This window comes from Megalopta genalis, chromosome 10, assembly GCF_051020955.1.
Source record: "Megalopta genalis isolate 19385.01 chromosome 10, iyMegGena1_principal, whole genome shotgun sequence".
Lineage (NCBI taxonomy): Eukaryota > Metazoa > Arthropoda > Insecta > Hymenoptera > Halictidae > Megalopta > Megalopta genalis.
The window spans coordinates 2,662,007-2,734,095 of NC_135022.1; the positions used below are offsets into that span (position 1 = coordinate 2,662,007).

Here is a 72,089-nt window from a genome sequence, read left to right on the forward strand (position 1 = left end):
TCGGAAATGGCAAGGCACCAGGACCGGACCTCATCGAGGTCCGAGCGCTGAAGGTCGCCGCGAAAGTAATGTTAGGACAGCTAGTTCGTCTATTCAACGGGTGCCTTCGTTGGGGCGTCTCCCCCCCCCCCCCCCACCAGGAAGGAGGGCTCCCTCAGAGTGCTCCTGAAGGGAGAGGGCAAGGACGTGAAGGCCCCGAAGTCCTACCGACCGATCTGTCTCCTCTCCGTTGTGACAACTGAGGGGAATAAAGACCCCTGGGGAGTAGTCTATAGACCACAAACCAGGAAAGTCCACGCCGCTAAAGCTTGCAACAACCTCACAGACAACAGCACACACACACAATGACATGGCAGGACACTGCTGCACTGCTTCTGAGAAGCCTAGTACCTGATGATGAAACGAGCACTGAGTCGCAACAGCACAGGCGACTTCGGTCCACCGTTTTAGAATCGCCCAACACTACTGACACCACTCCATTCACCATTTCAGAGATCGACACGGCCATCCGGAAACTGAAAAGGGGGAAGGCCCCAGGCATTGACGCAATGGAACCGTAAGTAGTACAAAGGGCCTGGCCCATACTACACGCGGAAATCACACATATGTACATCTAATGTCTACAATTTTGAGCAACGGGGCCGAGGCCGGCTCTGACCGGGCGAAGCAGAGCTTGCTTATGCCGGTCGATGTTAAAACAGCTGAAACCACTGCGAAGAGAGAGGTCCGCATCCGGAAACTGCGGACGACGTGCTAGGAAAAACCCCTTCCTCCCCGTTGACCGGTTCATCGGAAGGGAAGATCGTCCCGCAAGGGGGGTAACTCACTTAGCCATTCCCCCGGCGGCTCGACCCTGAGGGGGGTCGAGCCGCCGGGAGAATGTTTCCAGCGGGGGCCACGGGGAGGCGGAGTTACCAGCATGACGCTCGATCTCTAACAGGCTCTCCATTCGAGAGTGTTTGCGGCGACCGTCGTCGCGACTCGCTGAAGTGCGGCTCGCGAGGACTTTCATCGCTGCTCGCTCCAGGATCACCGCTTGTTTGTGAACAAGGGGTGCCTGCGCATCCTGGAGCGGGCTGGTGGCGTGTGGCGGGGGATGGATGGTTATGGGTGTGGCTGCGGGGGTTGTTTCGAGGGGATTTGAGGGGGTCTGGCTCTTTTGCCAGTCAGGTTTTTGCCTGGAGTCTTCCACACATAACTCCGTCTGGCTCTGGGGATAGTCTGCGCGGTGCCCGGGTTTGAGCTGGCAGTGGACTGTCTGCCACTGCGGGTGTTAGGGCCGGGGGTGGCTGGGGGGGTGACGGGGGTCTAGGATTTATGATAATGTCATCTCTGAGCTTCATAACTTTTACCGCGAAGCTGGCAAAGTGCGGAAAGTTTTCTTTACTGACTAGCTCGTGGAGATGGCATGGCCATGTGGTTTTATTTGCACGCAGTTTAGATGCGAGCTCTAATCTATGGTCCTGAATGGTGGGACATTCGAAAATTATGTGTCTGACTGTGTCTGTGGATCCACAGACACACACATCGTCGGATGCAATTCGGAGGGAGTGTAATTTTTTCTTAATGCGCCCATGCCCCGTTAGGAGTTGGGTCACATAGAAATTGAGCGGGATGGATTTAATATTCATTCTTGTATGGGTGCTGTTAAAGAAGTCATGGGTGATTCGACCTTTGGTCGACTCATCCCATTCCTTCTGCCAGCTGACCAGGGTTTGATTCCTGATCGAGTTGGCTGTTTCGGAGGTGTCTGTCGGGGGTGCGTCGGGCGGAGGGGGGGGGGGGGTGAACCGAAGTTCGCCTATGGTGAATGGTTGGTTGTTTCGGAGGTGGAAAGAGGCTTTGCGTTCTCTGAGAGCGAGATCAATCGGGGGAGCTCCGGCAATTATAGTAAGGGCATCGAGCGACGTGGTGCGGTAAGCGCGGGTGGTACGTATTAGAGCGTACCTCTGGGATTGCCTATGTTTCTTGATGTGCCATTTGTTGAGCCTGTCGGCCCAACTGGCTGCTGCATAAGTGATTATTGCGACAAAGAGACCTTTGTAAAGGGTTTTCATGCTGTGGTGGTTAAGGCCCCAATGGGTCTTAGCAATACGAGAAAGCTGATTGAATACGGATTTACTCTTGTTGGCGACGAAATTGACATGCGGGGTAATGTTAAAGCGGAGGCCGAAATGTACACCAAGATACCGGACGGATGCCGGCATCTTAAGTGAGCTGTTGTCTATTTTGATTGTGGGGGGTCTGCGGATGTCTAAAAATCCTTTGGTGAGGAGGATTTCAGACTTGGCTTTTGACAGCTCAAGTTTGTTCTTCCTACACCAAGCAGATATGATACTGGTGATGATGGAGGACCTGTGCTCGATTTCCTTCCTACTATTGCCGGAAACGGTGACCGCGAGATCGTCCGCGTAGGCTGTTGCGTCGTAGCCGCAGCGGTGAATGGAACCTAGGAGGTCGTCGAAGACGACGTTCCAAAGGTAAGGGCCTAAGACAGAACCTTGTGGGCAGCCTTTAGAGACTGCCTTGGAGGACACGGAATTATTTCTGACGATTTTGGCGGATCTGTTGGACAGGTAGTCTTGGATTAGTCTATAAATGTTGCTCGGACAATTTCTCGATTTTAACTGCTGGAGGATAGCGGGCCACCAAACGTTGTCGAAGGCACCGCTAATATCGAAAAGAAAGGCTATGGCGTATTTTTCGTTCTTATTTTGCGTGGATTCGCGTAGCTGGAGGATGGCGTGTTCAGTGGAGAGCCCGGGTTTGAAGCCGAATTGGGAAGTGGAGGCTAGGGGGTGGCTGTTAAAGATGTTGGAGAGTCTGTCGGTGACAAGTCTCTCCAGGGTTTTACTAATTACGGGGAGGAGGCAGATTGGTCTGTAGGATTTGGGATCGGTGCTGGGCTTCTCCACGTTTTTGAGAAGGACTCTAACGACTCCTGTCTTCCAGGTGCTGGGAAATTTGCCGTGGGCAAGGCAGCTGTTGAATAGAAGGGTAATGTCGCGGTTTAGGAAACGCCAGGCCTGTTTGAGGATCGTGGCCTCCATCAGGTCCTGGCCAGGGGCTTTGTTGTTTTTGAAGCGGATAATTGCGCGCTGCACTTCTTCCACCTCGAAGAAGGGGGCGTTCGGGGTGTCCGGGATGGTGTTCGCGTTTCGACGGATTTCCGTGTGGAAAGCGGTGTCCGTCAGGGGGGTGTCGTCTGGCATTAATGCGTTGAGGAGGGTCCTACTCGTTTCTTCCCATGTGGTGGTGTGTCCATTGTCAGTGGTGATTGTTACCGGGATATCTTCAGCGCGGGTTTTACCGGAGATGGATTTATAAGGAATGCCCCAAGGGTTGGCATTTCCTTGTTTCGTAACAAAGTTTCTCCAACTATGGAGTTTCGATTTGCGGATGGCGGCGGTATATTTGTTCCTGAGTTGCCTGTACTGGGCTTTCAGGTTTGCTTTGAGAGCGCGGTTAGATTCGGATTGATATATTTTCTTCCGATGGCGGACCTCGTTTCTGAGGGTTGTCAGCTGCGGAGTCCACCATGGGACGGATCGCGGAAATCTGGTTTTCTTCGGAATCGCGGAGTTAGCGGCTGAAATTATGACGTTTTGAATCTCCGCGCTGAGGATTTCATGGTCAATTTCGTAGGGGTCGTCTGAGAGGGGGAGGTATTCTGCTCTGAGAGTTGGGATAATTCTTTCGAATTTTTCCCAGTTAGCTCTCTTGGTGTTGAAACGGGATTGAGAGGGATTGGCTGCGATGGATTGGGAGGTTTTGATGTGAAAAGTAATTAAGTTGTGGTCGCTGGTAGTACTGTCGGGCTGGACCGACCATGCTGAAATTTGGTTGTGGAGGCTGTTAGTGGTGAGGGTGAGATCAATGTTGGACTGACTATGGGCGTTATTGAAGGTGTAGGTGCTTGAGGGTTCGTTAATGACTAATAACCGGGATTGAGCAATGAATTCCTCCATCATCTCGCCCCTGTCGTCAGATTGCTGATTGTGCCAAAGCGGCGATTTGGCGTTGCTGTCTAATGTTATTAGGATATTGCAGTGTTTAACGGTTTGGAGGATGGTTTCAAGGTGGTGGAGGTACGGCTGGATATTGTCACTGTACTGAAAGTACATGTTGAAAATAACCAGTTTTAGATCGAGGTGAGTAACTTCTATGCATATGCAATGAGTATTACATAGCCTTTCTATTTTGAGGACGGTTAACAGGGGGTTACGGATTACTATCGCCGCTTTGACGTGATCAGGGGCTGAAATGATGGAGAACTTCTTGCGGTCGGTGATTGATTTACAATTTGGGCCGAAACTACTTAGTGCATTGTGAAACGAGTAGGGTTCCTGAATTGCGAGGATATCTATGTTCTCCTCGAAGGCGCAGACTATTAATTCCTCCAGAGCCGATCTGGAGTTCTGGGCGTTGACTTGGCCTATTTTAAGGGTGGGCTTGGATTGAGAGTGGTTGGGTTTATAAACCATAATCCGTGCGAGCAAAGACCTGATTTATAGCAGCGATGTATGCCGGACATTCGCTGTGGGTGACAGAGTGGGTTGCGGGTTTGCCGGTCTTCTGGCAGTTATGGCAGCAAGACGGTTTGGTCTTATTTGGGCAAGTTTTGAAAGTGTGGCCTTGCTCAGCGCAATGACCACAGATGTCTTTCTCGGCGCGGCAGTACTTTGTAGTGTGTCCGAAGCTGTGACACTTGTAGCAGCGGGTCGCCGCGATGTAATCATTGACTCGACAACAATTCCATGCGACGTACACGCGCTCTTTTTTGACTAAGATGTCGCGGGCCTGTTTCGATACTTCGAGTATCTAGTTGCATTTGTCACGATTTTTGTCGCCGGATTTAAGGGCCCGGGTCGCCGCACACTATGACGAGCCACACATACAAGAAAACCATATACGTATATTAGTTTTAGGGGTGTCTATCGACCAAAACTGACGCTTTAATATCAAAGTATGCAGTTCACAAGTGGAAAATTTAGATTCCGGAAAGACTAAACGACTGGGCTTCGGTTGTAGAAATATCCGTTTTGCAGTTATTGCGGAGATATTTGCAATATTCGGCCAGAGTGGTGTCAATCTCACGAGCATGACGTCACAAGATGGCCGCCGCTAACAGTTTTTCGTAAATATCGAGAGATATAGAGCTCGAATCGAAAATTCACAACCGAAGCCCAGTAGATAAGACACGTACAAAGACGGTTATGTCAAGATTATGTTAAGGTTACGTTATATACCTGACAGTTGAGCTCGCTGTGGTGCAGCTTGTTGGTTGGAAGAGAACTGTGACGCTAGTAATGAAAAATGTCGGAAGCTCGGGGTTGGTGCTTCGGTCTATCAACTACTCCTGTGTCTTAATTAACTAAGAAATCAACTGAAAATACACTCCATTGCCTTTGTACGTGCCTTATCTACTGGACTTCGGTTGTGAATTTTCGATTCGAGCTCTATATCTCTCGATATTTACGAAAAACTGTTAGCGGCGGCCATCTTGTGACGTCATGCTCGTGAGATTGACACCACTCTGGCCGAATATTGCAAATATCTCCGCAATAACTGCAAAACGGATATTTTTACAACCGAAGCCCAGTCGTTTAGTCTTTCCGGAATCTAAATTTTCCACTTGTGAACTGCATACTTCGATATTAAAGCGTCAGTTTTGGTCGATAGACACCCCTAAAACTAATATACGTATATGGTTTTCTTGTATGTGTGGCTCGTCATAGTGTGCGGCGACCCGGGCCCTTAAATGCGAGTTTAATCTGTTGTGACACGGATTTTTCGGGGCCGTCGAGATTCTGATTGACGATAGCCTTGAGTGTGGCCTCGTCACTCACGAGTTTCGGAACGTCGTAAAGGATTATCCTGGGATTCTTTTTTAAGGGGGCTCCTACTATCAGGCCGGCAGCTTTCAACTGCGCGTTGCCTTGGAGGGTGGTTAAATCAGAGTTTTTAGAGGACTCGACTAGGATTCCGTTTCCTTGGATTCTCCTGATGCTCTTGATTTGTAATTTATTCTCGGATGGGGAGACGAGCTTAAGGACTGCTTCCTTTGTCTTCTCGCTCGATTCGAAGACTTTAGGATCCTGAGGAAGGATCGTTATCGCGCTGGGAGGGTTCTGCTTAAGGTTTGAAAGAGCCGCAGTTTTGGAGCGAACTCCGACTCTTTCGGCGTAGGTGGAGGGCCGGGAGGGTTCCTTCGGGGCTTGACACTTTTCAGTGACATTCTCGAGGGTTTTGCGCTGCATCTTATTCTCGGAGGTTATTGCCTGGATTTGGCCTTCGAGATTGCTGCAACGGATGAGGGACTCGCCCAGAATGCTCTGGAGTTTCGCGAGCTTGGTGGCGATGAATTCCGATGCCTCGGGGTAGAGAGCATTGTCCTGGTCCATGAGGAAGTTTAACAGAGCCATAGAGACTTTCTCCGACTTGAGGCGGAGATCGTTGGCGGTGAGATCTGAAGAGGGGGTGACGGGGGACGTCTTGCTGCTATTTTCGGGGTTGCAGGGGGCAGGTGTGTCCAGGGGTGGACAGGGAGTTTCGGATTTTTTCCGACTTTTCGGGGGTTTCTGGGAGGTCAGGACGATGAGCGGGGAGTCAGAATCGACATCTGAGACGATTCTGCGTTTGGACTTGCGGTTTCATTTACATACCTTTACGTAGCCCTCGGTGTCTGATGTATCGGCCTCCATCCTATCTCCTGTTTGTGGCTGGCGATGTGGTGGGTCTGTCGGCGGGCGGGTGGCTGCTGGGCTGGGTTCCAGGGTGTCCAGGAGTCGCACTCAGGATCTTGCACTGGATTTTTTAGAAATTTGCACGTGGAATATAATATACGTATTTCGAAATTTGCGCGTAACTAAGGACGGTTGCTATGGAATATCGCGGAGGAATGTATGTACCGCTACCTGGCCGGCGACCCTTATAATCCGGGTCGGCGCAGGTATACGAAAAATTTACGGACGCGTGGAATTGAATTAAATGTTTTTTGCTTGTAACTATTTAGATGTTTATATAATTACTAAACAAACTGTACACGATTATAGCTGGTAATTAGCACTACACACTCGTATAAAAATTTTTGAATTTCGATCACTTCGAACTGACGTTATCGAAAAAGACGCGGATCAACTACGGAGCTACCGGAAACACGTCCGTTCACCTCGACTGTTGAGAGCAGAATCAGTCACACATATGTACAACACGTGTCTCTCATCGGCGACATTTCCGGTAAGGTGGAAGCGGGGGGATGTCAAAGTTCTTCTGAAGAACGAAGAAAAGGACCCCGCCAACCCCAAATCCTACAGGTCTGTATGCCTCCTCCCGGTCCTTAGCAAGGTTCTGGAGAGGCTAATAGCAGGAAGACTAAAAGGCATCTTTGAGAATCACCCACATACCTCTGACCAGCAATTCGGCTTCCGTCCAGCCAGATCCACGGAGGAAGCAATTGTGAGAGTCAGGCGGATCACTTCATAAAGCCGAGAGAGATACGTGATTGGAATACTATTCGACATAGCTGGCGCATTCGACAATGTCTGGTGGCCCTCAACCCTGGACAACCTGAAGAAGCGCAACTGTCCGGCGAATCTGTACAGGCTTATCCAGAGTTATCTCTCGGGGAGGTCTGTGCAGATCAAGAACAATAATAACATTGCAGAAAAAGGGGTGACAAAGGGTTGCCCGCAGGGCTCAGTCCTGGGTCCGAGGTTTTGGAACCTGGTGCTTGACGGTCTTCTAAACACTCTGGCTCGCTGCAACATAATTACCATAGCATATGCCGACGACCTCCTGGTCCTGATCTCTGGCGACTCCAGGAGGGAACTCGAGGTCAGAGGCAATGCTACCACGAAGACCATAGCCGACTGGTGCAAGCAACACAAGCTGCATCTGTCGGACTCTAAAACGGAAATGATCCTTCTCAAGAGATTCCTTGACATCAGACGCCCACCTACGATCAAGATCGGGAATGGATCAATAGCAATGAAGAAGACCGTCAGATACCTAGGCGTCAACTTCGGCCCCAGATTTAACCCTTTCGCGGCGAACAGCGCCTTTAGGCGCTCAGCTATAGATGCTCACTCTCAGCGAACAGCGCCTGATGGCGCTCAGGCAAATTTACCCGCTGCGAACGAACAGCGCCAGATGGTGCCCATCCGGAGCCGCTCTCTTCGAACGAAGGCACCGTTCGTTTGTTATCAACAACTGCCCAATAATGTCCATTAAGTCGTTTGTTTTTGACGTGCTAGCAGCATACGCTTCTTGTGCAAAGGTTTTTTTTACATAATCAAATATAATTATCCACAAATTTTGCCCTAATCATGGACAAATGGACGACGAATATGAGCTACGATGATATGGAATTTTCATCGGATTCTGACCTGTCTGAAATGTTTGGAGAAATTGGATACAAAGGTAGAATTCCAAATGCATATAATAAAAAGCGCCTACTGCCAAGTAGTTCGGAATCTGATTCTGAGAACATTGAGGAATTACCAGACATCGATCCGCGGCAATTTCTTTGGAGCGCACAAAATTTGGCTTTCCGGAAATATGGTTGAACATATTGTAAGAGAAAGCAATGCTTATTATACTACGAAAACTGTACGCAGTAGGCACTCACGATTGTTGGCATGGAAAAATACAACAGTTATAATATTGGTCAACCGACGAGTTATTACGAACGGAAAGTTTTCCAAGAATAATGACAAAAGACAGGTATAAATCTCTATTACAAATGCTGCACTTTCATGATAACAATGAAACAACAAATCAAGACGTGCTAATAAAAATTCGGAGCATCATCGACAGACTGCGAAATTCTTTTTCACGAGCATTTTAGCCGTACAAGTATTTATGCATCGACGAAAGCTTGCTGCTTTTCAAAGGACGATGTTTCTTCAAGCAGTATATACCTTCGAAACGAAACAGATTTGGCATCAAGTCGTATGTTATTTGTGACTGTTATACTGGATATATCCAAGATTTTATTGTCTATTGTGGAGCGCGCACGGATATAACAAACAATAATTTAGCAGAAATTTGAAAATCAGGAAATATTGTCATGACGTTGATGGAACCGTATCTAAATAAGGGTCATGTTTTGGTCACCGATAACTGGTATTCAAGCCCGGCATTATTTTCTCTCTTACATCATAATAGGACACATGCATTTGGAACCGTGAAGAAAACCAGACGTGGAATGCCTAATATATCCAATAAATTATGCAAAGGCGAAGTTGCATTTCAATCTACGGATAAATTATTAGCACTAAAATGGATGGACAAAAGAGAAGTGCTAATGTTATCAAGTTATCATTCTGCTCAGTATACAGAAACAAAAAGAAATGATATTAAAACGGGAAGACCAATTCTAAAACCAACTGTCGTAGTAGACTATAATCGCGTTATGGGAGCAGTTGATAAAACGGATATGATTTTAAATTCCATTAATACTATTCGTAAAACTCTAAAATGGTATAAGAAATTATTTTTCCGTATGGTGGACCTTTCGATTTACAATACTTACATACTTTACAAAATTACGACAAAAAAGAATATAACATTTGCGAAATTTCATTTACGTCTCATTAGAGAAATTCTACTCAAATATTCAAATAAAGTAAGTCTGGAGGCCAAACTGCATCCAAAGATAATCTGTTACGTTTGGTTCAAACACATTTTCCATCCAAATATATCAATCCCACAGGAAAGCAGCAGAACGGTCGGCGGAAATTTGTGGTTTGCAGCAAACACAAAAAGCGAACCGAAACTCGATTTGAATGTAAAGACTGTAAAGTTGGTTTATGTATTGAACCCTGCTTTAGATTGTACCACACAAAGGAATATTATTAAAAATTATCTAAGATTATTAAAGATTGTTAAACATTACTAAAATTGTTATTATTATTAATATTATTGTTTGATCGGCGTGCCGGCCAGCCGCGTTAGAGAAATGACCAGCAAAATCAGCTCCGCACACCGCGTTCGGAACGACTCGCGTATTTTGTCCGCGCGGTCGATCTGGCATCGGCTGCTTAGAGCGCAACTCATTTCAGAGCGCTCCGCCGCGAAAGGGTTAAACAGTCTGGCCGTCCTTCAACAAGTCGTCCAACACAAAACATTGAAGCAGTTCGAGAGAGTGTTGCTGAGAGTCCAGGAACATCAATTCGGCGCCGTGGTCAAGAATTGCATCTTCATGCTTACAAAGTTCAATTGACTCAAGAACTGAAGCCTACTGACCACGCACAGCGAAGAGAGTTCGTTGAATGGATTATGGAACAACAAAAAGTGGATGCTGATTTTTCGAACAAAATCATCTTCAGCGATGAGGCTCATTTTCATCTGGATGGCTTTGTTAATCGACAAAATTGTCGCATTTGGGGTTCAGAAAATCCACAAGTGATTGTTGAGAAACAAATGCATCCACAACGTGTCACTGTTTGGTGCAGATTTTGGGTTGGAGGCATCATCGGACCATTCTTCTTCGAAAATTCAGCTGGTCAGACAATAACGGTTAATGGTGCTCGCTATCGCGACATGATAATCCAGTTTTTTGTGCCAAAATTGCAAGACATGGATGTGGACGGCATGTGGTTTCAACAAGACGGTGCCACATGCCATACAGCCCGAGAAACAATTCAATTACTGCATGAGTCATTTCCTGGTCGTGTAATTTCCCGTTTTGGTGATCAGAATTGGCCGCCCAGATCATGCGATTTAACGTCGTTGGATCTTTTTATTTGGGGTTTTTTGAAGTCTAAGGTTTATGTCAACAAGCCCACGACCACCTACGCCTTGAAGGAGGAAATTGAGCGCTGTATCAACGAAATTCAGCCACATTTATGCAAAACAATCATGGAAAATTTCAACAAAAGAGTGCGTATGTGCCAGCAAAGTCGTGGAGGCCATTTACCCGATATGCTATTCCATACATAACCCTACACTGTATACTATATAAATCAATAAAAAATTTACAATTTTTAATTATAAACCTGTGTTTTCTATCAAAATTATTTCTTGCGTGAATTTTGGGACACCCTTTACAATCTCCTCGCGGCAGAGTGCGCTGAGAACAAAGAAACGCAGGGGACTCCCGAAAATGTCACCACACCAAAAGGGAAGGGCAGAATGCCACCAATATATATAACAAAATCAAAGATAAAAACTATAATAGCATTGATTTCAGAAAATAAACTTAACACAGAGTCATTTATGGTAAAACAACTAGACGAAGATACTGTGAGGCTCAACGCCAGTGATGAGTCTGCTCACTTTAACCACTTGCGGTGGAAAGACGTGCCACGCACGTCAACATGCTTTTGTTACCGAAACGCCAGCGACGTGTTACGCACGACGTTGGGCTATTGTTACAGAAAGATAAATGACGTGCGTGGCATGTCCACTGTTCAATAAAATTCTTTACCGAGGCACAGTTTCTGCTTGCTCTTCATCGTGTAAAGTTATTAGTATTGACCCCAGACTGTAAAATGGAAAGTGATAGCGAAGCCAGTGATGTTATTTCTATAAATAAACGGAGAAGACAAGACAATGTAGAATCTGACAGTGATTTAGAACAAATTGTTTTTCCACGTCGGAATCGGCGTAGAATTATATCTGACGACGAGGAAGATGTTCAGAATGAGAATAGAGAAAGGAATGTTTCATCCCAGGAATGGATTTGGAAAGACGCGGAAAATATAACGCAAGTATGGGAATATTCAAGAATATCTAGAATACATATTCTTGTTGGGCAAAATGTCACAGCTTTACAAATGACAAGAGAAGTATTAGCAGAAGACTTTTGGAAAATTATTGTGACAGAAACTAATCGTTACGCCAGTCAAACACTACAAAATGAAAACCGCAAATTACGAAAATTTGAAGACATTTGGTGGGACACCAATATAGATGAAGTACATGCGTATTTTGCTTTGTGCATTTTGATGTCCCATGTCAAAAAATCTACTGTGCAGTCATATTGGTCTAAAAAAAGCGTAATCGAGACACCAATATTTCGAAAAACAATGCCCTATTGGAGATTTGCACAAATTTCACGCTTTTTGCACTTTACTGATAACGAAGTTGTAAACGATAATGACGATCGTTTATGTAAAGTGCGGAGTGTAATCGATTATTTTAATGAGAAATTTCAAAATATTTGCACTCCCGCGGAATACATTTCGTTAGATGAGTCGCTAATGAAGTACACGGGTCGGATCTTGTACAAACAGTATAATCCGTCCAAAAGAGCACGTTTTGGAGTGAAATTTTATAAGTTATGTGAATCCAAGTCGGGTTATTGCATTAAATTCAAAATCTACACTGGTCAAGATTTAGACAGAAATGCGAATGTAGGTGTCTCTGAAAGCGTCACAATGCTTATGTCCACAGTACTAACTGGTTACGGGCATACTCTATTTTTGGACAATTGGTATTCTTCGCCAAGCCTATTTCAAAAGTTACAGTCTAGAAAAATTAATGCCATAGGAACAGTGAGATGCAATAGGAAGAATATGCCTAAAGAACTCGCAGGTGCAAAACTAAAACGTTCTGACGTGATATCGCGCTCCTGTAATGGAATTTTGGTTGCAAAATGGAAAGACAAAAAAGACATATATGTAATGTCCACGAAACATACAAAAATTGAGATGGTCGAAGTGGAAAAAAAGAGGTGGAAAAATAATAATAGCCTTACAACAAAGCCTAACATCGTTTTGGAATACAATGAGGGTATGGGTGGAGTGGATCTGCAAGATAGTTATTTATCATCTTTTAAATTAATGAGAAAATACGTTAAAACTTATAAAAAAATATTTTTTTACATAGCAGATATGGCACTGCTCAATTCATATATTTTATATTGCAAAAAAATGGAAATACCAAAATGTAAAAAGTATTCTTTTTCGAAGTTTCGAATCGATGTAGCCGAACAGATTTTAGAAACAGTATGTCTTCCTGATTACCAAAGACGTGGAAGGATGTCTGCTGGAAATGCTCCGAGTCGCTTACAAGCGAAGCAATGGGGACATTTCCCAAGAAATATACCACCTACAAACGCCAAAAAAAATCCACAACGGAGGTGCGTAGTATGCGCTAAACATAAAAAACGGAGTGGAACTACATGGGAGCGTAAAACATGTCTTGTAGCGTTACACATTCCAAGTTGTTTTGAAAAGTATCACACCCTACAAGATTATTAATAAATAAATTTAGTATTGATACAGATGTAATTTTATCCTTCTGCCTCTTTATATTCTCTTCTGGAACTCACCCGCTGAACGCGCCGCGAAGTGATTCCCGCTCGATTGTTCTGGCACGCGCAACCGAGAATTTCTTTGCACCGCAAGTGGTTAAAAGCATGGAAATCCTGAAGGAAAATAACCTCCAATTCCACTCCTTCACCCCAAGCCATCTTAAAAACAAATCATTCGTCCTTAAGGGCATTCGAGGGGGCTTCAATGAAGCTGAGGTAATGGCTGCATTAGAAGAACTCAAAATCAATAACATAAGCATAACCAAAATTAACAAACTACAATTTGACCGCACAAATAGCAATAAATACCATTTTATAGTGCAAATAGACAAAAATAGCAATCATCCGGAGCTACTCAAAATCAAAAAACTGCTAAGCCAATCAATAAGATGGGAAAGGCTTAGAAAGCCTAAAATTTTCCAATGCAAAAACTGCCAAAGAGTAGGTCACGCCAGCTCTAACTGCAATATGGAGTACAGGTGCGTCAAATGCGCACAAAGCCATAAACCGGGAAAATGCAACATCGAGAAATCAGGTAATAAAAACGTGCTAAAATGTGCTAACTGCGGGGAAAATGGGCACCCGGCCTCTTACCTGGGCTGCCCATATATGTCTATAATGAACATGAAGAAGCAAGAACACGAAAACAAAAACAGAAAAGCTTTCGAAAAAACACAAAAAATTCACAGACAAATTGACCCGAGTATTTCATACGCAAACATCACAAAAAACAATAGAATTCCATACACACAACATATGGCACAACCCGAAACACACACCAGAAACGAAAGGCTCACCCCCCCACCCCCGCCCCCACCCCCCCCTACCCCCAAGAATGCTGACCAACAGCAACGAAAGAACACAATTTCAAGTAACGGACAACAACATAAATATAAGCCAAATACTTGATATATTCAGAAGTAGCTTAGACGAAATCAAAGAGCAACTAGTCGATTTCAATAATAAAATCACCCAAAATACACTGAGAATCGATTATTTAGCACAATGGTCAATCGAGTAATGGCTCACACAACCACCAGCAACCCAATCAAAATATCAGCGATAAATGTAAATTCACTGTGCACAATTAAAAAAAGACTAAACTTACAAAAATATATTGAAGCTTACAAACACGACATTATACTGATCTCAGAAGCGAAACTTAACAACAAACACAAACTGAAATTAAACAACTACGACATAATTAGGACAGACAGAGCTCCAAACTCGAGAGGCGGAGGTACTGCAATAGTTATAAAAAACAACATCAATTACACCATGGTCCCATACCCAAACTCAAAGAAAAATAGAATCATAGAATACACAGTGATAAAAATAATAGTAAACTAAAAAAAAACATTACTCATCTTCAGCATATACGCCCCACAATCCACAAAAAACACATTCATAATCGAGTTCGAACAACTTTATAAAGACTTTCATCTGGACAACGAAAACAGTTTCTTCATCATAGCCGGCGACATAAACGCCAGAAATACACAATGGGGTGATTCAAACACGAATGACAGGGGCAGACGATTACTACAATGGGAGGTCGACAACAGTATATCACATAAAACAACAATCTACGCAGCTGCCAACCCTACGTACACCAAAGCAAACTCTTTCCTGGATTACTGCATAACAGACAGCAGATTAGAAATACTGAACCTCAACCACAACAAAATAAGGACAAACCCATACGATAGCGATCATAATGCACTAACATTCGCAATAGAACCAACCACACTGTTCCAAGGAATAACACCAACTCCTCCTAAACCCCACTCATTCAACTATAAAAAAACTAATTGGCGAAAATTCGCCAAACGGGCCGATAAGCACCTAAAAAATAAACTACCGGGTAATAGGATTCTCGCGATAAATGAAATAGACGAAGGTATCAGCTACCTCGAACTGCTTATCACAAAAACAATTAAAGGAATAGTCCCAACAAATAAACCTAGCAATAAAAATTATTATCAAAAATACATTAGCAATAACACTAAAAAACTACACGCGGCAAAATCATGCCTAATATCAAGGTTGTATTTCATCAGGTACCAAAGCTCGAGCAAGCACAGCAGACAAGAGACGAACAGAATTAAACGGACAATAAAAATACTCAATAAAAAACTCCACATTGAAATCTCTAAAGCTGCAACCGCATACTGGGCCTCCATCATTAAAAATATAACTTCAAGAACGCCAATGAATTTTTCCCGACCATTAACAGGATATTGAGACCACAAAAACACATTAGCATCGAAAACCTCAGACTTGATATTAACAAAAACGAATTTAACAAAGAAGTAGCGAAAAGTTTACCAGACAGGACCGACAACAACGAACTTTACATTACAGATCCGATTACTAAACTCGAGATAATAGGAAAGTATCTGGAAAGAATAAATTCACCAAGATACACTAACACCAATACAACCACCAAAAGACTGGCAGACGAAACAACAGACAAATATAGCAAAATAGCAAAAAGAATGACAGATACAAAGGCAACTTTTACAACATTCACAGACGCTAACCCAGCATACAGGCCAGTACACCTGGATAAAGAAACCAATCATTTCATTTCTTGCAGTGAAGTAAGCGAAATTATCAAAAAGCTAAATAATAAGACTTCGTCAGGGCTGGACAACATCCCATCAATAGCCATCAAAAATCTACCGACAACCATCATAATAGAATACACGATACTCTTTAATAATGCAATTAACCACGCCTATTACCCAAACAGATGGAAACAAGCTAAAATCCTACCGATACTAAAAAAAGGTAAAAACCCATAAGAGCCACAAAGCTACAGACCCATTAGTCTCACTACGAACATTTGAACACAATATTATACCAGATAACCAATTCGGATTTAAGAATAAACTTTCTACCACACACGCAATTCACAAATTAACTTCTGACCTCAACAATTACCTACACAACGGACTGACAGTGGGGGCAATATTGCTAGACCTTGAAAAAGCATTCGATTCAGTTTGGCATAATGGGCTAATTCATAAACTAGACAAATACCAATTTCCAGCAGGACTAATCCTACTAATAGCAAATATGACTAATGGAAAAACGTTCCGCATATGGGACGGAACGAAAATGTCTACCACCACATTCAAAATCTCAGAAGGCCTGCAACAAGGAACAGTAACATCACCAATACTCTTCAACATTTATAATAGCGAAGTTATAAACGAATTCGGACTCAACACCGTAGACAGACTACACTCGATTGCCTACGCGGACGACTTAATAATCTACAAAGCTGACACGGACGTAGGACAAATCAAAAACTCACTACAAATGACATTAAACCACATCACTGACTACTATAAAAACTGGAACTTGAAAATTAATCCCACCAAAAGTGAGCTAATATTCTTCCGCAGACCGGTAAAACAAATCAAATACTCAAACGTAGTAAAGATAGAAAAAGCAACAATCACAGCTAAAAACATTCACACTAACGAAACTGTTGAAATCCCCCCCAAAAAGCTAGTAAAATATCTAGGAGTACAACTGGATCATCTACTAAGACTGAACAAACACCACATTACGCAACTGGACAAAGCCAGAAGAACCTTCAAAGCTAACTCTAGACTTTTCTACAACAAAAATCTTTCCACCAAAGCCAAACTTATTTGCTACCAGCTATTAGTTAGACCCATATTAACGTATGCCGCACCCATATTCTGGAACACCGGGCCAACAATTATAGAAAAAATAAGAAGATTTGAAAGATCATGCTTAAGAACATGCCTCGGCCGATATAGAACAGCTGAATCAAATTACACCAAAAGAATCAGTAACATTAAAATATACACAAAAGCTGATATACCAAGAATAGACTGCTTCAACTTAAAATTCACCCGAAATTACTTCAGCAGGATTGGCCACACCAAAAATCAAATAATAATAGACACAATGAAAACGGAAGAAGAGACGACCCCCAACAAGTTAAGCTCAGGTTACATACCCCCAGAGCTGTTCCTCTTCTGTGACCATAATGGAATAATCCAAGATCAACATAACTTACCCATAATCTACCATAGGAATAGACACTCCGCTAATAAGAAAATCAATCCAGACGACAACAAATACATACGAGAACAATCCAACTACTCAACAGCACTCTCTATCAAGGACAAAATGGACAGGGATAGACTAAACAAAGATTACTCCTGGCTAGCTAACGACGCCAGGCACATTGACGAACTCCGCAGAAGAACCCGTAAAAAGTGAAAAAATAGACTAAGTTCCGGAAAAACAAAGGTCATTAGTTATTATCAGTGATTGTCTTAAGACCTGTATACAATCCTTAAATAGCGCAAAATGCTTAACAGCAACATTAGTTTTAAGTTCCCTTGTAAATAGATCCTCCGAACCCTAACCCACCCATCCCAACTCCTCACCCCACACCTACTGCCTTATTTATTTATGTTTTAATTAGCCGTTTTAATTAGCAAACGCCGTTTCCGGAACAATCGAAGCGTGCGACGGAAGTCTTAGAAATAATTCACAGCGATGTCTGCGGCCCCATGCGAACGCACTCACACGCAGGTAACAGATATTTCGTCACGTTCATTGACGATTATTCTAGGTGGTGCGAAGTTCGGTTTATAAGGTCAAAGGACCAAGTATTTGATGCGTTCCGAGAATTCAAGAACTATATATAAAATCAGACCGGTCGCAAGATGAAATTCCTACAATCGGATAATGGGAAGGAGTATATAAATTCGCGGTTTGATAAATTCTTAAGCGATAACGTGATTAAACGTAGGTTATCGGTCGCATACAATCCACAGCAAAACGGGGTAGCCGAGTGGAAGAATCGGACGATAGTAGAAACGGCGAGATGTCTAATCGCGCAATCCGGTCTACCGCGATCTTATTGGGCACAAGCCGTATCGACGGCGAATCATATTCGTAATCGATGTCCGTCAAGAGCTACAGCCAGAAAATCTCCTTTTGAGAGGCTTTACGGGAAGCTGCCCGTCGTTAAACACTTTCGCGATTTCGGATGCGACGTCTATTTTCTAAATAACGATCCGAATAAAGGGAAGTTTGAACCACGTTCGCGAAAGGGGACTTTCGTCGGGTATTCCGAATGTTCGAAGGGATATCGAATATGAAATAAGGATGCAAAACGGGTAGAAATCGCGCGCGATGTAAAGTTCCTCGAAAATTTCAGCGCGAACGACATTCAAAAGTCTGCCGTAAAGAACGTTCCCTCCGAAAATATCCCGCAAAATGATTTAGGCCGCGACGAACACAATAGCGAACCATTAACTTTCGATGTCGATCTGTCTTCTCAAGATTATCAAAACGATAATATTGATTATCTTCAAAGAGAAGATAATCTACGCATCCCAACTCCCGAAGCTCAAGAAGCACCGTCACAACCTGAAATCCCTGTCGAACAATTATCGACGAACGATATAATAAATTCTAGTCCTAAAAATCATGATGAAATGTTAAATAGAAAACGACGACAAAATTCAAATTTGCAAATTAAAGAAGTTTATGAACCATTAGATTTAATTTAACTTATGAAAGAGTCTAAAATAGGAAAATTTTGTAACCAATATAGTAGTCCACACAAAGTTGTAGAAATCTTGCCGAATAGAAATACTAATTGGAGGTAATCTACGTATAAGTACACACTAACAAATTGAAAATTGCACATGTAAGATCTAAATTTAATTAACAAATAACGGTACAATTAACAATAATGCCACATATGTATTACGTATCAACGAATGTTCATTAGACTTTAAAATTCCAGTACCAAGACAAGGTAAATTCTCAGAAATTTCTTGGAATTCAACGAACCAATGGATGATGTCATTCTACCAAATCACGACGAACCTCGCTGAAGCCTACCACAATCAAAGCCGTTATCTGTATCCGATGAGACGACTCGACAACTTCCGTGATGGTAGCAGATAGTTGTTGAGTGTCATGAAAACATCAGAACCACATTTCGAAACGTACCAGTAGAAAAGAGCATCCTATATAGCAACGATAAAAATAGCATCTATAGAATACGATATAATAGAGAAGTAAAATTCGCCCCAGGAGTTCATTCGCATTAACTTGATTAATTATATCAAAGATAATTTATTATTTTTGATTATAGAGAAATAAGATTTTTGAATATTCTAACTATTTAAATTACTGTCCTAAATAAAATATAATGTTTTAAATAATCTATGAGGTTCACAAAATTCGAAAATGTCAAAATTACTTAAAAAATATTGTCATTCCGAAACTAGTCTCGAACGCATTTCCGAAACTCGATCAAGCCCAAATTATGCAAATAACTTCATTTCACATAGAAACAATGTTAGCGAGAAGGATTTTTTGAAATTGGAATGTTACAACCCAAAATATTGCGAGAAATCTATTGCACTGTTATGTAAACAATAAACATGTACCATTTCTGTCTTTTTTAAAAACGTTTACAAAACCTCCAATAAGAATGAAAAATTACTTTCCTGACCGAGTCTTTTCCATACTTCAACCTAAACCAATGCAGTGTCTCACAATCAGTGATAGTACCAAATTGCAGGTTCGAAATACACAGCGTTCGTATTCAAGCACATAATATACAACGCGATTTCATTTCACAAGAATAACTGCGATAAATACTGTCCGATATAAATCACAGACCTGTTTAAACCAATAACACTACTATGAAAAACCTCAGAAATAAGTTTATTAATTGCATTAACTCTGTAATACTATAAATGCTTGAGTTTGCTCGAAAAGATTCGACATACCTACTTTTTAACTTTGCAGCTTACTTAATAGACAACAACAAGGTTATATCCTCGCAAAATTTGCTACAACTAGAAAATCTGCATTATCAATTTCATCGAATGAATGTTCCAAATTGATCATATAAACATGGATTTTTATAAATCTAGAGTATTTGATTTAATCGTGTCAGAATCGGAAGCAGACAGTAAATTGATCAACGTACTCAAGAAAGCAATATCTCTAGTGGCAGTAGGATTTGAATGTAGAAATAAGTAGCAAGGCAATCAATCCTCTGAAGCTGTATTGCTTGTTATCCAAATATGGTTGCAAGTTTTTAACTAATGGAAAGCAACAGCAAATAATGACGTGTAAATAAAAATTACCGATTCAGATTTCAAGTTTGCTTCTACATGACTTTAAGTGCCATTACTGCACAATTTGATTCATAGATAATATACACGACTTCGCACAATCACTTCCGATCCTGTTCACCCCGAGAAGTAAATGTTTCAGACTGTTAACCAAATCCAGGAAAGTTCGGTATATCAAATCTGAAATCCTTGCTCCAAAAGTACATCGAAATTCAGATCAATGTAGTCTTCCTTTTCTTGTTGATTACTTCCGCAATCGCGCCATACAAAGTCTCAAGCAGAAGAACCAGTCTTCGAGATATCTGCTGAACACTGCCGTGAATCTTGGCATGAAAACTGCATCACTCAATCTCCATATTGATCCAATCGGTTTTTGCTGACGATTAAAGCCGTAAATCTTCAAGCAAACAAATTCCTGCTTTCTATATTTCCACTTGAATGTTTAGTAGGAATCGTGCAATCTTGGTATTTTTCATTATGTGATTAATATTTGTTGCCGGTTTATTGAGAATGTATCCACTGCAGGTTACATTTCTGGTTATGTATATCACACTATTTGAAATTTTGGAACCAAATTTCGAAATACTTTGGAAATTGAGGTTGATAGTTGTGTCCATGCTTTGTGAAAATGGCTATATTTACCTATAATTAATATCGAAAGATATGAGATAATTAATAGCCCAGCCATAGTTGTCTTCGACTACTGAAACCAAGCTGCAGTAGTATCATTAATGCATTTCGAATAATTTGGTTTCGATGAATAACATAAGATATTATATTATAACCATTACAGAAACACATTTAGTTATTTCGGGCGCGTAGAGTACAAGAAATGACCTGCAAACTACCAAGAATGCACAGCTCTGCAGTAATAAAAAATGGAGTATTCTCAATCTGAATGTTCCATTTAATGCAACTCTTCATTTGTGGTGAAATTAGATGTTGGCGATTCCGTTGCTGATTCCGAATATTGGAAATTTGTCAAGCGACAACCCGACCCAACTATAAAGTTTCCAATACAGATCCAGTACGCTGAAGAAAATAGTCTCGTGTGTCTAAAATCAAATCGATCAATTTTAAATCGCCAGTCGATTACCTCCTCTTTACTGGTATCACTTGGATCGATGCATAAGAATTCTAGCGCGACCATTATTTATTTTCCGTCGTTTCCCATGCAACGTTGTTCGTTAGGGCATTGCCATCGTACACTGTAACGAACATTCAGTTCTGCTTAGTTTTCAATATTCACAACGAAATAAATAGGCCCTCACACCGCGACCGTGGTTAGTTTTCATTTGTCATGAGTTAGCAGCTACTGTTACGTAGATACATATAGTTACGCTTGTAATTCTTCTCTGCTATTGTGCACGCGATTCACGTTACGCTTGTAATACTTTTGCGCTTGCAGCCTAGCTTCGCTACAACCGATTGCGCTTGCAAATTTCGATACAGCTTTGTAGCCATAAATTGATCGCTTAATCGTATCATTCATGACCTTCACGACACATCGTCACATTTCATCATTCTATTGTATATCATCTATAACCTCCTCTGTACGAATCTTATTGGTTAAAACATATTTAGCGTTATTACACCAGCGTTTTTTACCATACAGTCCACTATCCAATTCATCCTTCCAATCCTTCCTCCAATTCATCCTTCCCAACGAAAAGATACATTTGCAACATATTTGGAAATTTGAGAAGAATAATAAACTAGTAATTTTGGAAATTGTCGAACATTTAACTTATTTCTGCACTTTATGAGCCTTCCCGGGTACTACATATTTCCAAAACTTCATCCTCCGGTTACGTAAATACATACAACTGTGAGATGTAGATGGTTCATTCTATTATATAATATTTCACATAAAACATTATGATTCAGATTCTGATAATACTCTACATTGATGTTTAAACCCACGATTTAAAAAAGTGATGAAAAAAGTGATGTCAATTTTGCAGGTTGTCTTCGCTATAGTAAGCATGAAAGTAGTATAATAATACTTTACTATCCACACTTTAATTATGCATGATTCGTACTCAAGCCGCTATATGCACTATTCAGATTTGACGAGGAGATGACTATAAACAGTGCGGGCATGTTCGTCGCAAAAGTCTTCTCGTTAGCTTTAAACTATACGATAGTAGGAGTTATGAATTGTACATTAAAATTAATATAACAATTTGCGTTCAAATTTTTTCGAGCAAACTTATTATCATACATACAAATACACTGTATGTTACCGTGTTCGTTTGAACAGTTCAAACAGATATATGTATAATTCTTATAGTTCAATACTGTGCATAGTACAAACAGAATTAAGTCTTATTACGAATAATTTCTTTCACGAACCATAACTGAACGCGACATCGGGACAAAAATGTGTAAATTGTACATCCGATCGAAAAAATATAAAAACTCGTCTCGATGACTACATTGTGTAACATATGTCCAAAATGATCTATTGGAAACAAAAAATACTCCATAAATACTGCAGAATTCGTTTGAATTGATAGAATTAAGAATTAACTTTCCTACCTCGAGTATAATGATATAAGAAAATGATCACGTTTTCAGCTGGCATTTATGCATTACTATCCTATAAATGTAAGTTTCATAAATAACGCTAAATATTTATTAATAAAAATAAGATCAGATTAAATAAAACTAATTAAAACAAACACTATGTGGTATTACAACATAGTATAATATAAAGAGTATTTTCCCGAAACTACAGAGATTTAAATTATTATATTATCATTAAAAAGAATTTTTTCAGCTACTTTTAAAGTACACCTATGAGATGATTTATTATGTGTACAACATTATTTAAAATACCAAAATTATGAAATCCTTTTTCGAAAATCATCGGTTAGTGTAAACCAGTGTATTACAAAAGATGAAAGGTAACATTCTCTATTATTCCGAAAATGTCTAGTCATATAAGTCAACATAATAAAAAACATGGAGAATACTTAGGCAATTATGCAAACTAATATTTTTGTAATTTCTATTGCGTGTTTCGTCCAAATTTTAATAGGAGTTTGTAGACAAATGTTTTATTTTATTTTCTTCTCATGGTTACTCTGGGGTTTTAATAATGTCAAGTAGAAAGTTGATTGAAGTCATAGAAAATGCTCACTGGAAGTGTGACATACGAAGAACATTCCTGACATATTTTTCATAGCTTATCTTTCACGTACTTTAAATTCGCTCAAGAATAATTATTCAGCCACAGGAAAAGAACGTCGAACATAACGTCGAAAACGTGGGAATTTAAGACAGCGTTAAATTCATTTAAGACATCCACAACCCACACTCTCGATGAGAGCCAAACGTCCAAATATCCAAATAACCAAATCGACGACCCAAGCATCTTTTGCAAACGCAATTCAATAGATGAAACTGTGATAACAGCGAAGCCAAGATTAGAAGAAACAATGATGCAAACACCACTCATCTACAATCTCCCAGGAGCCTCATCTACGCCATTACATCTACCAATAATCTCACCTGCCAAGATCAGTGAACCAAGTATAACTTAGTCTATACCTGATTGCGAATCTAAATCCCAGGAGAACAGCAGTTCAACTGATGGAGACGAACCAGATATTAGCCCAGTTTTGCCACAACCTACGAACACGAATAACATTGTCACACCAGCAGATGAAATTCGATGAAAATTAATAGGAGAAGCTTGCAGTAGATTAATCGCAGGTCACAAGGGTGTAACGGAAACCTTAAATCAATTAACCCTTTCGGTACTACCGCCGCCTATTGGCGGCATCCACGGAAAGTTATGTGGGCACTTTATGTGGGCACCGTGAACAGCACCAACGGAAAGTTATGTGGGTATGATTACTCTCTATAGTACACATTACTTTACTATTCTGTGTTTAAAATTCCCGGCTGTTCTAATCGTTCCATTATAATATATAATTAGTAACAGTCAACAGCGTGCCTTAATTATATATGTTTTATAATATATAGATAAGCTACGAAAAACAAATTGGAATGTTTGCTTATATCGTTAATTTTTTTAATGTATAACTTACAATTTGAATTTAGTTCCCTTCAGGATGAGTGTAAAACGCTTGAAAGGAGAACAATGAATAAAAGAAATCATTGATTCCAAAAGAGATTCTGATGAAGAAAATCAATATAATTTAGCATTTCGCAAAAGGAGGAACAATCGAGCACGTGTACTTAGCACCTCAGAATCTGAAGAAGCAGAAGAGCCTGAAGTACGAATTGATACTCCTTCTAGCATCAAATGGACATCAAAGAAGCTCAGTCCAAAAATTCATGATGTTACGCCACATCATTCGGGAGTAGTTGGGAACAATTTAAATCGTTCGTCGAGAATTTTGGATTACTTCAGACTACTTTTTTCTGAAGATTTAGTTAAATTTATTGTGGAAAAAACAAACAATTACTGGTGTCGACAGAAGGGTTCAGAAGGGATGGAAGTGGATGAATTATATTGTTTTATTGCTGCGTCGTTATTAATGACGCGAACCAAAAAGCTATCCTTAAATGAATATTGGTCTAAAGATAAGCTTCTCCGAAGCGATATATTCAGTCAAATTATGAGTAGAGATCGCTACTTTTCATTATTGAAAGTGTTGCATTTTACGGACATAGTCGGTCGCACTGCTGATCGTTTATACAAAATAAATGAAGTAGTGGAAATGCTACGAACATCTTTTTATCAATGCATTTCAGCCATACCAGCGGTTATGTATAGACGAAAGTCTACTCCTCTACAAAGGCCGTCTCTCATTTAAACAATATATTCCCCCGAAAAGGAGTAGGTTTGGTATAAAATCATTCCCACTTTGTGACTGCAAGACGGATTATATCCAAGATATAATCATTTATTGTGGGGCTAGTGCTACTGTAGCTACCGAATATCAATATATTGGAAAGCCAGGGAACTTTGTAATGTCGCTTTTGCAACCTTTTCTAAACAAAGGCCATTGGGTTGGCAACTAAGACTATTGTATTTATCTGGATAACTGGTTTTCCAGTCCCATATTGTTCAACCTACCCCACGAAAAAAGTACGAACGCTTGTGGCACTGTGCAAAGAAGACGGAAAGAGATGCTTAAAATAACTGATAAATTGAAAAAAGGAAAGGCAGTGTTCCGCTCATCTGAAAATCTGTTTGCAATGAAATGGTTTGATAGAAAGAAATTTTATATGCTTTTCACTATCCAAACCGCAGAATTTGCAGAAGTACCTAAGAAGTCAAGAAAAAATGAAATTGTTCTAAAGCCCAAAACGCATACTGCCTATATAAGCACACCACAAAAAAACAAATCCCAATGGCGAAATTTCACCTTCAGTTGATTAAGGAAATATTAGAAAAATAACACAAGAATCATGAATATCATCGGTGCAGCAAGTCAGGAAGTAATTATCCCACAAGGCTCACAGGGGGACATTTTCCTTCGATATATCAGTCGGGGAAAAAAGATCGAAAACGAAGATGTGTTGTATGTGCGGCTGGTGGTGTGAGACGTGAATCCAAGTATCAGTGCGAACAATGTAATGTGGGCTTGCGCGTTTCCCCTTGTTTCGAAAACTATCACACCAAGTTACACTATTAGTTTTGTCGTTGATTATATTTCACTATTAGTTTTATTATTTATTATGTTACACTATTAATTTTGTTATTTATTTTAATTTTGTAATATTGGACCATATTATTTATATCAATGCCATTTACTTTAATTAATGTACTGTAAAGAAAAAGATATGATTTTAAAACGTTAAGCGCCATGCCTGTTTTGTCTGTCCTTCCGTCTGATCCGCGAGATAAGATACCGTCGAAATCGGTTTTCTGCCGAGGATTGGTTTAGGTTACGACTAAGCAGTATAAACATTTTAGAAATGTTTTTCAAACACGTTAAATTCCGCGTCAGTCACCGATGTCGCGGTCCGAATGAAAAGTTTAGTGTCAATCACGCTCGAGATTTCTATGAATGCCGCAAAACATGTTTTCGCGGTTTACGCTGTCGGACAGTGCAACCACTCTTGCGAAAAACTTCCTCGTTCCACGAATGTATAACCGCGGCCAGGTCCTCCGTACCGAAAGGGTTAAAAGAAAAATATCACTGCCCCGAAATGAGAAAAGATTCACAAGAATTCATTCGTTCACTTATCAGAACAAAACCCGTCAACCCGTGATTATTACGGACACATCTCTGGAACCTTTTGACGAACTTGCCATCGACACATTTGGACTACTTCCAAAAACAATCAATGGAAATCGCTACATTTTAACTATGCGAGACAATTTAAAAAAGTATTGGTTAGCAGTTGCTTTATCAGATATTAAAGCCATGATAATAGCTGACGCGTCCGCGAGTCATTTCATTGCAATACGTGAGACACCAAAATCCATTTCGATAGATGAAAACACTAGTTTCTTGGGAAACTAATGCTACATGTTGCCGAGATGGATCGTTAAAAAGGAGCCATATATTGTATTAACAGAACATCTAAAACAATACATCGAGTCATATGAAGAATGGGACCTCTACTTACCATTTGCCATGATTTCATATAAATACCTCCGTCCACGAAGCTACGAATTTCACACCCCACGAATTAATCTTCGGGAATTACGATAAGTGAGCTAATCCGACATAACTTATGGTGGAGTAATACGTCCATGTGTAAAAAGAACCTGAAACAAGTAAATTCGATCCATGTTACATCGGGCCATACGAGATAGTAGATGTCGGATATAAATAATGCAATTTTAAAAACAGATGCGACCGGACACCTAATCGCGAAACATCAGGATAAATTAAAACACTCCTTTGTCTTCGATAGTTCGTCCGACACAAATTAAAAATTGGAATCACTTTCAGGATGAAGTAAATCCCGCTGATTATCCAGAGGTGCACGAGGATCTCTTAATATGCCAATGTATAAGGAAAATGCAACTCGTGTTTGAAGCTGAAGAATACAAATTGTGTGAAAAATGTTGGTCTCGAGTGGCAGCAGAAGAAAGAGAATTATTTCCTGAAGGCTGCTGGCATACCATCGCAGGAAACCACAGAAGTGAGGCAGATTGTCATTGTGAAGGATATGGTTCTGTAATCCTGGAAACATCAAACGCTAGTCGATGCCGAGAATGCATCGAAGAATACATATTTCGAAATGTAACTGGAGACATTACAGTAATTAAAAAATGGCAAGGCCATTGATGTGGTTACTCAGTGGTAGCATCATGACCGTTGACAGCAACACACGCACATATATACTGCAAATAATTAATTTATACAAGCAGGAGAGTCATCGGATGAGAGCATTAATACTTTTGAAGAAATACTTCAATGTAGCAAGGAAAAAAATGTAGACCTTATATTTCATTGTGGAGATTTATTTCACGATGCGAAACCAACAACTTCTGATGAATTAAAATGTATGGAATTGTTAAATAAATACTGTATGGGTCCCAGGTTAGCAAGATATGATAATATCAATATAAGATGGTATTTGAAGTACGACAAATATTAATGATTGTTTTTTCATCAGAGCAATTAACATCCAATTTTTGAGCGAGCCAGAATTAACATTCCCACACTGTACTTTTAAAACTGTAAATTTTTAGGATCCAAATTTTAATATTGACATGCTAATATTTTCCATTCACGGGAAAAATGACCATCCAAGTAAGAAATATAATATCAATAGTTTAAGTACAGTGATTTTTCAACATTGATTCAGCCATTAGTAATTATAATCAAAATTATAGGTTGTGGAATAAATGGGCCAAATGGACTTGTTGTCTGTGTCTGGTTTCATAAATTATTTTGGAAAATGGACAGCCACCCCTAAAATGATCATTCCTCCACTGATGATAAAAATGGGTAATACCCATGTTGCAATTTTTGGTTTAAGCTGCATGAACGATGATAAATTAATACGGATGTTGAACGATTTTAAGGTGAACTTATGAGATCCATATATGTATTGAGAGGTCTTTCCATTTTTTTTTATTGCACATGATTTTCATTCATAGGTGAAATGCTTTAATTTGTTTGTTTTACATAAAAAACGTGCACCATGTCTTAAACGTGGATATACTTCGGAAGCCCACCTTCCCTCTTTTGTTGACTTTGTCGTGTGGGGAGGGGAACAGGAATGTTGTATCACACACGTGTTTAACTCTAAAAGACAATACTACATTTCTCAAACAGGTATATTTTTAGATTTATTTATTAATTATGATGCATGAAAAATAAGAAACTACTGCTTAAGAAACGCACTTACAGATTGCGATTTCTTTATGCGAAGGCGAATCAAAGGCCAAACACATTGTCATACTTAGCGTAAACGGTAATAAGTTTAAGTTGAAGAAATTGAAATTAAAAACCGTTAGACCATTTGTGTTTGATACTCTGGTCCTTAATGATACAAATATAAAAAGTAACAATGATAGATTGCTATCAGAATCAGTTTTTAATATCGTCGACCGACGCATAGAAAATGAATTGATTCCTAGTACCGCGGAACAATTGTCAAATCATCCGAAGCAACCGGTCTTGCCGTATATTCGATTGAAAGTAATTTACTTGAAAGATAAAGAACGGTTCGATTCGACCAGGTAAGATTCTATTAGTATATTAACGAATACAAGTAATAAATGGAAATAAATAATATGTGTATTTTAGATTGGCACAGAAATATTGTGATAAAGTTGCTAATTCTCACGAATTAATTGTATTCTGTAAAACAAGAAGTTCCGGTAAGTACTCCAGGATACGACTGACATTATGAGCTATACTGAGGTAAACAAAAATTGCGATATTCTACAAGATGCTCGAAGGTAAAATTTGTGTTTGGTTTTTTAATTAGGAGAATTAAGGTTTTGTGGAAACCACATACAAGCAAAACTAAAAGGACACCAGTTTGGTTGAAAATAAAAACCTATGAACAATACTAACAGTGAATGATCTAAATAAAGCATTAGGTAAATTTGTTAACAAAAATAACACTAACGCTTTTAATAACCTACAGAGGTCAAGCATATACAATGTAATATTTCAAAATATTGATTTGCCATTATAAGCTCGATTGTATTGTTACAATTAATTCTTTACATATAGTCGTGAAATAAAAGAACTTGTGCTATGTTTGGAAACTACTGAAACAACTGCAGATATTGGAAATATCAGGAAAGAAATTAAAAATTATTGTGATAAGAGAAAGGAGGAAGCACAAAAAGAAAAGACAGAAGTATATGTATACTTGCAAACAAACTCATTTAAAAATGATAATATACTATCAGATTTGACAGATTGGATAATCGCATGCTATTTTATAGATGCAAACATTATTTGCTAATAGACCGGTAAAACCCTTCAATAATGACGAGATAATAGTTATTGTCAGTAGTAGTAACGATGAAGAAGAAGCGGAAAAAACAGATAAAGCTAATGGCAGTGGAGCATGTAACAAAAGCAAAGAAACCGATAAAAATAATGAAAATCATAAAAGTTCTGTTGGTATAACATCTGAGAGGTAATTTACTTCAACTCAAAAACAGACAACAGCGCAGGTACATCATCGAACTCTATTAAACGATTCACAGTTTATATGCATAGGTCTTTGATTTACTATTAACCATGACATTTTATCATTTGCTACAGGATGAAGCATTGGGCGGTGATGTAATAAAGAAAATAAATTGAGGGAAGCCTAATAAAATACGGTTCCTACGCAATTTCGATTCCAATTTAGATTAGTTTGTCCAGGTCCGAATCCTTGTTTATACACTACTTGTAAAACATTATATTAAACAAATACTTTTCATTAAATCTTGAAATATTTGATAATATATAATATATATTATATATAATTCGGACATTCAAGTTGCAACAAAAAAAAATACATACTATAAACAAATCTTAAAATCGTATAAAATAGAGATTTAAAAACGACATCAATCTTAAATAAATACTAATGATAGAACAACTAGTACAAGAACTAGTAAAACACCGTTTATCTGGACTGTGTTTATCCAACATAGTAACCCGTTACCAACAATTGGATGTCAGGAACGATGCTCCTCTTATCCAACTCCAGTCTACGCGACATACCCATTATACAACACACTGTTTTTGTTTCTTAGTTAGAAATTCTAGCATAGTCTTCCTGCATAGAATGTAAGATAAGTAACGATTTAATTCAGTTACTTGTATCTATGTGATTCGTCCAGAAACTATATTCTCATTACGTCTTCACACAAATTAAACGAAAAGAGAAAAAGAGTGGTGCTTTGTATTGAAGAAAAATTTGAAATTAATAGACGCTTCAGAAACAATTAATCTCTTGTCTCGTAAATATAACATTGGTAGATTTACTGTATATATCATAAAAAAATTATAAAGATAACATATTAAAATGCAAAGAAGATGATGCAGCAAACACGAATAGAGGAATAAAAATGAATAACAGCTTCTAAAAGTCGGTGAAAGTAATTCATCTTTGCATGAAAGATCAGATAGCGAACAAACCGTAATCACAAAGTTATATATATAATGTTGCAAGGTGCATTTCACACTGCGTAGAGTGCGATGTAGAAAATGTGATTAAAAATGATGGAAATGATAAAGGATTTCATATTCTTACCGACAATAAAATAATATCTCAAGTTATAGAGGATCAATCTGAAGTGAATGTATAATCAGGTACGCTATACAGTATGTTATACAATACTTACATTAAACAACTTAAGAAACAGTTTCAGATATCTAGAAATAAAGAAATAAATACAAGACATGCCCATAAAGCGACATTTTATTAGAAAATAAGCTTACATATTGCAAAGAAAATATATTAGGAATTGTAGATCTCGATAAGTTACATGCATGCCGAAAATTTCATCGAAATCAGTTAACGCAAGGTCATAGTTACGAGCATTAAACAAATTTTAAAACAGCAACTTTCTCACAATTATTGGACAGAAATATTAAAAATCAGGACAAAACTGCGATTTTTGCGATCTTTAATTGTTTACCGCTTATACCAAAGTCAACCGATTCCGCTGAAATTTTCAACATGCATATAAATTACCGAGATCTATGAAATCCATTTCTTAAATCTTCGTTATATATATTTCGTCATATATTATTTTCTTTAATCATTCTAAGCAATAACAAAATTCAAGTTGTTCAGTCCAGTTCTAAGCAAGTTATGGCGTTTTAAAAGTTGTCCGAATATTAATATAAATAAATATGGCCGCGACGCCATATATCCGCAAGAACCGATTGCCCACGTGGAAGACACGTGCTTCCAGTTTCGCAAGCTTTCTCAAGACGCCATATGCGTAACGCACGTGGCGTGTAATAATTCGCACTGGCGAATAATTAGCCCAGCCGAGAGAAGGTGTCCGAGCCATCGAAATGTAAATGAAGAAATTCGTACTGATAATGAGACTTACCGAAAAACCGATCAGAAATTCCCAGTTACGAATGCGGATCCTGGCCGGTCACTAGTCTTGACATATCTTTGGAACGGTCGCTGCCAGTTGTTGCCAGCACTGTCCTTTATTATTTCGCCTGCTGCCCTATGGTCTTTAGCGGCTATCTTCCTTCATTTCGTATGAATTAATCTCGGCTCGAATTGTCACAGTTATACTTATTTCTTCCAAACACCCAACGCTACGGTCTACGCGACAAAGATCCTCGTTCTCGGCAGATCGCTTCTTCAGCTAGAAACGAGGCATTCCCCACTCCCCAGACTCACGGCTCGGCACGACGCACAAACCCTACGCGCACTCGCCGTTGCTCAGGGCCGGCACCATTCGACTCAGCCCACGCTCCGAGCGTCCTAGATCTCGCGGCTGTGTATTCAGTGACTGTAGAGAATACCGCAACATGTTACAATTTCAAGAAATTTCAGTTTATGCAAATACGATAAGCTCAATAAATGGAAAACCAAGAAAGGAATTGGTGGCCAGAACTTTAAATGACAAACATCTCGAAAGTGAAAACATGTGATATGCAGTGTTTTTTCTTCCAGCCGCAGAATTTCCTTCTTTCCTGATTTTGTTAAAAGACTTACGAATCACTTTGCAAATAAAGATAAAAAAAATACAAAAATCATGCTTTCCACAAAACAAAAAAATAAATTATTATATTCAAAAAACTCTACCAAATTGCAGAAAAACAGTCTAGACTGAGCCCTCTTACAGCAAACTACGTGTTACATTTAAGATTACTTTTTTTGTCCGTGAAATGTGTATACGCTGTACGTGATTGTACTGAACATGTGTAATAAATTATGATACCCAAAGCTCACACAATTTTCGAAGTTTAGTATTTACCTAGCACTCTTTATAGTGATTAGATCAGTGCACAGAGATTGACACATAGTAATTAGATGAGTGTGCAGATGATAACTAGAAAAGGCTCAGTAAATGAGCAATGAGATGTACATTGTTTTCTAAAATTCCTGTTATAATATAGATTCACACATATAATGTAGAATGCATAAATACAGATATAGCTTTCATCTGACGCTGTATAAAATTAATAAGAAAGAATAGCCAAAAAATAATCGTCAGTAATGTTACAGCTTTTATGTGACTGGTGGAGTTAATCAATTTGGCAACTTAAAAAGTAGTAAAGTTAAATTCAGTCTTTAAATTTTTAAGTTTTTTATTACAGAAAAAGTTAGTTATTATATATTTTTATTACAGCTTTTGCATAAAAATGAATGTTCACAGTTCTGTTATATTATATTATTTGTAATTAATTCATCAGCAATATTATAAATAATGTCTTCTTCATCAGCTGGATGTGAGGATTCGTCATTTCGATTTGTTGTCAAGTTTTTATAGTAATCATGTCCAACAGGAGGAATGTATTTTAGCAGGTCCATCATGTCTCTCCATTTTTCCCTTGTCACAGTTCTGCCTTTAGGATATAATAAAGGCTGATATATATTTTTCAAACTTTGCGGTCTACCTGATACAGATTTTCTTAAATTAATGGCTTTAAATTCTGTATCTTCATTATAATCACATTTGAATTGTATGAGATGGGGTTTGGACCTTTCTAATTTTATCCAGCGTATTTTAAGCCAATTTACTGGAAAGCCTGTGACGGTCACTTTTCTGTTAATGATTGATTGTTCTAAAGGTTTTGTTGAAAAAATATCTTGGTGGGTCATTTGGATTAGATGAAATGGAGCTTTCTTTTTACATGTTTTGATTATATTGTACCAATCATCTGGTAAAAAAATGTTTTGATTTTTTTTCGCACGTGACTCAATAATGGCAAAATCTGAGTCATTAGGCAAATAGCTGTGCCCACTTACCAAAAATTTCATTTCAATTGACTCAGCTCTTATTTCCGTACTCTGAACAAGTTTCAATAAACTTAAGACAGTTTTAATATTTCTGTTTTACCCGGTACACGAATCCGAATATGTTATTATTTTTTCAAAGTTTGTAGCGTAAGTCTTTATGTACTTTATTAGACAAGATGAAATTTCTTGAGACCCACGAGATCCTTCAGTTTCTGGCCAAACAAACATGTGGCTTATATTTTTACTGAATTCATGACATCCGAAATTATAAACATATAAATTACGCTTATAATAAGCTACGGATGTGGTCAGCTTGGGAAAGGTCAAAGCTTCTTCCAAGTCGAAAGAAAATAAGAAAACTTTTTCTGATGTTGCCATTCGGTCGGCAGCCATTTGACTGCGAGCCCGTTCAGCCTCTTCTAAGTGAGTTTCCTTTTCAATTTCTGCCATCTTCTTTCCCTCACCGTCTGAGGATTGAATTTTTATTTGCAAAGCATCACAATTTTGACACGTATCCTTTGATGGTTGTTTAAAATGTAAATTAAATTTTGTAGAGAACACATTATAGTAATACTTTTCTTTCACTGGTACTACATTTTCCTTTTCACATTCTGTGACGTATAGTTCATACATCTTCTTAATATTTAAGTCAGGATCTAAATATTGTCGTCTTGGATTATGAGCTCTAGTGTAGTGACTACGGTAGGCTGGAAATAACTTTATATGTTTTATAACACTTGGGTCATCTATTTTATTGCTTGCAACATGGCCTTTGCGCAGATCAAAGATGTAACTTGTTCTTTAGGACAACATTTGTACATCTGCCCATCGCTCACCTGATAAGTGTCTCTAAAATATTTTTTGCAAACGGGAATATCACGTGTGTCTTTTCGAAAGTAATATGTAAAAGAATGTGATCTTCGTTCTTTAGTTTCATTCGTGGGGCGCCTTCTTTTTATTTCGTTGACTTTAATATAACCTCTTAAGAAAATATTTTGGTCAAGCTGACTATGTAATCTATAAAATGCCTTCATGGCAGTCTCTCTCTCATTTGAAAAAATTTTTTGGTTGCACTTTTGGCGGCATCTGCATTTTATATCGACAAATGTTTTTGCAGGTATTAAATTTCCTCCCCTATTCCTATATGCCAAACCTTTTGTTCTGTTATGCTTTTGTAAATTTCGTGTCCATTTATCAGGATTACAACTTCTTTTCCTCCCAATCAACGTGTTTGTTGCGAAATTTGTACTGTTGCAATCAGATGAATCCGAGGAAAACGATAAACGTCTTCTTGAACCACACTTTCTGTTAATAAATCGTATTGAAGTACCATCACTGTTTTCGTCATCCACGTTGTTATTAGTCTCACTCATCTTGGTTATAACGGTATAATATTTATTTCTTTAAAAACAATCTGGGAGTAATGATGAAAAGATCAAGAAAATATATGTAGGCCGTGCAATAATGGTAAAGTAGACAGTAACATTCAGCGTGCGAGATCACTGTTATACTAACTACCGTTTGCGTTGCGCTTTTTTTTAATCTGTTTGTTGATGCGATTTTATTACCAATATTATTGAGAGGGGGGAAAGCATCTTCGGCTGTTTAAAACAAGGCGTTGATGCATGACAATAAAGCAACGATTACATTAGGGTATGGAGTTAATCAAAATGACCTCTGAAATAAATTACTTATTTTTCAATGGCCAAAAAAATGTTGCCGTTTAATGGTGTTAATTTTTATTATTCAGGGAAGTTATTATAAATATAAAAAGTTATGACTATAGCAAGTGCTTTGACACATAAATTTAAGATTTTTCAAAAAGTGGAGTTAATCGATGTATGCACTGAACGGCTCAAATAGCACGCAGTAGTAAACTTTTCATTCTTACAAGGCACAGTAACTCGATCGAAAACTACTATTTATATTTTGTTAAATATTTTATGTTCCTTATATATTTCAATTATAATAAAATTAGTAGTTATGTAAAAGACATCAACATATATGACATCAACAACATAAAAGACATCAACATTGAAAACCATATAATTTATCGAAAACTTCAGACGCCACTTTAATGGGCACAGTAAGTGACATACTAATCCTATCTGGCTATCATACAGAACTGAAAATTAACAGTTATGGACCTATATACATAATATCGATTTTAAATGTCGGCATTCAACTATCACATTTCTCCTTGGTGCTCGAAGACATCGTCGCTACTCGGCAGTTATTTTGTGTGCGTTGAGTTTTTTGTTTCAATTGATGGGTCAAACAGCGCGTTCTAGTCAGCCTGTCGCAGTTACATAAACGGATATAAAGGACATAAAATAGCACGTGTGCATACTTCGAATAAAATATCATTATTTAATTGGATACGCGGTATTGTGCTTTTTGTTTATTTCCATCATTAAACAATGGAAACTGTTTGATGAGAATTTTTGGATTCTCCATAATTCTTTCACGAACTGAAACCGATGTCATAATTGTTTTCAATCTCTGCTTTATGAAGGTATATTCAAGAATGTAAAAGTTTGAATCTTCAAAATTCTGGCAAAAGTTATCCGCAAATCTATTCGTAGCCTTCATATAAAGATAAAGATAAAAGATGAAAATTATATTCAACGCCACGAATAAATACGCTTTGAATAAAAAATGTATGTATTGGAAATGGATGTAAAAAGAAATGTGCACTGATACTTTCTGGTAGAAAAATATCTTTACTTCGCGACATGTGAAGAAGCTCAAAGAAGAAGAAACTCAACGAGCTACAGTGCCGGACGAATAGATAGCACACTTTAAAATTAACGTAATTTAGATTTATTTAAGGTAATAGCCGAGATTCTAATACTATATAGATTTGTAAATTACTGTTATGAACATACACAAATAAAATAAAATTACGTTACGCCAGTTTAAACAATTTTACTTAGAAAAAAAGAATTTTTATGGAAATACGGTGGAAAATAATGATGGCATATTTCACTAAGAATTATGTTGCGACTCCATGTAATTCCAAATAAAAAAAAACATGAAAAAAGTGTAAAATAAAATATTTTTTTGTTTAGGATTTAGTTTTCGAGAAAATCGAGATTGAAAATTTGCTAAGCGCTGTACATCGCTTATAGCCGGAAAAGCGTATGTACAAAGCAAGGTTTAAAACCTGGTTTTCTCAAAAACGAAATCCTAAAAAAAAAGAAGTCACTCTATATCTTTTTCATTTCTTTTTTATGAAGAATAACCCGGTGACCGCTTGTATATAGTTTCAGGAATACCCTGTACATATTTTTCAACAGGGTGATGCCGCGAATTTTTTTCTCGAGGATTAATCAGCAAGATCATATCGTTGAAAATTGTTGCGAAAATCATAACCATGCATTATGCAAATGGCAGATAATTTCAAAAGATTGCCGAATGATAAAAATGTATTTAAGATGATAAGAAACAATTAGAACAAAAAACTAATAAAGAAACTTCGTAGATAATGACGACTGTTAATAAGTGGAAAGATGAAGCCACAAAACATTAGGCATTCAATATTATTGCTTGATTTATTGACATACATAATTTTTAGTTAAGTGTGCTAACATTTTGTCCGACTGTATTTCCATAAAAATTCTCTTTTTTTAAATAAAATTGTTTACACTTGCGAAATGCAATTTTATTTCATTTGTGTATGTTTATAGGGGTATTTTGCAAATTTATATAGAAACAGTATTTTAGTTGTAATGTTACATAAATGAAAATTACATTAGTTTTAAAGTATGCTATCTTTTTGTTAGATACTGTATTATCCCGAAATGAAAACTAGAGAGCATAATCGGAGACTTGAGACCAAGCATCCACATATTCGACACTTTCCTATCTTTATTTGAAAAACGATTCTATGAATATTGATTTGTTTTTGTTCTGGAACAATGTAGTTACGTGTTGATAATTAAGTGGTATTTTTATTTGTCGGACAAATTCTCGACTAATAAAATTATTTATTTCAAACACATCGAATAAAGTTACTTATTTTATTAGGACCCTCCAATATTGCATAAAGATGAAGAAGTATCTTTTGTTCGTAACGTTTCTATAATTTATTATCTAAATAATGTACAACTCTGCTAGGTTGTCATTTGTTTCGCAATTACAAGATGCAAATGAATTTCAGCATAAATTATACTGCAAAAATATCGTATAGTATTTATGATGAAATAGTTGAAAATGTTAAATGCTAGATGTTTTTAATCGAGTAGTACATATATTTAATCGATCCAAAAGTTTCAGTCATATTACTACGAGATCGATTAATATTGTATAAAAAAATAATGCACCGTCAGACATAATAAAATTCGTTTATTAGAAGTAAGTTAAAAAGATTAAATATTTTAATTATGGAAAAAATTATAACTTAAATTACATTGCACACACACACATACAGCTACTGCAGTAACTCGAAATTTTATATTATTTTCACGATTCTCTTAGTTTCGTTAATATCATTTAGTCCAAGTATATAGACTAAAAAATATACGATCAAACCCTACCAGAAAATCTGACAAATTTAAAACACTGATTGCAATAGATTATGTATTGAGGAACAGTCTTTTCTCTATTCCTGCAAAAAAGAAACATATCAATTATTTTTCTTCCTCATTATTTTGAACCACAATTTTCAACAAAGAAGAAGCTGACAAAATTCTTTAATATATTAGGAAAGGTCTATGGTTTATTTAGAAATGGTTTCATAAAAAAGAAACGAAATACGTCGAGATACACCATATGCTGTGCAATGCTTCGAAATTCTCGTTTACGATAAGCATAGTTTCAGGACAGTCCTTCCGTCCTTGACGGCAATTGGACGGCACCTTCAAGTGGCTTTCTCGTTTAGGGTCTCCGACGATAAGAATCAAGCCGTCAGAGGAATGACTTACAGACGACTCGAGACAATAGATACGAACATGTGTACGCTAGAGGCGAGCAGGACAAGGATGGCCTGCAACATCGAGATCCCATCGAATTAGGAAAGGACAAAAGAAATAGTATAGGCTTCTGATAGAATTGTTCGGTACCTATGAATGCATAGAAACATACGCCGCTTAAGTTATATAATCACTTTTAATGAAAAACAGCGATGTATCATTGACTGTAGTTTTCATAACAGTCTAATAAGATGTTGGATAACCCTTGGATTTGAGGACTGCATTGCATCTGTGTGGCATAAATTCAATTAATCGAACACAAAACTCAGTCGTAATTTCTGACCATATTTTCGTGATTGTTTCCATTAACTTTGCTTTATTGTTAAAAGATCCCATTCCCTTGTGATAAATAACCAATTGTCGGATTTCAAAAGACGTATTTCTTCCTTTTCATCTCATTTTCACAAGTAAAGCGTCTGATATCACCAATAATTTCTGTGGTACCGAGTTCTTACAACGAATTTTTATTTATTTATATACAATATGTGTTAGCGGCGTCGTCAATGTAATACAATATTTTACTCTGGCATCTAAGATGTTGTGTCCGAATATTTTTGCGACGTTAAATTTTGTCACAATCTTGTTTATCGCTTATTATACAAAAGAACATGTGCAATAACTAAACAAAATTTATTTTTCTACTTACTTTAAGAAGTGCTTTATTATATGAGAAAACGATTCAATAATACTGCCATAAACAATAAAAGGGAGCAATAATTTTTCTAATAATATCGTGTCCGAATATTAATGGGAGTCACGTGTATCTATTTAATATAAAGAATGTGAAATAAAACTGTAATAAAAAGTATATACATTCGGGTAAACGATGGAATAAAAAATGCTCAAAAATTACTTTTGCCTATATCTTTATCCGAAATATATTTAAAACATTAAGAACTTAATTTTGAAAAAAATCGAGAAAGAGCAATACTTATGAAAAAAATTAGCCTCATCAGCGCTCGCACAACGTTCAAAAGACTCGTATCTCGCTCGCTCCATCAACCAACGACGTTGTAATCATAACGAAGATTTTGTATATCACGCATATCATAGTTTCATATCTTGAATTTCGTGTTCCTAGTTAAGTAATCGTTTCTTTAAATGTAAAACCGTTTAATACTGCATAATATACTTATTAAGTGGACAATATTATACTTAACCAAGTTAAGTATGGAGAAAATGTCGAAAGTTTGGTTTTTATTTTTTATAACATTGTTTCACCCCCACAAAAAATCTGGCAGAGATTGCTGCTTTTGGCAATATCCTCCGATAGAATTAAAATGGCGAAGACAAGATGTGTCATTTCCGAAAAATTTGCAACTTTCCGTTTTGTTTTTACGTTCTCTATTTTTTGTGATCACATTTTACGATCGAAAAATCTGAAAAAATTCTCTAACATGTGGCCTGTTATACAAAATGAATCAAATCTTTTAAAAAATTTTAAAATGCCATTGTTCATCAGTTGGTAAATATGAACAAAACTTTGAAACTGTTTTAAGTAATTATATTTAATTACATATTTTGAGGTTAGCAATCTGTTGTTAAGAAGTTAAAAATTTTTAGGTTAAATCACTGCATACTACGTCGACGTATTTTTCGTTTGCTCTCTAATGCAGCTCGGTTTGCGCCGAATGACGTGTTTATGATTAATCTATTAATTTAATCATTTTCCAGTTATTTTACCTTATTATTAATAAAAATATTAATACAACTTCGACAAACACAAAAGTAGACAGCAAATAAAGGATGGATATCATTATAATGCAATGCGACACTTTTTTATTTCTTATTTTTTCTTAACGGTAATTGTAAGATTTTTCTCACTGTAATTGTGAGGTTTTTGTGATTAAATTAAGATCAAATACAATATAATTTTTGTAAGATTATATCTTATAAAATTACAAATTTTATAAAAAATATAAATATACTTTTCATATTAATACTTACTTGATTATAATTTATGGTAAAAAATTTGTTTGTTCTTATTTTAATCAGAAAAATCTTACAAACACATTTACGCAAATTTTATTTAAAAATAAACAAAAAGAAGGATGTTTCATCTTTGCATTATGTATTTTGTACCTGTTGTTCCATATTCAAGCCCGGATTAGATTACGATCCATGTGACTCGTACGACTTTGAATTTTTTCGGCATGTCAAGGGGAGCCCCCAACCCCGCTCAGTAGTAAGTGAAAAACTACCTAGAACTATACCATGCACTTATGCAAACAAAAATTACGTGTTCTAAGCAAAATGACCTATGCAAACGTAATAAGTGGTACCACTCAAGAAGGAATTGAACGAATTTTCAAGAAACCAATCACATTTCGAGATAGGCGTATACAATCCTGTATGAGTGGAGAGTGTTCACAGTCGCGATAACGTGGGAATGATTGGTCTCTCGAATGTATTTAGAATGTTGATTCAATTACGAATTATTTTAATCACGAGTGTAATTGAAATACAATATAATATATATGTATGTATAATTATTTGTTGTTTGAAAGTTTAAATGAAAGAGAAAACAATTACTTATTAATTATTTGAAATAATAAAATTTGTTTATTAATTACGAATACGATTTCAATTGTTACTTATTAATTATCATTTAATGGTTAAGTATTTATTATTCATGCGGTATACCGTGTCCAATAAATAATAATTACGTCGTAGTTATTAATAATATTTTAATTTATTTATTAAGTACATTGTAATTCGTAATTAATGTAATTGAAATACTTAGTATTTTGTAATTATACTCCTATTGAATTACAAATCACCTTGTATTTTAATTAAATGGCGATCTCAGTATCGAATTACATTGTAATTGAATTACTTTGTAATTATAATTCCTTGAGAAATTCAAATGTTCGCCAGATCCTTATCCTTAACCGATAAGGATTTGATGAATTGTCCGCAAAAGACCGCAATTTCTAAAAAGCATTCCATAAATCGCTCAAGTTCTTTTCCAACTAAGGAAAATCCACTGTAGGTTGGTTCCTCAACTTTCTCAACTCAACTTCCAAAGCTATACAATTACGCGCCACGTCGCTGAGCGGGACTCTCCTCACTCCTTGCGTAGCCTTTTTCGTGAACAGGTTGGTCGTAACATATAAATTCCTTACAAACAACAAATACATATATAGGAGTGTGGTGACATGAAACAAACGTCTGACTTGCAGAATGTCTTGTCGAGCACTGTCGTTCGAGTATGTTCAAGTAGACGCAAGTGTAGCGCGAGGCTACGTCTACTAACAATGCTGCATGCTCGATAATTTCAATCCCCGATTTACATGGATGGATCACTCGATAGGAGTCATATAGTATTACATAAAAGTCATTGACGTACCATATCAGCCGCAAGTTTCGAATCGTTATCCCATTAAAAATAGTATGTCATTCCCATTCCTAATTAACCCGCACTTTTTTGCTAATTTTCCTTTCATATGTCAAAATTCAAGTGTTTACCCATTATTTCGTCTATAAACACTAATTCTCCGACTCAGAGAGAGATTTGCTTCGCAAATTCCACTCTCTTTGTTTTATTCACTTCACTGATGTACGGTTGCTTCCTCACAATTTTGCTTTTAAATCCTGCCCAATGTAATCTGAATCGTTCTTGTATGCATTTGATTTTTATTTCGTTCCTGGACTTTTGATACAATCTCAGACGCACTTATATCTGGCTTCTTTTTAATAATCCTAAGAATTTCATGTTTTTGTACTGTTAATTTTTTTGGTCTGCCACTCGGTGCAATATTCTTTCTTTTCTATATTTATTTACTAGGGTAAGTGGGTTATTTACTGTGTTTGTTCCGGCCGAATCGCGGACCGCGGGTCAACGCACGTTCGACATTCAATGTACGCCGTCTCGCCGTTTTTCTCGAATAAACGGCGAGGCGGCAAGACAATAACACGATCGACGTGCGTTGGCCCGACCGTCAAACGCTCGCCTCGGCCGTTGTAAACACGCGGCGTTTTGCCTTAGGAGGCAATGACCCGGCCTTCGACGCCTGACGATACTTCTCCTTGAACATCGGCCAGGTGTCTATATATACTGCCGCAAATTCGATAACGGATGGAATTGTCAACAATTTCAGTGCAGATACCATTACAAGTTTTATTCAGCGCCCTTGCGCCCGTACGAAGCCGTGCTTCATTTTTATGGTCTGTGCGAAGTCGTGCTTCATTTCATACTAAGTTCGGAGCCGTGCTCTAAACATTGTAAACGAGGACTGCGGAGTCCAACAAATAAATCGTTGTCGTCTCCTCACGACTTCCGGCGGTTATTTTTGTGCCGTGCGCAACAATGTTCTTTGCTTTGTTCCGCGTTGTTGCTTAAAAAAGTATTACGATGTTTTACGTTGTTATACATTGTTTTTACGTTGTTTTATATTGTTTTATATTGCTTTACGTTGTGTTACATTGCTTTACTTTTTTCGGATTGATGATTTTCGGTGTTTTACGATGCTTTACGTTCTTTGCTTTGTTCCGCGTTGTTGTTTAAAAAAGTATTACGTTGTTTTAGTTTGATGTACATTGTTTTTACGTTGCTTTATATTGTTTTACATTGCTTTACGCTGTGTTACGTTGTTTTCCTATTTTTCGCATTGATCGTTTACGTTGTTTTACGATGCTTTACGTCCTTTGTATTGTTCCGCGTAGTTGTTTAAAACAGTATTACGTTGTTTTAAGTTGTTATACATGGTTTTTACGTTGTTTTATATTCTTTTACATTGCTTTACGTTGTGTAACGTTGTTTTCCTACTTTTCGCTTTGATGATTTACATCGTTTTACGATGCTTTACGTTCTTTTCATTGTTTCGCGTTGTTGTTTAAAACAGTATTACGTTGTTCTACTTTGTTATACATTGTTTTTACGTCGATTTATATTGTTTTACATTGCTTTGCGTTCTGTTACCCTGTTTTTCTTTGTTTCGCATTGATGATTTACGTTGTTTTACGTTGATCTACTTTGTTTCACGTGGTTTTTTAAAATAGTATTACGTTGTTTTACGTTGTTATACATTGTTGTTACCTTGTTTTATATTGTTTTACATTGCCTTACGTTGTGTTACGTTCTTTTACTTTCTTTCGCGCGCATTGATGATTTACATTGTTTTACGATGCTTTACGTGCTTTGCTTTGTCCAGCGTTGTTGTTTGAAACATTATGACGTTGTTTCACGTTATTATTCATTGTTTTTACGTTGCTTTATATTGTTTTACATTGCTTTACGTTGTGTTACGTTGTTTTCCTTTGTTTCGCATTGATGAATTACATTGTTTTACGATGCGTTATGCCCTTTCCTTTGTTTCGCGTTGTTGCTTAAAACAGTATTACGTTATTCTACGTTGTTATACATTGTTTTTACGTCGATTTATATTGTTTTACATTGCTTTGCGTTCTGTTACCCTGTTTTTCTTTGTTTCGCATTGATGATTTACGTTGTTTTACTAAGCTTTACGTCCTTTACTAAACCTTCTACTTCGCATTGATTTGAAGCTAAATCATGTGTTTCGCATGGATTTGAAGGGAACTCGATTGTTTCGCATGCACATGAATCTAAAACATTTATATCGCAAGTATTTGAAGCTAAATCATGTGTTTCGCATGGACTTTAAGCTAAACCTTCTACTTCGCATTGATTTGAAGCAAAATCATGTGTTTCGTATGGACTTGAAGCTAACTCGTTTGTTTCGCATGCATTTGAAGCTATATCATTTGTATCGCAAATGTTTGAAGCTAAATCATGTGTTTCGCATGGATTTGAAGCTGACTCATTTGTTTCGTATGAAGTTGAAGCTTTATCATATATATCGCAAGTATTTGATGTTAAATCATTTTTTTCGCAAGTATCTGAAGCTAAATCATGTGTTTCGCATGGATTTGAAGCTGACTCGTTTGTTTCGCATGCAGTTGAAACTATATCATTTATATCGCAAGTATTTGAAGCTAAATCATATGCTTCGCATGGACTTGAAACTAAACCTTCTACTTCGTATTGATTTGAAGCTGAATCATGTGTATCGCATGGATTTGAAGCTAACTCGTTTGTTTCGCTTGCATTTGAAGCTATATCATTTATATCGCAAGTATTTGAAACTAAATCATGTGTTTCGCATGGATTTTAAGCTAAACCTTCTACTCCGCATTTATTCAAAACTAAATGATGTGTTTCGCATGGATGTGAAGCTGATTCGTTTGATTCGCATGCAGTTGAAGCTATATCATATACATCGCAAGTATTTGAAGCTGAATCATTTCTTTCGCAAGTATTTAAATCTAAATCATGTGTTTCGCATGGATTTGGAGCTAAACCTTCGACTTTGCATTGGTTTGAAGCTAAATCATGTATTTCGCATAGATTTGAAGCTAACTCCTTTGTTTCGCATGCATTTGAAGCTAAATAATATATATCGTAATTATTTGAAGCTAAATTATTTGTTTCGCCTGGATTTGAAACTAAACCTTCTACTTCGCCTGAATTTGAAGCTAAATCATGTGTTTCGCGTTAATTTAAACCTAATTCATGTGTTTAGTATGAATTTGGAGCTTAATCATGTGTTTCGCAATAATTTAGACCTAAATCATGTGTGTCGTATGAATTTGTAGCTAAATCATGTGTTCCGCATGAATTTAAAGTTGCATTATGTGTTTCGCATGGATTTGAAGCTAATCCATGTGTTTCGCATGAATTTGAAGCTAAACCTTCTACTCCGCATGAATTTGAATATAAATCATGTTTTTCGCACGGATTAGAAGCTAAGTCATTTGTTTCGCATGCATTTGTAGCTAAATTATTTATATCGTATTTATTTGAATCTAAATCATTTGTTTCGGCTGACCTTGAAGCTACATCGTAAGTATCGGCTGAATCTGAAACTAAAACAGCTTTATCTGCAAAATTTGAAGCATAATCGTATGCTTCGGCAGAATTTGAAGACAATTCGTACGTTGTGTCTTAAATTGAAGTTAACTCATATGTTTCGGATGACCCTGATGCTATATGATAAGTATCGGCTGAATCTGAAGCTAAATCAGCTGCATCTGCTAAGTTTGAATCTTAATCGAATATTTCAGCAGATATTGAAACCAAATCGTACGTTTAGTCTTAAATTGAAGCTAACTCATATGTTTCGGATGACCTCGAAGCTATATCTTGAGCATCGGCTGAAGACAACGTAACACAATGTAAATCACTGCAAAACAATATTAAACAACGTAAAATCAATGTATATCAACGTAAAACAACGTAATACTGTTTTAAACAACAACGCGGGACAATGCAAAGGACGTAAAGCATCGTAAAACAACGTAACATATCAATGCGAGAAAAAGTAAAACAACGTAACACAACGTAAAGCAATTTAGAACAATATAAAACAACGTAAAACCAATGTATAACAACGTAAAACAACGTAATACTATTTTAAGCAACAAAGCGGAACAATGCAAGGAACGTAAACCATCGTAAAACAACGTAAATCATCAATGCGGCAACAAAGTAAGACAACGTAACACAACGTAAAGCAATTTAAAACAATATAAAACAACGTAAAAACAATGTATAACAACGGAAAGCCACGTGATACTATTTTAAACAACAAAGCGGAACAATGCAAAGAACGTAAATCACCGTAAAACAACGTAAATCATCAATGCGAGTCAAAGTAAAACTACGTAACACAGCGTAGAGCAAGTAAAGCAATGCAAAGCAATATAAAATACGTAAAAGCAATGTATAACAACGGAAAACAACGTAATACTATTTTAAAAAACCACGTGAAACAAAGTACATCGCCTAAAACAGCGTAATACAACGTAGAACAATATAAAACAATGTATAAACAGCGTAAAACGACATTATACTGTTATAAACAACAACGCCAAACAAAGTAAAACAACGAAAATCGTCAATGCGAAGCAAAGATTAACAACGTAAGACAACGTAAAACAATCTAAAAACAAAAGAAAACAACGTTAAAAGACGTAAATCATCAATGCGATTCAAATAATACACAACGTAATGTGAACGTAATGTAAAACAATATAAAAAAACGTAAAAACTATGTGCAATAACGTAAAACAACGTAAAACTGTTCTAAACAAAAATGCGGAACAATGCAATGAACGCAAAGCATCGTAAAACAGCTTAATGGTGATGGCGCATTGATGATTTACGTTGTTTTACGATGCTTCATGGTCTTTGCATTGTTCCGCATTGTTGTTTAGGACAGTATTACGTTGTTTTACGTTGCTATACATTGTTTTTACGCAGGTTTATATTGTTTTACGATGCTTTACGTTGTGTTACGTTGATTGCTTTGCTTCGCATTGAAGATTTACGTTGTTTTACGTTGCTGTACTTTGTTTCACGTGGTTTTTTAAAATAGTATTCCGTTGTTTTACGTTACTATACTTTGTTTTTACGTTTTTGCAATATTGTTCTACATTACGTTCACATTACGTTGTGGGTTTTTTGGTTCGCATTGGTGATTTACTTTATTTAACGTTGTTTTACTTTGTTTTTACTTTGTTTTACTTGTTTTTACGGTGTTCTTCTTTGTTTCGCGTTGATGATTTCCGTTGTTTTGCTTTGTTTCACGTTGTACTTCAATACAGTATTACGTTCTTTACGTTGTTATACATTGTTTTTACGTTGTTTTATATTGTTTTACATTCGTTTACGTTGTGTTACGTTGTTTTTCTTTGTGTCGCATTGATGATTTACGTTGTTTTACGATGCATTACTTTGGTTGCTTCGTTTCGCGTTGTTGTTTATAACAGTATTATGTCGTTTTACGTTATTATACATTGTTTTTACGTTTTTAATATTGTTTTACATTACGATCACATTACGTTGTGTGTTTTTTGGGTCGCAATGATGATTTACGATGTTTTAAGATGCATTACGTTGGTTGCTTTGTTCCGGGTTTTTGTTTAAAACAGTTTTAGCTTCAGATTAAGACTATACGTACTGTGGCGGCGACAAGCCGGCGCCACGTCTCCGCCATGTGTTTAGTTTTAAGGCGAAAGAATGTTTGGACGAATGGACCGGGCTGCATGCTGTGCGTCAGCGTCGAGCGAATGTCTAGATGATTGGTTTGAGTGTCGCGTAGAATGAATGCGTCTAGCCAGGATAGAGTGAAAGCGAACCGTGAGAATGAGAAAGAATGATCTGTATGGGATGCATCGGTGAGCGAATGATTAGTTCAGTAAGAACCCTCGTCGGGAACGGTACGCGAGCATCGCGAGTTTTGTTCCGACGCCAATTGTAAATAAAGATAGTCTAATTGTAACCGGGTTCGAGTCTCTCTTCCCGTCGCCGATCCCACCTCCTCAGTACGATTTGTCTTCAAATTCTGCCGAAACATACGATTAAGCTTCAAATTTAGAAGATACATTTGATTTAGCCTCAGCCTCAGCTGAAACTCATGATATAGCTTGAAGATCATCCGACACATATGAGTTAGCTTCAATTTAAGACTAAATTTACGAGTAGTCCTCACATTCTGCCGAAACATACGGTTATGCTTCGAATTTTGCAGATATAGTTGTTTTAGCTTCAGATTCAGCCGATACTCATGATATTGCTTCAAGGTCGACCGAAACATATGAGTTAGCTTTAATTTGAGACTAAACGAACGATTTGTCCTCAAATTCTGCCGAGACATACAATTAAGATTCAAATTTAGCACATGCTGCTGATTTAGATTCAGATTCAGCCGATACTTATGATAGTGCTTCAAATTCAGCAGAAACATACGATTTAGCTTCTAATTCATACTATACGTGCGATTTGTTTTCAGATTGAGCCTAAACATAAGATTAAGCTTCAAATTTAGAAGATACAGCTGATTTAGCTCTAGATTCAGCCGATACTGATAATATAGCTACAAGCTCAGCCGAAACAAATGAGTTAGCTTCAATTTTAGACAAAGCGTACGATTTAGTTTCAATTTCAGTCGATACATAAGACAAAGCGTCAAATTTAGCAGCTACAGCGGATTTAGCCTAAGTCTCAGCACTTCCCTGCTCTTCTCTGCTCTTCTCTGCTCTTCTCTGCTATTCACTACTCTTCTGTGCTCTTCTCTGCTCCTCTGTGCTCTTCTCTACTCTTCTCTGCTCTTCTCTGCTCTTCTCTGCTCTTCTCTGCTCTTCACTGCTCTTCTCTGCTGCTCTCTGCTCTTCTCTGCTCTTCTCTTCTCTGTTCTGCTCGGCCCTTCTCTGCTCTGCTCTGCTCTTTTCTGCTCTGCTCTTCTCTGCTCTGCTCGGCCCTTCTCTGCTCTGCTCTGCTCTTTTCTGCTCTGCTCTTCTCTGCTCTTCTCTGCTCTGTTCTGCACTGCTCTGCCCTGCTCTGCTCTGCTCTCCTCTGCTCTTCTCTGCTCTGCTCTACTCTGCTCTGCTCTGCTCTCCTCTGCTCTTCTCTGCTCTGCTCTACTCTGCTCTGCTCGGATCTGCTCTGTTCTTCTCTGGTCTTCTCTACTCTGCACTGCTCTTCTTTGCTCTGCTCTGCTCTTCTCCGCTATGCTCTGCACTTTTCTGCTCTTCTCTGCTCTGCTCTGCTCTGCTCTTCTCTGCTCTTCTCTGCTCTTCTTTGCTCTTCTCTGCTCTTCTCTGCTCTGCTCTGCTCTGCTCTTCTCTGCTCTTCTCTGCTCTTCTCTGCTCCGCTCTTCTCTTCTCTGCTCTTCTCTGCTCCGCTCTTCTCTTCTCTGCTCTTCTCTGCTCATCTCCGCTCTGCTCTTCTCTGCTCTGCTCTTCCCTGCTCTGCTCTGCTCTTCACTGTTCTGCTCTGCTCTCCTCTGCTCTTCTCTGCTCTGGTCTGCTCTACACTGCTCTTCACTCCTCTGATCTGCTCTTCTCTGCTCTTCTCTGCTCTGCTCTTCTCTGCGCTGCTCTGCTCTTCTCTGCTCTGCTCTCATCTGCTCTTCTCTGCCCTGCTGTGCTCTTCTCTGCTCTTATCTGCTCTGCTCTTCTCTGCTCTGCTCTGCTCTTCTCTGCTCTGCTCTGCTCTGCTCTTCTCTTCTCTTCTCTTCTCTTCTCTTCTCTTCTCTGCTCTGCTCTGCTCTGCTCTACTCTGCTCTCCTCTGCTCTTCTCTGCTCTGCTCTGATCTGCTCATCTCTGTTCTTCTCTGCTCTGCTCTGATCTGCTCATCTCTGTTCTTCTCTGCTCTGATCGGCTCTTCCCTGCTCTGCTCTTCTCTGCTCTCCTCTTCTCTGCTCTGCTCTTCTCGCTCTGCTCTGCACTCCTCTGCTCCTCTCTGCTCTGCTCTGCTCTGCTCTACTCTGATCTGCTCTGCTCTTCTTCGTTATTCTCTGCTCTGCACTCCTCTGCTCTGCTCTTCTCTGCTCTTCTCTGCTCTGCCATTCTCTGGTCTGCTCTTCTCTTATCTGCTCTGCTCTGCTCTGTTCTGCTCTTCTCTGCTCATTTCTGCTCTTCTCTGTTCTGCTCTGCTCTTCCTTGCATTGCTCTGCTCTTCCCTGCTCTTCACTTCTCTGCTCTGCTCTCCTTTGCTCTTCTCTGATCTGGTCTGCCCTTCTCTGCTCTTCACTGCTCTGTTCTGCTCTTCTCTGCTCTGCTCTGCTCTTCTCAGTTCTTTTCTGCTCTGCTCTCCTCTGCTCTGCTCTTCTCTGCTCTTCTCTGCCCTTCTCTGGTCTGCTCTTCTCTTATCTGCCCTGCTGTGCTCTGCTCTGGTCTTCTCTGCTCTGCTCTGCTCTGCTCTGCCCTTTTCTGCTCTGCTCGGCCCTTCTCTGCTCTGCTCAGCTCTGACCTGCTCTGCTCTGCACTTCTCTGCTCTGTTCTGCTTTTCTCTGCTCTTCTCTGCTCTGCTCTGCTCTGTTCTGCACTACTCTGCTCTGCTCTGATCTGTTTGCTCTTCTCTGCTCATCCCTGCTCTGCTTTGCTCTGCTCTTTTCTGCTCTTTTCTGCTCTTCTCTGCTCTTGTATGCTCTTATGTGAAAAAATGGGAACTATGAACATTACCTATTTAACCAGACCCTAAATGCACGTATACACGTATAGTTAATATATCCGTGTGTTAACCCATGTACTTCTTAATGCACAGGGTCACGAGAGCACTGGTCCGAGATACATGGGTACAAGCTTAATTAATGTATCCATGTTTTAATTCGTTCAGAAAATATAACAATAAGAGTTTCTTAATTTCGCGCAGATACATAAGAGAAATGCAGGTTGTGGCAAAAAGGTAGAAATGTATAGGTGAGTAATTTAGTAGGAATTTAAAAATTAATAGAAAAATTGTATATAAGGACAGGATTCTGAGCTTCTTTGTTCGATCCTGGGTTAGAGTGAGATAGGTATTCTTGTATCTTTGTCCAAACAAATGATGTAGTTATATGACCGGCAATAGCTGCCTCCAGCACGAAGCTCTGTACCTGTAATATTTAGATTTACTATTTTGTCACATTTTTCTTCTTCAGCTATAGTAATTTCAGTATCCAGGTAAGGTTTGCTGCTGTGGATGGAAACTCTCATAACGAGAGTTTCGTAATAACGGCAATATCTTTCCCTTCTTTTATCTTTTTGTCAGCTAAAAAGGCTTTTCTTTATCTTTACGTGTTAATCCACCATATGTCAACTTGTTAATTATATCCTTTTTATTAGCATTTCTCAATGTTTTCATATAATGTTTCTCCTATGATAGTTGTACAATGAAAATTTGCAATCTTGTAAAATCTATGAAAATTTGTAAGAGTATAAAAATTCTTCTAATTTGACTGGATTCAGGAACTCGCGATACAATTCCGAAATAAACAGTGAGACTATTTGTTGGTTTACGAAAATATCTACAATTGTTGCAGTAAACGTTGCTGAGCGATATACTTGTTTATGTATAGGTTCCGCATATAAGTTTTTGAGTCTTTTCGTATAGCTTCTAGGTTCGACCTTTCAATTTGCCTCTAAGCACAAGAACTCCTTAGAAATCAAACTTTCGAAGTGTATATTATTTTTCTAATATTGACGTAGGCTTTAGATTCTGCAATCTCGGTCTTGCAACCTGCTCTTCTGTCCAACCTTTTGTCCCAACACAAATCATCATATTTGGAAATCTTTTTGATTAATTTCTTAAGCTTATTATGCAAAAACTTCATTGTTACAGCAATCAGGTTCGTTTCGTTCTTCTCTTTGAGCATTTGGTAGACTTTCAGATCCAAATCTATTTCAAAGAGATTAAAAAGAATTTCAAAGAAATTTCTCAGTACTCTTTCTCCCTCGCCGTTGGAATAATCTTTATCGTCTCCTTTAGTATGTAGTTCTGCTTCAGGTAATATTTGTCTCTGGCAAGCTCCTCTAATCATCGAAAGAGAGAGAGAGAGAGAGAGAGAGCAACGGAGGCAGAATAATACAAATAGTTAAAACCTTTCTAAATCTTGATCTAGAAACAGTTCTTACGGTAGTTGTTTTGATTTAAACAAAAGTAACCATATTCTTAATTTAATGATAAAATATATGAAAGTATATACTAATTAAAGTGAAATATATATATCAATGGAGTCACTCCAGGCCCAATCCGACTCTGAACTCTCAGTATATCTGCAATTTGATTTTCTGTGGGAATGAAATTCAATATTATTACTTTTTCTTCAATTTGTTCTCGTGAAAAATGATACTTAATATCTATATGTTTCGATCGCTTATGACTTGTAGGATTATTCGCAATGCACATACAACCAGTATTATCCTCGTAAATCACAATTGGATCCGATATAATTATATTAATACTTGTTGCTAATGACTTTAACCAAAGTGCTTCTTTTACACCCTCATACAGAGCCATATATTCGGCTGCTGCTGTGGAACTAGCTACCGATGATTGTTACTTTGTGTTCCAACAGATCGTACATTTTTCATACAACTTAAATACATAACCTGTAGTACTTCTTCGATTTGTACCACTACCACCTCCCCAATCGGAGTCAACGTATCCACTCAAAAAGTCTTTATAATCATTTTTAACATATGTCAATTTAATATCAGATGACCCTTTCAGATACCGAAGTATCATTTTCAAATTTTCCCAAAGTTCTTTGTTATTTTTGTTTGCATAACGACTCAAAATATTTACCGCTGCACTTAAATCCGGTCTAGTGCATAACATGATATACATTAAACATCCTATTAAACTTCTACAAGGTGCATCACATTTTTCATCAGAATTTAAAAGTTCATAGTTTAATTTAATTGGAAGTGGTGCACTGATTTGCTTACAATCACTCATATTAAACTTATCAAGTACAGTCTTTATGTATGCGCTTTGATCTAATGTCAATTTTCCATTATTTCTAGTAACTCTAATTGCTAAGAATAATCTAATTTCATCTAAATCTGTCATTCGAAATTTGTTCATCAAATAATCTTTAAAACTACGCATTATTTGAATATCTGCAGTTGCAACTACAAGATCATCGACATATAAAACTACATAAAAATTTTTCCAAATACTTCCTCTATCTAAAATATAAATACAACGATCGCCTGCAGAATTTTTAAATCCTAAGTCTAATAAAGTCTTTTCAAATGTCTCAAACCAACGTCTAGCCGCCTGTTTCAAACCGTATAGGGTTTTGTTTAATTTGCAAACCTGATTACCATTACTATTTACACCCTCTGGGACCCTCATGTAAATTTCTTCTTTTAGTGTACCATTTAGGAATGCCGTTTTGACATCCATATGGTGAATTAATAAATCATGTTGATTTGCAAAAGCTACAATAAATCGAAAACTTGAAATTCTAGCAACAGGCGCAAATGTTTCATCGTAATCAACCATATACTGTTGACTGAAACCTCGAGCAACTAGACGTGCTTTATATTTTTGTGGATTTCCAAATTCATTGGTTTTAGTCGTGAATACCCATTTACAGTCAACAATATTTTTATCTTTTGGCATTGGTACTAGTGTCCACGTGTTATTTGTAATTAAAGAATTTAGTTCGTCTTGAATCGCTTGCTCCCATTGAGCTCTGTCATCACGAGTTTTTATTTCTTCAAACGAAGTGGGTATTTTATAAACAACTGACTGAGCGCACATGAGTTCGTAATACGATGTAGGACTGCGTTGTTTTATTCTCTCACTTCTTCTAATTTTCTTATCCTTTTTAACTGTATTTTCTCGACTTCGACCATTTCCATCTGCTTTATCTACAGATTTACTACCGCTAATACCATCTGATTTAATTTTTAAAACCTCAGTTAATTCATCATCATCAGATTGCAAATCATTTAAACTATTTGGTTTATCATTACCAAATTTCTTTAACCTATCTGATTTACCATTATCAGATTTCAAATCATTTAAACCATCTGGTTTATCATTACCAGATTTCCTCATCTTAAATTCAGCTGATTCTAATACTGTATCTTTGTTTATAGAGGTTCCTTTTTCATTACCCTCTTTCAAAACTGGTCGAGATTTTAAATAATTTATTTCGTCAACTATGACATCTCTTACTGTCATAAATTTTTCATTTTCAACATCCCAAACTTTATATCCGTTGGGTTCAAATCCAACTAAAATCGCTTTCGAGGATTTTTCATCAAATTTACGCTTTCTAGTCTTATTATGTACGTACACTGTCGATCCGAACATTTTTAAATATTTTAATTTAGGCTTTTTACTATGCCACATCTCAAATGGAGTCTTATCAATTTTCAAAGCCTTTGTTGGAGTCAAATTAATTAAATACGTAGCAGTTAATACAGCTTCTCCCCAAAATTCTTTTTCTAAACCTGCACAGTTTACCATCGCACGCGCCCTTTCTGTTATTGTTCTATTCATTCGCTCTGCAACGCCATTTAACTGAGGAGTGTATGGTACAGTCAAGTGATAACTGATACCTCTCTTAACGCAATATTCTTTCATCTCTTTTGATAAATATTCTCTACCGTTATCACAATATAAATTTACGATTTTTAAATTAAAATGAGCTTCACTCTTTGCGACATAGTCTTTGAAAACACCGAAAACTTCAGATTTATGTGTAATTAAATAAGTTACTGTATAATGCGTAAATTCATCTATAAATGATACATAATAATTTTTATTGTTAATTGTCGTGGGAGTGATTGGACCGCATACGTCTGTGTGAACTATGAACAAGGGCTTTGTTACATGAATTTTGTTCTTTGATTTTTCAAATGGTAACCGTGCTTGTTTACCGTTTATACAAGCCTCACATAAATCGTCGCTTGGTATTACTTTTTCGAGATGACTCATATCTTTAACCATGTGTTTATTTTTCAACTCTAAGAATTTTGTTTTACTCATATGACCTAATCGCTTATGCCACAAATCATAATTATTTCGATTACTATTATATACTTGAGAATTACTAACATTGACACCTTTTGCTAATTCAAATTCAATTACAGTGAAATTATTTGTGGATTTACCCTTCATTAGAATTTTACCATCTTCACTTATCTGTACTCCTTTTGCGTCGAAGGTGATAGTCATTCCTGCCTTCTGCATTTTTGTCACTGAGAGTAAATTGCATGGTATATCTGGACAGTACAGGACATCTTTGAGTACAATTGGAAAACCCGTATCGCTCGTCAAGTGGATGGTCCCGCTCTTGGTTGCGGTGTTGTAAACTCCATTCTTAGCTACCATAATTTTTATTGGTGGATATAAGTCAATTACACTTGTGAATACATTGTCTCGATTAATCACATGATCAGAGGCTCCAGAATCCAAAAGAAACATTAATTTATCACTTTCATAGTTCTGATATTCTCCAGTCATAAAGGCGAAACCTGATCTGTTGACATCGCGTTGCGTTTGTACCGCCTGGGCTGTGTGAGGCCCGTTGTTCTTCTCTCCCTCGTATCTTTGATTTCTTTTGAAATGGTAACAGTCCAACTTTTTATGACCATTTCGTCTACAATGATAACATTTTCCATGAGTCGAATTTCTGAAATTTCTGTGTGGATGAAAGCCGGTACGAAAATGTGAACCTCTGCCTCTTCGATTTCCACCTCTGTAATTTCCACCTCTGCCTCGGTAACTTCGCGAATAATTTCTGTTATTTTCTCGAGGAGATTCTGTTTCAATATGCAACACTTTCGCACTTGTATTTTCATTGGCATTCTGCACTTTTGTTTCATGATCTAAAAGTTTTGTCTTCACAAAATCCAAAGTAATTTCATCTTCGGTCATTGTCTCAATCACTGTTGCCACAGTTTCATACATTTTAGGAAGACTGCCGAGAAAATACGAAATCTTTTGACTTTCTGATACTGACACACCAACCGCTGCGAGCTCAGTTATCAATTCATAAAAATTTTCAAAATGTTCTTTCAATTTTGCATCACTTTTCATTTTTAATCTGCTCAATCGATTACGAATCGACACTTCAGTGGCAGCACTTTTTCTCTCATAAATGTCATCGAAACTTTCCAAAATTGTCTTAGCAGTACTACCAGGTGTATCATACCTTAGATAAGTGTCAGATAAATACTCCACTACAACACATTTGGCAATTCGCTCAGCTCTTGTCCACTTACTGGTCACTGGAACCGAAGGTAGTTCGTCAATCACTTTTAGCAAATTTAGTGTCGACCCGATGTAGCGTTCAGTGATGGTTCGTGAAAGAAATTATTCGTAATGAGACTTAATTCTGTTTGTACTATACACAGTATTGTACTATAAGGAAATTATACATATATCTGTTTGAACCGTTCAAACGAAGACGGTAACTCCTACTAACGTATAGTTTAAAGCTCACGAGAAAACTTTTGCGACCAACGTGTCCGCACTGTTTATAGTCATCTCCTCGTCAAATCTGAATAGTGCATAGAGCGGCTTGAGTACGAATCATGCATAATTAAAGTGTGGATAGTAAAGTATTATTATACTACTTTCATGCTTACTATAGCGAAGACAACCTGCAAAATTGACATCACTTTTTTCATCACTTTTTTAAATCGTGGGTTTAAACATCAATGTAGAGCATTATCAAAATCTGAATCATAATAATGTTCTATGTGAAATATATAATAGAATGAACCATCTACATCTTACAGTTGTATGTATTTACGTAATCGGAGTATGAAGTTTTGGAAATATGTAGTACTCAGGAAGGCTCATAAAGTGCAAAAATAAGTTAAATGTTCGACAATTTTCAAAATTACTAGTTCGTTATTCTTATAAGAGTTTATGTTGCAAATATATCTTTTCGTTGGGAACTCTAGTAGTGTTGAAACGATGAATTGGATAGTGGACTTTATAGTAAAGAACGCTAGTGTAATAACACTAAATATATTTTAACCAATAAGATTTGTACAGAGCAGCATAATATACAATAGAATGATAAAATCTATTGATGTATCATGAAGGTCACGAATTTATACGATCAAGCGATCAATTTATGATTACAAAGCTGTAGCGAAATTTGCAAGTGCAATTGATTATAGCGAAGCTAGGCTGCAAGCACAAAAGTATACAGACACTGGACTGCAAGAGCAGAGAACTTAGAGTTATATATACTAGCGCAACTATATGTATCTACGTAACAGTAGTTGATAACTAATGCCACGTTCGCGGTGTGAGGGCCTATTTATTTCGTTGTGAATATTGAAAACTAAGCAGCACTGAAAGTTCGTTACAGTGCACGAAGGCAATGACCTAACGAAGAGCGCTGCATGGGAAACAACGAAAAATAGGTAACGGATTTGATATTGGGATTATTGGAAGGTGATAAATACATTGCGACGCTGCAAAAAAAGACTGTTTGAAGTGTTTACTACGGGTTGTCTACCTGGACGGGCGTCGAACTCGAACAGCTGAGCTCGACTTAATGTAAAAAAACTAACGTCGCGCTAGAGTTCTTATGCATCGATCCAAGTGATACCAGTAAAGAGGAGGTAATGGACTGGCGATCTAAAATTGATCGATTTGATTTTGGAGATACGGGGCCATTTTCTTCAGTCTTCTTGCATTAAATGGGACATTCAGATTGAGAATACTCCATTTTTTATTACTGCAGAGCTATGCATTCTTGGTAGTTTGCAGAACATTTCTTGTACTCTACGCGCCCGAAATAACTAAATGTTTTCCTAAAATGGTTATAATATGGAGGAAGAAAAGCAGTGTAACAGTAGTCGTTCGTTTCATTAGTCGAAGGCAACTATGGCTGGATACGACAACGATACTTACCTAAGTATTAATTACAGGCAAATATAGCCATTTTCAAAGAATGATAAGTTAACTTCACAACTATCGACTTCAATTTCCAAAGTATTTCAGAATAATTGCTGATTAATTCAGGGTTACAAAATTTCAAATAGTGTACATAACTAGAAAAGTAACGCGCAGTGGATACATTCTTGGTATACTGGCAACAAATATTAATCACATAATGAAAAATAGCAAGAATGCACGATTCCTAGTAAATATTGAAGTGGAAATACAGAAAGCAGGAATTTGCTTGCTTGATGATTTACAATTTTTGCCGTCAACAAAAACCGATTGGGTCAACATGGAAGTTGAGTGATGCAGTTTTCATGTCAAGATTCACGTCAGTGTTCAGCAGATATCCAGATGACTATTGCGGAAGTAACCAACAAGAAAAGTAAGACTACATTGATCTGAATTTCGACGTACTTTTGAAGCAAGGCTTTGCGAATTGCTTTTGGATCTTCCATACCAAACTTTCCTGAATTTGGTTAACAGTCTGAAATATTTACTTCTCGGGGTGAACAGGACCGGAAGTGTTTCTGCGAAGCCGTGTATATTATCTATGAATCAAATTGTGCAGTAATGGTACCAAGAGTCATTGAAATCTGGATCGGTAATTTTTATTTACTCGTCATTATATGCTGTTGCCTTCCATTAATTAAAAACTTGCATCCATATTTGGATAACAAGCAATACAGCTTCAGAGGATTGATTTCTACATTGAAATCCTACTGCCACTAGAGATATTGCTTTCTTGAGTTCGTTGATCAATTTACTGGCTGCTACCTATTCTGACACGATTAAATCAAATACTCTAGATTTATAAAAATCCATGTTTAAAATGATCAAGTTGGAACATTCATTCGATGAAATTGATAATGCAGATTGTCTAGTTGTAGCAACTTTTGCGAGGACAAAACCTTGTTGTTGTCTATTAAGTAAGCTGCAAAGTTAAAAAGTAGGTGCGTCGAATCTTTTCGAGCAAACTCAAGCATTTATAGCATTGCAGAGTTAATGCAATTAATAAACTTCTTTCTGAGGTTTTTCATAGTAGCGTTATTGGTTTAAATAGGTCTATGATTTATATTGGACAGTATTTATCGCAGTTCTTCTTGTGAAATGGAATCGCATTGTATATTATGTGCTTGAGTACAAACGCTGTGTATTTCGAACCTACACTGATTGTGATACACTGCATTGGTTTTGGTTGAAGTACAGAAAAGACTCGGTCAGGAAAGAAATTTTTCATTCTTATTGGAGGTTTTGTAAACGTTTTTAAAACAGACAGAAATGGTAAATGTTTATATTGTTTATATAACAGTACAATACATTCCTCGCAATATTTTGGGTCGTAACATTCCAATTTCAAAAAATCCTTCTCGGTAACATTGTTTTTATGTGAAATGAAGTCATTTGCATAATTTGGGCTTGATCGAGTTTCGGAGATGCGTTCGAGACTAGTTTCGGAATGACAATATCTTTTTCAGTAAACTTGACAATTTCGAATTTGACGAACGTCATCAATTATTAAAAACATATTTTATTTGGGACAGTAATTTAAATTGTTAGAATATTCAAAAATCTTATTTCTCTATAATCAGAAATAAATTATTTTTGATGATATAATTAAATAAGTCAATGCGGGTGAACTCCTGGGGCGAATTTTACTTCTGTATTCTATCGTATTCTGTAGAGGCTATTTTTATCGCTGCTATACAGGGTTTCTCAAAATAATGTTACTTGAATTGACCTCAGGAACCCTCCATTTCCGCAAGTAACATAATTTTGGTACACCCTCTATATGGTGTCAGAATGTTCACTTTACTGTACACTAGAGGTAAGCAGGGATCTGAGATTTCAGGTTAGAGTCGGGTCGAAAATTTTCTTTGAGTTTGGGTCAGAACCCGAAACTTTGGGTCCCGAAATGTTCAGAAATATAGTGTATATTACATATTACATGTTACTTGTGAACTCGCCACGAAATCTATATAGCGGGGCAGTGTCATTTGGGAGCCAATTTTGCAAGTAGCACCTTGCTTCTAGGCTCCTGGTGAAACGCTGACGAGTGGTTTTTTTTTGTTTATGCTGTGATGTTGGATCCGTTGCTGCCTGTAATCCAGACTTATCAAGTGAATTACGTGATTGTGGTTACCTGCAGGATGTAAAAAATTCATTTTAATGAGTGACTGAAGGAGAAAAATTTGCAAAAAAACTCGGGCTTGAGAGGATGCCGTTTAATAATATGGTAAATAATATGATTATATTGTTACGGTGACTTGTCCAAATCAAGTCGCTGTAATGTGAAACTGCCCTGTTGTGAACAACTCCTTAAAAAATAATAGAAGATAGGGGTTGCCACGGAAGAGTGTTACCAACGGACAATCGGAGAGTCTATATTCTTTATTGTAAATATATAAAATGCCGCGACGCGAGAGAAACGGAGTGATTCGCAACAATATGATAAGTAGAGGATAGGTGTGGAGAGGAAAGGAAGGTAGGGTGAGTCAGCGATGAGGAAGTGCGGGTGTTGGATTGAGTGAGTAGTGGTGTATTACCATTTATTGTTTTGGGTGTAATGGGGTCAAGTCAAGTTGAATTAAGATTGTACGTGGAAAAGTGCTGAGAGTTGGAGTTAACTATTTGTTAAGGCTCGAGAATTAGTAGGTTTCAAGATTATTGGAGTTGGGAGGAAGGGAGGGAAAGAGGAGTTCGTTGTTATGATTGTTGTACTTTGTTGAGCTTGTAGCTCCTGTAGTGGTTGTTGCTCTAGATGACGTGGAGAACTTCAACGTTGAGTGTTCTGTTGAGCAGAGGGAGTGTACAAGATCTGTGTGTATGGGCTATAATTGCCGCAGTTTGTTGGTTAAAGTTGCTTGAGATGCGTCAGGGACGGAGGTAAATGAAATGTAATTATTGGACGTGCGAATTGTAAAAAGAGATAATAGGAGTGCAATGCATGCAACCGCGCAGGAACATTTGCTATGTTACGAGCCGAGGGTCAGGCAGCTTTGCGTGGTCAGAGGTTCGATGCGATTGGGATTTTTCATAAGGGAGATTGCGTGGACCAGCCGATGCTTCTTTCAGCACAGATGGCTACCTAGTAATCAGGATAGGATTTGGATAAATTGGATAGGATGAATAGAATAGATGATAGAATAGAATAGAATAGAATAGGATGCCTCGTAACTTTTGCAAGAAAAATTGAAGATACACCTCGAGTAGTTGTTTATTGGTTAAATATTTGTATATTATTAAATAATTAATAATATATCATAAGTTAATTAAATTTAAGAATAATGTTAAGATGTAAAGATTTATAAATTTAGATTACTTCTTTTGAAGTAGAATTGTTAATTAATCTATGAATATATAAAGATATTTATTAAATATTAATTATTTGTTTAATGGATCCATTTCAATATATCTATGAGGACAGATGATATTTCTAAATTTATAGTTGATCTATTAAAAATATATTGAGGGCTCAGAAAAACTAAACTGAAAAGTATCGACTGACTCCTTGACGCTCTCGGGTCTCTTATTTATATTACGTCCCCCAAAACAGGCCAAACAGGCGTGGCCTGTTTTGGGGGACTCGCTGTCTTCTTTTACCCCCGTTTAGTTTGGCGGGGGAGACAGCCATCGATGAACCCTCGCTGTAGGGGCGCGCTGGCCGTTCGGCCAGGTAGCGGTACGCGGCCAGCGGCTTTCTCCGCGACCAGGCATGCAGTACATCTGGCAGTGATAAAAAATAAAGAGACAAAGGAATTTCCGGTTCTTGCAAACGTCAAGGACGTTTTCTCTCCGTCGACCCCTTGACATCTGCAAGCGGACAGTTTTATGGTTATTACGGTCGCCGACCGTGTGCCGCTACAATATATTAATAAATTTAATAATCCTGTGATTTATATTTTATAAATTAATAATATATATTATATAATTCTCTAATTATAGTTAATTAATAAAATATTTGAATAAAATATAGATAATAATATGTATTATAATAAAACGTAAATATATATTTAAATATGTATTTATTATACAGGGTGTCCCAAAAATGTCTCGTAATACGGAAATGTGGGGTAGCTGAGATCATTCTAAGTAACTTTTTCCTTCGCGAAAATGCAATCTGCAGCTTTGTTTACGAGTTATTAACGAAAAACACTGACCAATGGGAGGTGACGGCGCGAAGTTCGAGAGCCCGCAGCACGAGACTTTGACAGAAGGTCCGGACGGACTCGAGCCGCGTTCGAAGTATTGAACAAGTCTCGAAGCGAGAACTTTCCGGATTTTTTTTACTACATAATAGTGATATTTTAAAAAAGAACGCTGTTCACCTTTACTTTAGAACGTCTGAATAATATTTACTAATTTTTCAGACCCGAAATAATATGTAGTTTAACCGTGACAGCCGTTTTAATTTTCTAGTGTGCATGACACCTCATGTGTACCATATGGAATTTGTATGCAAGGTGTACAGTGAAGATTAACAAAGTTCGTAAATGATATTTTAATTTAAATAATTCCGTGTCCGAACAGAATTCAACGAATGATTTGCAAAGCTGATTTAATAATAAATAATCGCATTAAGAGACGTAAAGGATTTGTTTATTAGATCGATTTATTATCGATTTATTATTGATTATCGTGAGAATGTATCGATGTCCTCTATTGTCTTTAGCATATCGTTGAACCTCGACGATGTCGGCTTGTCAGAGATTGTTACGTAAAACAATACCAAGAAGTATAAAAAAAGAAGGAGTTGAGCCGTTTCCCAACTCTCTAACTCTTTATTACAAATAATACAAGTTTTATACGATTTACAATAGTTTATACCGAGTACAATAGTTCCGTAGCTGGTGGAGGATTCGTCAAGGCTGAGGTTTGGGGCGTTGGAGACTGGTATTTATATTGGTCTTTGTCAGGGGTTGATGCTTCCAGAACATTCGGCGACGGGGCCATGTGCAGGATCTTGAGTGGGTTATCTTCCGGATGACGTAGTGTCTGTGTGTAACATGAGAATGTATTGAGGCCCTTACAAGATCGTCGAGTCCTCGCACGATCACTCGCCTGCGCGGGAAGAAACGCCTCGCAAGAGCATGCAGTTCGTTCACCAACTTTACTTTCTCATCGCTCATGATTACCACTGACACCTCTCTCTCTCTCTCTCTCTTGCTTTATCGGGTTCGCGGTCGCTTCAAAACGAAAGATGAACGAATTCTTCGTTTAACTTTATGCTACCGAGGTTTCTTCGGTTGCTGACGCTGCCACTACCGCAACATTTTTCTCATTTCTCGGTTCAATCATTATCTTCTTCATCTATGTTTCGAGCAGCTCTTGTTGTTGTTGTTGTTGTTTAATCTGATGTATTTGTTGACAAACGTGGTCGAGTCTCAACTCAATATTTGTAAATCTATCGTTCCAATTTTCGTCCACAGATATCGTTTGATTGGTTTCGCAGCAATTCCAACGAATGCTCGTTCTATCGAACCACCTGTTAAATTTATCAACAGACATTTCATTCATTACTGCAGTAACGAGTATCGAACGATTTAATTTATAATCAATCCGACTTCTTCGAAGTTCTTCGATTGCGGATATTATTTCGTTGTCGTGACCAGTGGGCCCGGCATTTTTCGATGCCATCAGCAATATCAAACGATACCCCAGCTCGTTCGGATCGTCCCAATGCACGTAATCGATTGGATTGTTGGTTACGCGCATCATCGTTGGAATTTGTTTACCTTTTCCGCGCAACGTCGAAAACATCGGTCCTGTGATAGTTTTGTACTTGTAACCCTTATTCCCCATTATTTGGTTACCTCGCTGATGCGCGCGCGTAGCGATGAGAATGTTTCTGTAAATATCCTTATCGACCTCGATGTACAGGTTCTCGTCGGGTATTCTTTTGAATATCAATTCGTAGAGACCTGATAACGATATCGTCGTTGCTTTCAACATCAAACGTGGTGTTTCCAAGTATCAGTTTGTCATTATAAAAATACACTCCGTACACGTTGTCCAAATTTTTCGGTGGTCCGCTAAAGGAATTGCGCAAGTATTTGCTGGCTAAAGGTCCAAGATTGTTGAACAAATGTTCGTATTCGTCGCGGTGCGATTCAGGACTTTTCAAAATGTTTCGCACCGATGATTCCAACGATGCTGTGGCCGTTGGAGACGATTCGAAAGCTTTCTCTTGTTGCTCCGAAAGTATCGTAAGTATCGTTTCGTGCGCCTTATTGCCACCCGCCTCGTTAAAGTCACTGTTGCCACTGTCGTCGTCGTCATCGTCGTCGTCGTACAACACATAGCCGATGTCATCGTTGGTAAGGACAGGGGAATATATTTTCTTTTTCTTCTTCAAATGCATCCTTGGCGTTAAAGCTGCTTCGTCATGCTTCCTCTTCTTCTTCTTGTTCCATTTTCTCTCTACTTTCTTCATAGAGAATAGCGACTGCGTTTACGGATCCAACGGCCGATCCGCTATCGGCATATTATCGTTCGCTTCCGTAGCTGTATTTTGAACCAGCTATTTCAACGGCTCCTCGATCGGGCGTAAATTCGTCTCAATGTTCGACTCCGTAATCATTTTCCCAACCTTCAGAGCTAAACTATTTTTACGTATGACATCACTGGTCTTGGCTATTTCTTTGGCGATCGCGGCTCGCCGGTTTTCCTTAGACCGACGCATATCGGGCGGTACGATGCGACTTCAACGACTCTTGCAGTCCAAATGAGCCCCGATCACAGCACGACAAATTCGTTAAACCGCGCCTGTAACGACCACGATTCGCAGGGCTGTCTTTGTCGATTACAAGGAATCCGTACTTGTTTCGCCAATACCTCGTACAAAGTGCGTTGAACGTTTCGAACGACATATCTGTATTCATATGATTCGTGACATCTTGATTGAATAGAATCACTAGATTTGCATTGTCGCGAATCAAATGTTTGGGTATTCTCGCGTACGATTGCGACAGATAGAAACAACCGATGTGCGAATGTCTGCCTATCGCGAAATATTCTCTCATGACATCCTGTTCGTCGCAAGCAACGTCGTCAATGATAAATATCGAATTCGGCCGAGCATCTGCCTGAGGAATCACGTCCGCGTTGTCCGAGTAGGCAAAATAACCTACATCCCCCACGGACGAGAACAAGTTGCTCAAGTATTGATACTGTGGTTGACGCAGCGATTTCGAATACACGTACAAGTTTGCGAATCGCAGCCAATTCGGACTCTCCAACAGACTAATCATAACATTCGTTTTACCCGCTTTGGGAGCTTTGGAAGCGTTGACAGATGGCGCTGCTGGGGTGATCAAAACAATAAACGATGCGAAAGCTGCGAAGAAACAATTGCAAGAAGCGCGACGACACAATCGCGCTATGGAGGGCCGCGGAGTGTATCTCGCGCCGTACAAACGTGGAAAAGGAATGAAGAAGAAGAAGAAGTCAAAAGAAAGGAAAAAAGATAACTCGACGACGGACGTGGAATTGAAAATCGTCTGTAAAAAATTACCGCATTTTCGCGGAGTTTTCATGCGCGATGAATTGCCGAAACAAATATGGGTAAACGAACGAGGAATAGTGAATCTGGATAGCGGTCATGGTTCAGGAACGCACTGGGTCGCGTATATAAAACATGATTCGCGAGTCAGTTACTTCGATAGTTTTGGAGATTTTCGACCACCGATCGAATTGATTCGTTATTTCCGACCATCACGTACAATCACAAGATTTATCAAAGTTACGACGAAAGCGTGTGCGGACAATTGTGTGTGAAATTTCTGCGAGGAACCCTGATATAGTTCGTCGCAAGGATGTCATACGCGTTCACGTTATCGGGAAGAAGTAGCGTGTTAGCATCCAAGTACTTCCCGCCTATAGATCTCAACAATGCCGATTACGAACTGGGCCTGCTCGATTTGCAAACTTATTACACGATACCAAACATCAGTTCAAATATCGGTATTGGGATTTTGGCTTGGATTATTTCACAAATAAATATGATATTAATTCCATTTCTTAAACAGCTTTATTTTTACTTTCATTTGAGAGAAGGTATATGTACGAACTGACGCCTGCTTATATACCTTTTTTTGTGTGGTCTTCTCCACCAATCAGAGGCGGTCATTCATCGCGTGTTACATTGTATTCTCGGTACTGGGATCACTAACGGTCAGAGCACGATGTGTTCTAACGACACCGGCGATGGTATATGGCGGCATCTTTTGATATACAGTTTACATCACCGTCGGTGCGCGTTGACGAAACCGGCGAAAAACGTAATCTGATATTTTCGAATATCAGTCCCCAGAAAAACCTGACCAGACCATTTATTTCTTATATTAATTGAACAATGAGAAAAAAAATTCTGTTATTGTACGCCTATTCCAACTCTCATTTGGATGAACTTCTGTCCTGGAAGTGGCTTGGTCAGCATATCTGCCAATTGATGACCTGTTGGAATATATTTTAATATTACCACTTTATTCTCTACCTTTTTTTTTTTTTATTAACGTGGGGGAAATCTGCTGGTCAGACACTCCCGACCCGCCCGAAGGACGGGACGGGGGTAGTGCGGGGTTTGACCCGCTAAAACCCCCACGGCGGCCTAGGGCGCTCGCGATTAGCGGGGGAGCCACGGGAACTCTCAAAGAACACAACCGCGGCTCCCCCTCGCCTGGCCGGCCACCAGGATGGAATAGCGGTGGCTGGCCGCGTTCCGGGGGGGGGGGAGATTTATCCACCCCCCATGAATCATCTTGATTCGGCGGTGCGGGGGACCGCACCCCACACCGCCTCATCACTCCCAATATGGGGAGGACATCTTCAGTTGGCAGGCGGCGGGCAATTAAACCAGCATAATCTGGTACACCCACCGCCCGCCTGTTCTCAGCTGCTCGGGGGGGGGGGGGCTCTAGGCGTGGGCGCACACGCCGCACCCCCCGCTCACGGCGACCCTGCTCGGCAGCCACCTTCTGCAACATTACCTGTTCGCAGAAGGCGATGGCTGCCGCCCATTTTCTCGGGCTCTCCAGCATGGCCCCAACTAAGCTGGAGAGATCGAGGTCGCGACCAACTTCCCTTCTTAGGACTCGGCGCAGCACTGAAAAGGCGGGGCATACCTCCAGTGTACTTTATTCTCTACCTGCTCTCTGGTAAAGTGATATTTAATATCGATATGTTTCGATCTTTTGTGACTAGTTGGGTTGTTTGCAATACTAATACAACCATTATTGTCTTCATAGATTACAATGGATTCTGATATATTTACTTTGATACTGGTTGCTAAAGATTTTAACCATAATGCTTCTTTAACTGCTTTAAATAAAGCCATGTATTCAGCCTCAGTCGAAGAGACCGCGACTGATGATTGCTTTTTCGTATTCCAACTAATTGTATATTTTTCGAACAATTTAAATATATAACCAGTTGTGTCGTTTCCATCCCAATCTGAATCAGCATACCCTGCTGTCTATCAAGATGTTATCATGTGTACCTCTTGTGTACGTTAGTTTGATATCTGTCGTGCCTTTCAAATATCTTAAAACTCTTTTAAGACAAATCCATAATTCCTTATTTCTTTTATTTGTGTATCTGCTCAAAATGCTCACAGCTACACATAGATCAGGTCGCGTACAGATCATAATATTGTTACGTGCCGAGGGCCAGGCAGTTTGGGTGGCCGGAGGTTGCATGCAATTGGAATCTTTTTGGATGAGGTGCGTAGACCAGCCGATGTTTATTTCGACACGGGTGGCTACCTTTTAGGTTAGGATGAGGTGCGTAGACCAGCCAATGTTTATTTCGACACGGGTGGCTACCTTCAAAGGGGTTTGGATAAGGTGGTTGGAGGAATTGGTGTTAGGGTGCCTCGTAACTTTGTTAAAAAGAAATAAGGATATACCTCGAGCGGCTGAGGTATACCTTGGTGGGTTCTTACCTATTACTGGTTCGAAGCAGGAGATGGTAATAATTGAAGTGGAAACCAAAAAACTGGTAGAAACTAATTTATTGCGCGCTGGGTTTAACAAGTGTGAGTGTGTGTTTGTGGACTCTAAACGCGCTCTCAGTTTTTCGCACTGAGCCGGCGGGGGCTTTCGATTCTAGGCTGTTACCTCTGAGATTTGGTTGAAAGAGAATTTAACTCGATCTTGCTAATGTTTCCGTCTCAACGAATGTCACGAAACTAGCCCGCTTCCCGGTCGCGTTAGAGCCCTTTATATACTAAAATTTTATGGGAAAAATGGTAGTGGCGGTGTTGCTACGTGGTCCGGTTCCAGAACGTTCGTCGTCGTACCCCCTCGGAGGCACTCGACTCACGATATACAAATCCACCCCCGACTGGCTGCCGCCAGCCTGGCGTATGCCTTCAGGAAGGAATATAAAAAATACGTGGGAAGATTCCTCGTATGTTACAATATACATCAAACAACCAATAACATTTCGACAAGGTGCCTCATATTGTTCGTCTGAATTCAGGGCTTCATAATTAAGCTTACTTTCAAGTGGAGTATTTATGGGTTTACAATTATCCATATTAAATTTCTTCAATACTTTTCTAATATAAGTACTTTGGTCTAGAGTTATATTTTCTCCAGTCCTTTCAATTCTAATGAAACTGTTCATTACCTGTTCATTAAGTAGTCTTTGAAATTATTCATCGTTACGATATTAGCTGTCGCAACTACCAAATGATCGACATACAAAACTACATAGATATTTTTAGAAATTTCTCCTTTACCTAAAATATAAGTACAACGGTCAACTGGGGAATTCTGAAAATCTTTTTAAGAGCCTTTTCGAATTCTTCAAACCAGCATCTTGCTGCTTGTTTTAATCCATACAAAGCTTTATTTAATTTACAAACTTGATTCTGTTTGTTTTCAATTCCCTCAGGTACTCTCATATAAATTTCCTCCTTTAATATACCGTTTAAAAATGCGGTTTCTACATCCATATGATGGATTAATAAATTAAATTGATTAGCATAAGCAATTATAAATCTGAAACTTGAAATCCTTGCAATCGGAGCAAAGGTTTCATTATAATCTACTAAATACTTTTGGCTAAACGCTTTTGCAACCAGCCGAGCTTTATATCTTAATGGGTTTACAAATTTATCATCTTTTATCGTAAATACCCATTTACAATTTATTATATTTCTATTGCTAAGACTTGGTACTAATGTCCAAGTTTTATTCACCATAAGAGAATTAATTTCTTCTCTAATAGCTTGTTCCCATTGTTCACTATCATTTCTGTTATTTGTTTCCTGATATGATGCAGGAGTTTCACAAACTACCGATTGTGCACACATCATATAATCAATCGGCATGTCCTCTTCATCATATGAAATGTGCGGTTTCCTTTTAATCCTATCACTCCTTCTTGGTTCTGATAACATTCTTTTACTGCTATTTGTACTATCTGTATTTGTACTATTCTGAGAAGAAGACCTATCTACTGTTATTTCAATATTATCATTATGGAATTTTTCATTGATTCTGTTTGGATTTATACTCTCTAGTTTATCTGTTTTTCCATCAACAGACTTACTAGGATCACCCACTGATTTTGACTTTACGTCAGAAACATCAGTTTTATTTCCGATATTTTCCGAACTTAAACTATCTGGTTTGCCATTATCAGATTTCTTTAATTCCTTTATTGAGTTTGACATTACGTCAGAAATTTCAATTTTATTTTGAGATTTTTCACAACTAATCTCTTTAACATTTGCTACCGGCCTTGACTTTAGGAAATTAACTTCGTCAAATATTGTATCTCTGACAACGAAATACTTTTCCTTTTCACGTCCCACACTCTATACCCGTTTGTTTCATAGCCTGCTAGTATTCCTTTCCATGACTTTTCGTTACATTTGGTTTTACTAGTTTTATCATGCACATATACTGTAGAATCAAATATTCTTAAATATTTTATTTGTGGAAGGAGTGATTGGACCGCACACGTCCGAATGTACTATAAACAAAGGCCTTTTTACATGATCTTTATCTTTTTCCTTTTTAAACGGCAATCGTGCTTGTTTTCCATTAACGCAAGCTTCGCATAAGTTATTATTAGGTATTATTTTATTTACCAATTCGACATCGCTAATCATTCCTTTATTTCTTAACTCTAAGAATTTACTTTTCTCAATATGTCCCAAGCGTTCATGCCATAGTTCAAAATTACCTTTGATAATACTGTACATTTGGACTGAGTTTACTTGTTCATGCTTTATTTTAAAATCTATTGTAACAAGATTGTTCGAGGACTTACCCCTGATGATCACCTTACCGGATTTAAAAATCTGTACACCTTGTTTATCAAATACAATCGTATTACCCATACTTTGCATCTTTGATACATAGAGCAAGTTATATGGTACTTCCGGCGAATATAGGACGTCCTTCAATTCTCCTGCGACTCCTGTGTCACTGAGTACGTCCAGTGTGTCCCTTTTTGTTGCCATGATGTATTCTCCAGATTTTGTCACTGATATCCTGATCGGTGTCTTCAGCTCCTCGTTTTGCTAAGTCCTCCCTATTGATAATATGGTCGGACGCTCCTGAATCCAATAAAAATTAAACCCGTTCTCTTCTATCTTCAGTGCATTCCACATATCCTGCCATGAATGCAAATCCATCTGTATTTGCAGCATTTGTATTTTGCTGCACACACTGCACTGTTTGTAATGTTCTCCTGTTTTCGCTATTTTTATAGTCCATGGTTCTCTTGTGGTAGTAACAATCCTTCTTTATATGTCCTTTTCTTCCATACTGGTAACATTTTGTCACATGTGTTGCTTTTGTCTTCATGTTCGTAGACGTTTTATTTCGTATTTAAAAATTTCCACGTTTTTTTGTTTTTATAGGAAAGTCTTGATTAGTGAATCTCCTTTTATTATTATTTTGTTTAATTGCCTGGAGAATCTTTATACTTGAATCGGCATTCTCATTTAACAATTTCACCTCATGATCCAATAGCCTGGTTTTTACGAATGCAATACTTAAGTTGTCTTCAGCTAAAGTTTCAATAGCTGTTATCATTCCATCATAAGATGATGGAAGTGTTAATAACAAATGAGAAATTACATCTACCTCTTCTAATTTTCCTCCAGCTGCTTTCAATTCAGTGATTAGGCCATCAAATGTCGTGAAGTGTCTCATCAATGGGGTATCACTTTGCAATTTTATACTCAGTAATTTCTTTTGCAGAGCCAGTTGAGTGGTACACACGAGGTGTCATGCACATCAGAAAATTAAAACGGCTGCCACGGTTAAACCTCATATTGTTTCGGGTCCGAAAAATTAGTAAATATTCTTCAGACGTTCTAAAGTAAAGGTGAACAGCGTTTTTCTTAAAAATATCACTGTTATGTAGTAAAAAAATCCGGTAAGTTCTCGCCTTGTGACTTGTTCAATACTTCGAACGCGGCTCGAGTCCGTTCCGACCTTCTGTTAAAGCCTTGTGCTGCGGACTCTCTCGCGGACCCTCTCCCTCGCACCGTCACCTCTCATTGGCCAGTGTTTTTCGGTAATAACTCGTAAACAAAGCCCCAGATTGCATTTTCGCAAAGGAAAAAGTTACTTCAAATGACCTCAGCTACCCCTCACTTTTGGCTGTTAAAATAATCGTCGAACACCCTGTATAGCGGTATCTTTAATATACAGTTTACATCACCGTCGGTGCGTGTTGACGGAACCGGCAGAAACGTAATCTGATATTTTCGAATCTCAGTCCTAAGTAAACTATAAATTAATTTTTGTCCGAGGCTAAAGTTTCTTTTTCGACAATCGGAGACAATAAATTCTATTTCGGCGACGAGGGTGAGGAGATAAACATCCCGGACGGCTCGTACGAACTGGGGGCGATCAACGCTTACTTGAGGCGTGAGATAAGCGCGCGGTATCCTTCTCCAGCCAAAGATAACAACGATGTAGAATATCCGCTGATCCTACGAGCGATCAACAATACTATGAAAAGCGAAATTAAAAGCGCATATAAGATAGATTTTACGAAACCCGACACCGTGGGTCCAATCCTAGGATTCTCTAGGAATCGCATTCTATCACCGAACACGTGGCATGTATCGCACACTTCCGTGAATATCATTAACACGAATATTATTCGAATAGAATGCAACGTA

At 38.0% G+C, this 72,089-nt stretch overlaps 1 long non-coding RNA gene across 1 annotated transcript; it reads right to left on the reverse strand.

The window, feature by feature from the left end:
* Positions 1 to 23,319: 23,319 nt before the first annotated feature.
* On the reverse strand, positions 23,320 to 32,294 carry LOC143260140 (uncharacterized). The gene is made up of 2 exons (XR_013034249.1): positions 31,883 to 32,294; positions 23,320 to 27,115 (listed from the first exon to the last, which is right to left on the reverse strand). It is a non-coding gene; the product is annotated as an uncharacterized LOC143260140 (long non-coding RNA).
* Between the last annotated feature and the right edge of the window lie 39,795 nt (positions 32,295 to 72,089).